This window comes from Mirounga leonina, unplaced genomic scaffold (assembly GCF_011800145.1).
Source record: "Mirounga leonina isolate KUSES-001 unplaced genomic scaffold, KU_Mleo_1.0 Mir_127, whole genome shotgun sequence".
In the NCBI taxonomy this organism is placed as follows: Eukaryota; Metazoa; Chordata; class Mammalia; order Carnivora; family Phocidae; genus Mirounga; species Mirounga leonina.
Genome location: NW_023270316.1, coordinates 5,736,993 through 5,790,756, shown reverse-complemented (window position 1 = coordinate 5,790,756; position 53,764 = coordinate 5,736,993). Strand labels below are relative to the sequence as shown.

The 53,764-nt window shown below is 45.1% G+C and overlaps 1 protein-coding gene across 2 annotated transcripts; it reads right to left on the bottom strand.

The window, feature by feature from the left end:
- Nucleotides 1–7,655: 7,655 nt before the first annotated feature.
- EFNB2 (ephrin B2) lies at nt 7,656–50,286 on the bottom strand. 2 transcript variants are annotated; one of them, XM_035003067.1, is made up of 5 exons: nt 49,510–50,286; nt 27,178–27,461; nt 11,437–11,529; nt 10,586–10,699; nt 7,656–9,344 (listed from the first exon to the last, which is right to left on the bottom strand). In XM_035003067.1, the coding sequence occupies exons 1-5, from the start codon at nt 49,629–49,631 to the stop codon at nt 8,956–8,958; spliced, it is 1,002 nt and encodes a 333-aa protein (XP_034858958.1). In that variant the 5' UTR covers nt 49,632–50,286; the 3' UTR covers nt 7,656–8,955. The 2 variants fall into 2 exon arrangements, with proteins under 2 accessions (XP_034858958.1, XP_034858959.1); XM_035003068.1 differs by lacking the exon at nt 11,437–11,529.
- Nucleotides 50,287–53,764: the final 3,478 nt, after the last annotated feature.

Sequence of the window (53,764 nt, the reverse complement as noted above, 5' to 3'; positions counted from 1 at the left end):
GTTAGGCGACTGCCTTCGGCTCAGGTCGTGATCCTGGAGTCCCGGGATCGAGTCCCGCATCGGGCTCCCTGCTCGGCGGGGAGTCTCCTTCTCCCTCTGACCCTCTTCCCTCTCATGCTCTCTGTCTCTCATTCTCTCAAATAAAAAATAAATAAATAAATAAATAAATAAAAACAATGCATGGGGGTGGGGGATGGAAAGCCATGGGACTCGACTCCCTTCTCTCGTGAGTCCTGGAGGTGGTGGTGACTCAGGGAGAAAGTATGTCCCCGCAGGTCATTCTTCGGGAGGTGAGGTAGGCTGCTATTCCCGCTGCGTGGGTCTCTCCCTGTGTCGGGAATGGTCACCACACACAAAGGTTTATGAGTCCTGCTCACTGCTTTATGCACAGTCTCTGATCCGTTTCCCACACTCCCCGTTCCCTGCAACCAAGACCCAGACCCCGCGCGGTGCGGTGGGGGAGCCCGAGAGAAGGAGCCACCCACGTGTGCTTGCCATTGTCTGCCCCAGTGAATCTTCGCTTCCTCCTTGGAAATGGGGAACGGTGCTTCGACCACGGCTGGGAGACGTTTCTCACAGACCCACACGGGATGCTACACACAGTATGAATCGCTGACACACACGCTCCCGGAAAATGATGTGTGCTGGTCTTTTCTTGACCCTTGGCTAGCAGGACGGGAGGAATAAATTCGGTGACGTTCAAGTGAGATTAACACCTTCATTATTTTTATCTCAAATATTTAAGGGAGTTGGTAGGAGCTTCTTATCTTTCCCCCCCGCTTCTCGAGTAGGACACTTGAAAGGCAGAGACCCAGGCTTCTTCAGGAGCAGCCCCGCATCTGCTCGTCTGAGACGCTTATGTTGCACGTAACTTGTGGGTCCCTCTGGCAACCATCCCAGATGCTCAGACTTCATTTTTTTTTTCCCTACTGTTTTTGAGCTCAGTGCTAACTGCTGCGAGCAGACGTAAAGCTCTCTGCAATTCTTTCCTCAGAACTGGCTACAAGAAACCTACCAATTATAGCCAAGACACAGTCTTTCAAATACACATACACTTTGTAATGTGGGCTGGAAACCAATTGGAAATGTTTTGATTTGCCCTTTAAGGCCAGAGGCAGACACTTAAGGCAAACTCCTAAGATGTTCGGAAGAGCAGTTACACTAAATTTAGCATCCTAACCAGCCAGTTGGCATATATGTAATGAAAGATTTAAAAGGAAAGAAATTTAACCCGCACGAAGGGAAGAGACAGGTGGATGAAAAAAGCCTACTAACAGGCTAATACTTTTTTAGGAAGATGCTCCCGAAATAAAACACAGTCGCTGGAATCGTTATTCCTTCCTTTCCTACACACGTGTGAGATGTGTCATTGCTATTCGTGAAAGAGCAGGGCCGCTGAGTGGACTCTGGGCTCCCCATAGGAGGGATTTTGTCTTCCATGTCCCCCCGACCCCCCGTACCTAGCACACTGCCGTCCATACATGCAGTGCTAACTAGATGCACGTGGGATACAAACTGTGTGTGTGTTTACTGGGCAGAAGCTTCGAGGCTTGTGGATAAGCATGAGTCCGCTGGTGTGAGCTCCTGGTTAGTGTCTCGGCCCAGTCTGATGAAAAGGCTTCTGCTGAGGATGGCGTCCACCATCCTCTTCCTGCCCCTCGGTCCTCACCCTCTCCTAACCCATGTGCATTCACCACGGAAAAGCTAGATGGATACTATTTGCTGACTTGTTGTGTTTTTATAAGCTGCACTTCAAAACCAGGCACGTATAATTGAGTCAAAGCATAGCAAGTGCCCACATTCCGACGGGGTTGGCCTCGGCGAGGGGCAGCGGTGTGGTCGGCCTGGGGACCTGCCAGGAGCCAGGAGTCCAGAGAGAGGCATCCCGGCTGCCGCGGGTTGTAGGCTTTCTCTCAGAGTCAATGGTGCTTCATCACAAGGATATAAAGGAATCTGAACCGCACTAAGCTACACACATACAACTTAGAAACTGGGAGTTATGTTTACTGAAGCCTCTCACACCGTTCTCAGCATCTTGAGTCATATGCAGAAGTAGCCAGGTGATAAAGAACCGAGACACCAGATACTCAGGGACCCAAGTGAAAGATGTAGCAAGCCAGGACCCCCTCCTGTAGCATTTTGTTTTGTTTCGTTTTAATTTTCCCCACTTGCTGGAGCTTAGAGCTAGACATTAATGTCTACTGCTTTCTTTGGTCTTGCTGTAAGGTTGCTTTAACAAAGCCACTGAACACAGATGATACACCTGAAGAGCAATCTTGTTTGGGTTTTGCTTAAGATTTCAGTTGATTTTAAGCAATTTTTTTTTTTTTATGACATTTATCTCCCCTACTGTTCTGGGACTTTTTAAGAGAGAGTCACCATGGCTTTAAAAACAAAACACACAAAAAACTCTAGTCATTTTATTAGGTATGAATGGCACTTGGGAAATAATAGCTCTATTATCAATTAAAAGATGTTTCTCCAGTCATACAATTCTTTGCCGCAGACAACAGAAGCAGAAGTATAAGTAATAAAGGAGACAGACATAACAGGGATGTGTTCTAGATCACAGCATGGAAAGAATCAAATACGAAGCAAGTGAGTCTCAAATCTACGAGGAAGATGAAGTGAAGGTGGGCTCCCTTAGCTGGTGGAAGAGAGCACCGCCCACACCTTACCCCTTGCCTGGCCCCTATTTAAATACTACAAGGTATTTAAATAGTAGTTGGGGGCCTGCTTGCAGTGACCCAAAAATGTCTGTGAGTGAAGAAAAAAGATCTACTCGACAATTAGGAATAAAAGGCCAAAACCACAAGAGCGCGGCTCCCCGTTCTGCTGGTATGTATACATTGCTAGTTATTGGATTTTTTGAATTTTCTTTCCATGCCAGGAAGGGGTGGTGAGCAGCAGAGCCCGGGGCCCCATGTGGGATCTTGTTGGAGGCAGTGGGGAGATGGTCAAGTGCAACCCAGAGGGGGCGGGGTGTGACTGTGAACCACCGTAGGTCTTCAGAGCTTAGCCCTCCGGGGAAGCCGGGATAAAGAGCAGCTTACATCAAGGCACTTTTGTACAGCTTGAAAGGCACAGAACTGGATGGGATGTGCAGAGAGACCACAGAGCCATGGGTAGCAGAGAGAGAGCCGCGAGCGAGGTCTCACCTTCCCTGCATTTAACACCTTCAGCGGTGATCTATGATTGGTCATAAACTGGGTTGGTATGATTTCCTTCGCGCGGTGTCCTTATACATAGGGGCACTTTTTTTTAATGAGGGTGTTGGTTTTTTTTTTTAAAAATATAACTTCATGTGGAGAATTGTTTTGAAGAGGCTTCATTAATCAATGCATCACAGCATAAAAATCTTTTTTTTTTTTTTAAAGATTTTATTTATTTGACAGAGAGAGACACAGTGAGAGAGGGAACACAAGCAGGGGGAGTGGGAGAGGGAGAAGCAGGCTTCCCATGGAGCAGGGAGCCCGATGCGGGGCTCGATCCCAGGGCCCTGGGATCATGACCTGAGCCGAAGGCAGACACTTAACGACTGAGCCATCCAGGCGCCCCACAGCATAAAAATCTTGAGGTGAATGCGTCTTTAGCTTCTGGGGCAGAGTTTCATCACTAAAAAATTGATTCATCAACCTGGTGTGCTATGTTTTATTACAAAAAAGTATATACTTTTTAAAAAAGATTTTATTTATTTGACAGAGAGCAAGACAGCGAGAGAGGGAACACAAACAGGGGGCGTGGGAGAGGGAGAAACAGGCTTCCCACTGAGCAGGGAGCCCCGGACGTGGGGTTTGATCCCAGGACCCTGGGGCCATGACCTGAGCCGAAGGCAGACGCTTAACGACTGAGCCACCCAGGTGCCCCACAAATAAGTGTATTATTTTAATCTCTCCCCGTCACTGATAAATGCCCTCCCTACCCAGAAAACCGAGTAGAATAGGCAAAACTCTTCGATTACAACACTGAATATTTTGTCTTCAAGTACATCTGTAGTGTAAATACCCACAAACATCATCCCAAATCAACTGGAAGCAAAAAAGCAGCAGAACACCCAGATCAGTGTCTTTTGCACAGTAGCAATTATGTGTCCTTTTGAGCCACCTGAAGACCTATTTGCCACCGAAGCCAAGAGGAGGATAATCATCCTTTTGAACATCCATTAGGGAAGTGACTTTTCCTCCTCTGGATTGTTTTTGCCTTTGAATGATCCTTCTCTGGGTTGGGCCCAGAGACTGACAGCAAGGTGCATGACAGATGGTACTGATATTATATATATATATATGTTTTTTTTTTTTTCTCCTTTCCACTGGGAACCTTTCTCCCAGGGTTTGAACAGGCAACCGTTTTGCCGACAAGGACAGTGACATTAGAGAGGAGTGGACAGCAGCGGGCAGGGAGAGCACAGTGACAGTGACCGCAGGAGCAGGCTGACCCTTCAGACAGAGAAGAGCATCTGCGTGACAAGCTCTGCGAGAAGTTTCTCTAAGTTTCCTTCTCGCCAGTTAAAAAGGGTAACAACTGGGGTGCACTTTCATTTCTTCCTGGAGTTTGGCCTGCCCAGTTTGGACAACTTAGTTTCAAACACCAGGTGGGAACAATGACACGGTGTCTTTGGTCATTTAAATTGCAATAAAGGCGGCCCTGTCAGTTGAAAATGGAATCCTTGGCTGTTGTGCTTTTGTTCTAGCCTGGACTGCTCATTAGCAATATGGTACGGAGGGTGGAGCATCCCGCTTAGTCACTCGGCCGTAAATTGTGCCCTGGAACTTGGATTTGCAGTGATGGGGCGATTAAGTGTCTCGGAATAAAGAGATGGCGTAGACGGAGCTATCTATCATTTTGGCATCACCTGAAACTGTGGGCTCCTGGAGAATTTTTTTTTTTTTTGAAGGAAAGCATTTATTCCACCAACCTTTCTTTAGGACAAGTAAGTCAGGAAGATGCCTCGGAGATCCCTGCTTCTAAAACCAGCCTTTCATGGGAACCTCCAGGGGGGGAGGTCGGGGGAGGTTGAAACCTACCAATTCTTCACTTGGCTGGGGCTGTGATCTGGGGCAAGTCAGTCTGGCCTGGAGCATCTGGCTCCTGGGTTGGGGCTCTTTCTCAACCCCCCCACACCTGAAGTACCTCCCTCCTAAGGATGATTTCATCAGTGTTAAAGTTTGACAGAGAACATTGGACTTTCTTCCTTCCTCCTGGGATTATTCCATGAAGAACAATGAAGCGGTCTATGGCAAACTGCTCTGCTTGAATGGAAACTGGATCAATCTGGAATTAAGTGTTGAGATAACAGAAGTGCATCTCCTTCCTTTTCCTCTCTCACCTTAATGAGGTCACGGCTCAGACGGTGTGATCCAGGTGAAACTAGAGATGCTTGCTGGTTAGGACGCTTACTTAGGACTTGATGAAACCTTACGATAAAATATTTGTGAAATGTGAGTTTGAGTTTTACGGGGAAACCAAGGGGCTCGTGGCCTTTTGCAAGATTAACAATCACATTACGTGCATGCCCTGACTTGAAAAATGGGCACAAGAATGCCCACGGGCAGAAGGTCCCGGATAACTGTAATTATAGAGAAAACAGAGTAGAAAAGCAAATTAAAATAACAAGCGAAAAGAAAAAAGAAAAAAAATAAGAGGGAAAGGAAAAGACTTTGAAGGCGCTTTTTCCATAGGAAAAAAATATTTTATTTTTTTAAGAACAAATTCAGTTTGAAACAGACGTGGAATGTGACCTCACGGGTTTCGTTTCTGGGGGCTGACTGCAATGTGGAAGTAAAGCGGACTGAAAACCTAGGACAGGCTATTAAAATAAAATGAATAAAGAAAAAAATATTTATAACTCAAGCATAATACTGTGTTACTTACAAATTGGACAACGAAAAAATTTTAAATAAATATCCATGGTACATAATTACGGCACAAATATGCAGCAATTTGGCAACCTTTTATACCATTTTTTCCTCATTACAGTGCAAAGGGGGAATGACACTGCCGTTTAACAAGCTGTAGCTAAATACATTGCAAAATTCAGATTTTATACAAAACATCTTGCTTAGACTTTATAAAAAACCAACATTGCTCTATGTACACAATCTGGGTAAGAAAAGCCATTTCTGTCTTGTTTTCATGTGTATTTTTATTAAAAAGGTGAATAAGGCTACTGTAACACCCCAAATCCATATACAGTAAAATCTGAACCTATTTACAGCATCTTCACTTAAACATTATGGTGCAAATTCCAAAGTCAGGTGACTAGGGATGATAATACAAGCAAGGCATTTACAGTAACTTTTCCAAAGCTGAACCAACTTCAAATAAAGGGACAGTTGGTAGATTGTCATATTCTGCACCAGACACAAAACAGACGCACAGAACACTTTTCAATTGGTTGCAGGTAACTCTTCACCAATTCATCTGATTTCACAGTTTAGCATATAACCAAAACGTAGCCAACCGATGAGACACATTTGATTTCATTAAAATCAGACTATTTCCCATTTTTCCCCTTCTTGCCCCTCTCCCCCATCCTAAAGGTTAATTTTTGATGGCTTACAAGAAAATCTTGTATGGATGCACGTAAAGGAGAGGGTAGGGTGATGGAAAGAATCACATATGTACTGTGGCTGGTCGCCATGACAACCCTCCACAGACCTATGATATAGATATATATAATATATATTGTAGATATATATTATACATATATGTACACATGTATACCACTCACCCACTCACACATACACACACGCACTTTGGACCAACATCATTTTCAGGTTCAGGAAATAGAGAAGGAATAATTTTCTGTGACAACTCATTTTTGCAGGTATTCGCTGGAGGTTTGAGAACCTTAAAATGCTGTTGCTACGTTTCTTTTCTTCTTCCCAATTCAGAAAGCAAAGTGTTACCATGGTAACGGGACTATGTTAAAGATGTCTATTTTGCATAGCACATAAAAAGTAGGTTTCCTGTTTACTCGTTTTGTTTCCCAGAAGGGAGGGGACGAGGGGACTGGGAGGGCAGCGGGGAGAGCGGAGGGGGCCGGAGCTCAACTTGCCGCCGTAGCCCCTCCACATGACCCGGTGGGTGTTGGCGAACACTTGCGCCGTAAGGCAAGGGCAAACACAACACAGAGAAGAAATGCCCGGACATCTTGCCACTGTTCAACATATGGTGCGGTCACGTCCATTTCCTGGTGTTTGGGGCTTGCATTTCCTAGTCTAGGTCCCGTGAGATGCCTTCAGAGGACGGGGTTATTTTTGTATTTACTCTCGTTATTGTTATTTGGGGAGTGACGATGTTTTTCCCAGAAGGAGCTGTCCAATTTTTCTTTTTTAAGCACTGAGCGTTGAGACCACGCAATTGCCACAGGTGAATTTCACATCCTCTGGTGTGATTTGTGTGCAATCTTAAAATATATATTAGTAAAAATCTTTCACTTTCTACCCCTTGTGTTCTCTATACCTATTATAAATACGTGCTATCTTCCTTCTCCCCCTCGACATCATCGATTTCCGGCTTAAGGACTCGAAGAGGTTCGCCGTGTGCTTCACCTAGACACAGAGCAGCTGCGCCGTGGCCTCGCTCAGTAGCCCCCCCGGGCCAGCACAGCACCTCCCCAAACCAAAGTGTCAGGGAGGCTCCAGGGGGGGGGGGCGGGGCAGGTGCACTGGGGAGGGGAGGGGGCGGGGAATCTGACCTACCTTTTATATAAGAGAACTCCTCAATAACATCAATGATGATGGAATTACAGCCTGTTTGACCTTTGGCTTTTCCACTTGTAGGTCAGATTTGGCTCTCTGCTATTCTCCTAAATGCTTTCCCTGTGTTTAATAAAATGTGATCAGTATAGCAGCTGAGTCTGCTTTAAACATCATCCAAAGCAGAGCGACTCTCCTACAGCTTCGAAGCTGTACATCTTATTGCCAGTACCACAACAGTCCTGCCCCAATCTGTCATCAGCGGCCCACCGCCCCCTTCCCTCCTGGCCTGTTCCTCTCCCAACAATGCCCCTTTGTTCTCCCCAGCCAAGAGGGACGCTGGTGTTCCTGCACGTTGCCATGTGATCAGAGCGCATTCCTTCAAAGGCACCCTCCTCCACTGCGAGTGGTGGTGTTGCGTCTCCTACTTGCCTCTTAAAATCTCAGCCAAACCAAAGTGCTGTGCTCCTTAACTGGGTTCTCCCCCACCCGACCCTCTGCTTCGCAGGCAGCGGCGTTGAACTGCATTCGCAGACAGCCCTCTTCCCTGGCCCGCCCCCTTCCACCAACTCCTCGGCTTCCGCGCTGCCAGCCCAGCCTGGCGTCTGGCCGCGAGGCTCCTTAGAAGCAAACACCACTTCGAGAAGCGTATTACCCATCCCGCTGTGGCTGCGCTTGCAAGTGCGCGGGGCAGGAGACCCCCCAAGGGGCAGGAGACCCCCACCGTGAGCGTTCCAGCAGCGATGCAGAGTGTGGAGGGGGAGCCGGAGATCGGCAGGGGGGCGGGGGGGGTGCCACGGTGAGCGTTGGAAGCTGGACCTCTTGCAAGCCTCCCCCAGCCCGAGGTCTGTGTGTCAAGTCCGGACGCTCCTCGGGAGGGACAGCCGAGGCAGAGACCGCGTTTCCGGGCGCGGCGGCCCGGGGGGCTGGCCCGGCCCCCCTCCGGGCGCTCCATCTCCCTCGGCTCCCCGCGGGCCCGAGTGCCGCCCACGGCTTGGAGGTGGAGGGGGGGCGGCGGGCGCCGCAGCCCCAGCGGGCCCCGCCCTGCGCCCGGCCCCGCTCCCGCGAGCGTCTGTCTCCAGCGCGGCCGGGGCGCTGCAGACGGGGTGGGCTGTGCAACTCAACAGGCTCTGCGAGACGCGGCGTTCCCTCCCCCGCTGCGCTCCAGTCCAGTCGCGGCACCGGGTCATCAAACCCTCCTCGGGCGGCAGCGGGTCCGCAGCTCCCTCCGGGAAAGCCAAGGCGCCGCCGAGCCTCAGACCTTGTAGTAGATGTTGGCCGGGCTCTGGGGGGGCATCTCCTGGACTATGTACACGGGGTGCCCGTAGTCCCCGCTGACCTTCTCGTAGTGGGGGCAGAACACGCTGTCCGCAGTCCGCAGCGGGATGATAATGTCACTGGGCTCCGAGCCGTTGTTGTTGCCGGGGCGCTTGGGGGTGGCCAGCGTGCTGAGCGACAGCGTGGCCGTGTGCTGAGGCGAGTGCTTCCTGTGCCTCCGCCGGTACTTGAGGAGGAGGACCACCAGCGTGATGATGATGACGATGAAGATGACGCATCCTGAAGCAATCCCTGCGAATAAGGCCACCTCGGAACCGAGGACGTTGTTCCCGGAATGGCCGGCGCTGCTGCCGTCCGTGCTCGACCCTGCCGGCGGGGCGACACAAGGGGCAGAAGGGTCACGGCGGGGCGCCGGGCGCGGCCCCCACATCAGCACGGGCGACCCGGGGGGCCTTGCTGGCGCCTCGCGGCCACACGCGCCACGGTCCCTCCACGGCGGGGACGGGCGGGGACGCGCGCAGGACGCGGCCCCCTGCCCTCCTGCCTTCCTCCCTGGGCGCTGGCTGCGTGGGCATCTCAAAGCCCTGCGCTCCGAACAGGCGGGCCCTGCCTACCGGCGCCGCGGCCCGAGCGAGCCCGGGACTGCGGGGCCCGGGAAAACGCTCAACTCGTACCTCGTTTGTGTTACTTGATTTACACCCAAAATATATTTGGAAGGCGGCAGAAACTCTCACACTGAACAGGCTGCCAACCCAAATGTTAAGCACGGAAAGAAAAATCGCCTGGCATCATTATATGATCCATTTATCAGTTTGTCACAAGAATTTGACACATCTTGTCATTGAAAGTTAGAAATAACAACTTCCCTCCTTGACGCTTGGAGAGACGGGGGCATATCGCTGCAGATGCTAAATTCACACGACTACCAACCAGGCGCACAGATCCCGGATACAAAACTGCTGAGGTCTGCCCAGCAGCCGCCACATAAAAATTTCATTAGCGTGCAAACAAATACATAGCTATCTGTTCAAGGATTGTTAAGAAAATGAAGTTAAATGACAGCCAACTTTCTCAGGTATTCTAAACTGTGGCCCAGGATCCGTCCGGTATTTTATTTTACACTGAAAATGTGAAAAAAAAATTCAGCGGTATAACCACCTGAAAAACGCGGCATTATGCAATATTTCAAGATGCTGCCACCTAAAATGTAGAAAGCAGATCAATCGGGCTCTTTGTGGATTAGGTATAATTAGAGGAGGGATTAGAACATTAATTATATATACATTAACATCAGCTCTAAGCTAGTGTTGCAACCAGCACGATTAAGTGTCACCAATAAAAATAACTTGGGTCTGAATGAGTGGTGCTCATAACTGACACCTACATCTGATGAATTCTACTCCTCTGAATGTGAACCTTTCGTGGGAGTGAGTTATTTTGTTCTGATTGAGTACATTAAGAACAACTAACTGAGAGCAAAGATTACCGACTCCAGGAACTACAAGTTAACCCAACTGGTATCCAAGTGCTCGGACTCTGTTCCACCTCTTGGGACCCAAGGCGCCCAGAACACACAGACCTATCCACACACACTCATGCTGCTATACCTGGATTTGGTTTGACAAAGGGACTTGTTGTTGAACTTCTTCCATTTGTACCGGCTTCTAGTTCTGGGCGTCGTGTTGGATCATTATGCCTGGTTGACCCAGCGGAGCTTGCATCTATATGAGAAAGAACAGATTACTTACAGCCCAGGCGTCTAATGAGATCTAGCTCTAGGAGCTTTTGGATATATATCTCAAGAGGCATAAATAGCAATGAACGTAAAATTCTTTATGCAAAGTACTGTGACATACAAGAATATAATTTTCCTTTTAAAACAAAACGGTTATACTAGTTATTTCAGAGGTTTAGATTGTGAGGCCATCTGTGCAAACTATAGGGATTCTTGCATTTGGCAGGCAGAGCATTGCAGATGACATTTCAATTTAAACGAGCAAGTTGATTGACTACTATACCAATTTCTAATTAGAAGAATAATTCTGCACAATAGGTTATCTGTATGTGAAAAGGCTCAGTGAACTAAAGTCTTCTGTAGTCAAGATGCAGAAATGGGCAAAATGGCAGAAACTTAAGTTTTCCACTCTGGATATCTTAATTTTTGAATCAAAGAGGCCTTCCGTTTTTAAGAAGAAAAAAGAGTGCATATATACATATATACACTATATGGCAATGGACATCGGACCTGGCTGACCTTAACTTTTAGAGGAATCTCCAATAAAAAAAGTGTGTTACATTGACTTGAGGCAATCTGTCAGTGGCTCAAGGTACAGAGAAAGGTCTGCTTTCAAAACTACGCTACGAGGGACCGAAAGCGGGCATTAACAGCACCAGTGTTATACTCGCTGGGGGCCGAACCAGATTACGGTGGCTTCATGAAGCAGCAGATGGTCTTTACCTTGTCCAACTTTCATGAGGATCTTCATGGCTCTTGTCTGGCACACCCCTCCCTCCTGGTTATCCAGGCCCTCCAAAGACCCATTTGATGTAGCTGATTAAAAATAAAATGGACAAAACAAAAAAATAAAGAAAAATCAGGAAATCAATAAGCCAAGTTTACATGAACATGAAATGTCTGAAAACAATTTGAAAAATAAGAATTCACTCTTAGTCACAAGTTTTCTGAAAGTATGGAATGCTGAAAGCCAAACATAAGAAAAAAACAGAAAAGAAAGAAAAATGGAGACTGTCCACACTGGTGCGCATATGCTATCTGGTTTCAAGTTTACTTAAGCGCTTTCTCCTTCCTTCAGATCCAACTGATTTAGTAAGTAGTCCACATACATAAAAGGGACAGCATCTTCCAAAAAGCTTACTGACTATTTCAGGGTCAAAGTCAAAAGAGCAAAAGAGTTAATACAGTCACTTTAAAACGTGGTAATCATCCCACAACACCTGCTTCCTCAACTACAGATTTCCTGCTTCAAGAACAATTAGCTTGATGCTCCCTGTTTGCCAAGCATCCTAGTTCGGTAAACACTAAACGAGGAGACTCCCACACCCCCTCTCCTTCTTTGCCCAGCCTTATTTGAGATGAAGAAGGCGGCTAGGATTCAGGTCTTCAAATTCTGAAGTTTCTCTCCATCGTTTTGTACTGGACCAGAAATAGCAAGTGTGTTCTTATTACCGAGATGGACCTCAGGCAAACCCTTCAACCAAGCTACCTGCTAGAAGACAACTTGACCGACAGAGGGGACCACACATGTCCTCTGCTCGGTCAGGGCCCCGCGGCAACAACCTTGGGGTATATGGGGAGGACGTCCTGCAGCCATGGCCTCCTCTTCACCAGCTTGATTAGCTTCCCACTTCAAGAGGGAGGAGGAGGAAGAGGAGAGAGGGCAGAGCATTTGACCATTTTCAGTACTTTTTTAAAAAAACAACCTATGCTCTCCTCTCCTGAAACACACTGCCCGTCTGTCTCCTTAGGATGGTGTGTCCTCTGAATAGCATTTTAACTAAAGCTGCGAGAAGACAGGCTGCCAGGTACTTCACTGAGGAAGAAGATGTAAGTTACAGGTCAAGTTCCAGAAGAGAAAAGAAGGTGGAGAGTGCTAGACATTTTCATTCCTCCAAAGTTCAAGGGGCAAGGAACAGAAGTGTTTCATATACATTTCTGCACTGTAAGTCATTCTCTACTTGGATTATCAAAGGCTTGTCTACTAACACTGTACTTTGCAAGGCACGGAAACAGGGACAGCATTTCTGGTAAAAATAAATCTGAAGACATTGTTTTAATGGGTTGTTTTCCAAATGGCAAACAAGGACTTCGTGCACGCATAGAAATATGCACGCTACAGATAATTATTTTAGCTGCAAAATAAGGCACTTACTTACTTGTCTTTGTGTTCTTGAGTTACCAACTTTTACTTTCACTGTTTTCCTTAAAAACAATGGTTGCTTCTCGTGTGTATAAATATCTCTTTGCTTATCTGAGTGTTTCCTTAAAGTTTACAGTCTTACAACCACACCTCACTCCTCTGCTGATGCTGGCACTGAGTTTCTCCTGGGAAAATGGGCAACACTGCCATAATAATTTTGGGGGGTAAAAAGTAGACAGTATCTTCTCGTAGACTGTTGAGAAAATATCCGGCAGAGGAGTTAAGACAAATACCTATAAACTTTATATGTCTCTGTGAATCGAATAAAATCTGTTTTTCTCCCCATTTCTCCATCTGCTTTCCCTTTTCCCTCCTCTACACAGATTCCTAAATTTCGAAGTGTCTTTTCCTCCTAAAGGCATAAAACAGTGTGGCTATCTATGACCAGACACCATTTTGGGGAGCGCTATAATCTTCACTTAGTTATTTCAAGTTTTCTCAGTTGATCTTTCTCAAAAATTAGGATATGTTCTCATGTAGAAAAACGCAGAAAGCTGAGGTCTTTATTTGGCTAATGGCTTCAAAAGTTTAGTTTACTTAATTCAAATGGAATCTCCATGTTTTCTAAATCATATGGGCATAAATGTGCCCACATGCAAAAGTGCACCCAAATGCAGTTAAATGACTAACTTTTTCTGGCTAACAGCTTAACAAATACGTTAAAAATAAGATCTGAAGGATCATGCACAGAAAAGGGGGAGGGTACAGGGGTTTGTTTATCTTAACCTTGAGGTAATAAGGTCAAAGATTCAGATCTAAAAGGAAAAAATAAAGGAATGAATACCAGAACGGGTAAGACAAGGTAAAGAAGCATCACCTGGGAACAGAATTCAAAAGTGCTGACTGCTTCTCCTTCTTCAGTTTGGAAGCAAAATCACATTTGGGTGATTTTTTTTTTCTTTTGATTTTAATTTGTGGTCAACGCCCTTTCTGAATATCAATGCTTTCATGCAGAGCTCCTTTTGGTTTACGCCAAATTTTGTCCAAGTAACCCCCCAACGTAAAGAACTCAAAGTATTCAAATCAATTGCAATCTATAATCGAGCATCCACAGACTCTAAGATGGGAGGAGGAAAATTGTGCAGCAGGAGAATGAACCTGCTTTGCATCTTTAACAGTTGAAACTTTTTTATTCCTTGGGTGAGGGGAAAAAAGCCTTCTGGCCCTGAGTTGCATAGAGGGAAATGGAAGCTTGTGCCTTTGTAGGGTTCTTGGGGTTCTTGGACACTAGAGGCTGCTGCTGGTTGGGAGGGGGTGGGGCTGGTGAAGGGGGAGGGTGGGCCAGGAGGCAGAACACTGATATGCTTTCCAGACTCTGCTTTATTCCCCTTTAAGTCAACTTGGGAGCAGCAAAGGTTACAGGAAGATATTGAAAAATTTATTACTAATGTTAACATGGCATCCCCAATACCCGGTTGCTTAAGAAGGGGATAAGCTATATAATACAGTGAGATGTTCTGCCATGAAAAGGTTTTTGCCCCGCCCTCCGTTAGAAATGACCTGAGCGGTCACAGAAAACCCGGTTTTCAGATGCCAGCAACCCACGGAAACTTCAGACCGTAAACTTCAGAGCAAGTCTAAAATAATTTAGAGGGACTCGAACTTATTTTGATGCCATAATGAAAATTAACCTCACTCTTCCTACCATACCTCCTCATCAGGGAATGTAGGGAGTGTGGTTCTCAGTGTTGAGGTCCCCCTGAGGTCCTCCTTGCCTTGACCAAGGACCCTGACAAGTGTCCCGTCCTGACTGCCCCTCCTTATGGCGGTGAGCTTTGAAATAAAGCCACAAGATTAAACTCTGATTTCTGCCATAACACCCAGTCACCAAGAAGCTTTAAAAAACAGGCTTAGCAGCTGACTTTGAGAAACAACAAGAAATTGCTAATGCTTTGGGATAAAAATCTACTTTCATTTCAGCAGACAATGTTGCAATGTTTTTATTGTTGATTTGAATGTATTAGGAATTTTTAACTTAGAGAGTAAAAATAAATTGTTACCTCATTATACTTCATTTTTTTCTTTGTGTCTCTCTGCCGGCATTAGCTAATGCCACCACAATTATAGTACTACTAAATGGATGAAATTGCATTTAATCATTTAGAGACGGGAAAAAATAACACTGCTATACCTAAGCTTTTAGTGCCCAGACATTTTTTTCCCCTTGGCCTAGAGGAAAAAAAATAGACTTTATAAAATTAAAAATTACTAGAAAAGTTTCTCCATCCAGTTAGAAAATAGGCTTAATAAAGATACATGGGCATTTTATGGCCTGCTTTTAAAAGCTTCTGCTTCGGGGATCTAATTGCATGTCCTAAGTATACTGAAATCACTAGATTGCTCCCCTGGGGCCTGATTTTCAGTGGGTGGAGATCATTGCTCAGCAAAAAAGTACCCGGAGTTCACACTGCCTGAGAGTTCTTCACATCTGAAAACTGCACCAGCCAACAGCTGTGGTTGCCCATGAATTTGCACACGGACTTAAACTTAGCTGCAGTTCTGACTCATTGGCAATCCTCCGCTGGTTATCGGAGCAGGGAAAAGAGAACCAGTGAATAAAACAGACTAAAAGGGCAAGAATCTTTTCTGGCTGTGTTTTCTAGACTGTGCCCACGGAGAGGAAGTAACAGTGCATTTTAACCTGGCTTCTTCTGATTGTTATTGCCCTGCACCCAGGGGGCTACGCAGCAGCATTGGATTCGGGCTGTTTTCAGTCTATCACATCGGGAACACTGTGCTAATCAGATGGAGAATTCGCTGCTGGGTTTGTGCCGATATATGAGCCTCATTCAAAAAGAGGTCAGGAATGAGGGCAGCACAAAAAAATTCTCCAGGATAATATATAGCTTCACTATGAAGCTATGAAGGAAAATTCTTGGTTATGCTGGAAAGGATGAAAAAAACACTGCTACTCTGGAGAGTATTTCAAACTATTTTAAAATGTAGCTTGTTGGGATGGGGCGGGTGACTGACACTCAAAAGCAAATATTTTTATCCACTTCATCAAAGCAGTCGACCAAAGAGAGACAGGTAATAAGCTATATAGGGTCAGTAAAGCGACAGAGTTCAGTTGTCTGATAAGAATAAAAACCATAATTTATATAAAGCTACACGGGACACATTTGTCTTATTTAATTATGAAAGAAACAGCATTTTATGACAATTCTCTATCACTATCATCCTCCCTGTACTATTCTCTTCCACCATGTCATGATATGCTGGCCCTCCTACTTTTGATTTCTTTAGGCCAGTTTTCCTACACATCGGTCTCTCTTCTTCAGCTTAACACAGACTCAGAAGAACCAAAAGCCTATCACCTGACAAACTGAGGAACAAAAGAAGCAGAATCAAGTGAGAAACATGGAAAGTGAAGCCGTGAAATTCAAATAAACATGGCACACAAACTAGGTTACTGCCTTCCACCAGGGCTAGCAACTCTCGGAAAAGACAAAAAAAAAAAGAAAAAAAAAAGATGGAATGAGATCTGCAAGTTGGAAAACAAGGAGCCTGGTAAAAATGTAATCAGTTACTGTGAACATACAACCCAGGAAACTAAGATCTATCTCCTTAACCCCCTGACATCAATTCATATTCACAATGTGGACTACGGAAACAGGGACTCAATCTCCAGATCTCAGTGCAGATTTTAATGCCTCAAGGATGAAGAGTATCCTTTCATATACTGACTGAGGAGAAAGATTCCAAACATGGAGATGATAATGCTCACTGAATGCCAAAAATAAATGCCTTTTTCTGTAATTTTAATAAAAACTTCTGAGACAGAAACAGCTGTATAATGTGCCAAAAGGAGGAGGAAAAATTCACTTCTAGCTTCTTTTTATGTGTTTTTCTTTGTGGACTTACAGTGTAAGAGATGAGGAATGTGTCATCATGAGTTTCCAAGGGCCTCGTTATTTTTGTTTGGCAGGATGTTAAAAAAAAAATTCAGCATTATTTCAAAGCACATGGTATTCCATCCCATAACACCAAATTTGCCTTATCTTTGCTATATAAACACTTCTTAAAATGGCCTCAATTTGAAAAAGGAAAAATACAAAGGGAGATATTTTCAAAGTGAAATATAGATCCACAAAAAGGTTTTGTTTTTGTTTTAATCCCTACTTGATGAGATAGCTCCTGCTGGCATTTGATTAACTGATTTCAGTGTGTGGGGAACAGGTCACAGTTTAAACACTGTATAAGGGACTAGTGAGGTAGGATGTGTGTGTTTCTCACCTAAGGAAACATTGTTCCAGTATGATAAGAAGAATCACTTGAATTAAAACCACATCACTATGGTTGTGTTTTGAAATTTTAAAGCAGTAAATCATGCATTAAGAATTAATAACTGGCATAGCCCCAGTGACTTCTACACAATTAATTAGTTTCTCTGCTAGACAGAACTGTTTGGAAAAATGAATTTAAAAATGGAGTTACAATTTAGACCTTCCCTGTTGCATTCTAGTATTAAAATGTGAATAAAGATAGCAGGTATCAAATATAAATGGATGCTCTTGAATAAAACAGGGTAATTTAATTTTCTCAGTTTCAAAGGTTCATCATGAACAATGACAGGCTATTCTATTGACAGCTCAGAAATAAGACGAGGTATAACAACCCTGAAGCAGTCTGGTCAACTGTCTTTGTGCATTTACTGGAAGATTTAACGACATATATTACTCTGCCACTTTATATTAATTTGGGGGAAAGAAGGGGGAGACAACAGGATACTATGCAGAAGTGCCAGTATATTCACTCTATCTCCTATTTCATAGATCCCATGAGACTTGGACATTGAGGGAGGTCAACCTACTGAGAAAACAGTAACAATATAAAGTAACAGTCACCACATCTAGAGCGTAAGAATTCCATCACTGCTTACTCATAAAATCTTTCAGCCATCAAGAACTGTACACAAAGATGCAGTTCGCGACAATCATTAAAGATGCTAAGAGCCACAGTTACCTTTGAGAACAGTCCTGAAGGATCACTGATTACATACCAGGCTGAAAAGGATGGGGTAAGAAGCGCTGACTGTGTGTGCGTGCATGTGCGTGTGGGTATGTGTGCGTGAGCATGCACGTGTACACACAGGGACTATATGTCAACGAAAGATCTACCCTCCAGGCTCCAGCAGTGCAGTGACATTTTTCTGAGAAAGATCAAACAGTCCTAGCAATAAATGACCAGTCCCTCTTTCCTTTCACTAGAGGCACGCTAACCACATGAGACTGATTACGGAGTGGTTTCCTCTATTTCCCCTGAAAATATTGCTTGCAACGCCTTAGTGTCTTGATTTCTAAGGAAGTCTGTTGAGGGAAAACACTTGTTTCTAAGATTTTATGGCTAAAAGTTAGGATGATTTATGCACGTGGAATCTTCCATTAGGTAAAAAAAAAAATTGCAATAAGATCTCATAAAAAAAAGTTTTCATTTTTCATCACAATTACCTTTCTGCATGAGAGTCAACCTTAATATGGGCCAAAATCTACTAAAAGCAATTAGGTTTTAAAAACAGGTGGCTAGATGACTTCCATACAATGACCAAACTCATGTTAAAAAAAAAAAAAATCACAGCAAGAATGATGTAAGAGTTCTAAAGATAAAATGTTATTCCCTATTGTCTATATTAGCCTTACTTAAGCGTTCAGATTTGTAAAACTGAGGCTTCCCGGTCAAGAGACAGTGATAATATCTCATGGAAACATTCTGAACCATGAAGAAGCATGTGCTAGAGTGAATTATTTCTAGCACACAATCCACTGCCCACTCCTGGCTTTTTAACAGTCTTAATCATTAAAATATCCATGCGGAGATAGGGAAATGTCTAGATAGCAAAGGGTTGGAGTAAAAAGTTCATGGCGGGGAGGGCGCCCATCCCATAACTTCTTGCTCATTCTACTGTCACTAATCGCATGCAATGATATTAATGGCCCAGTAATTGGGCATCTGCAGCACTGAAGTGGAAAATACCCATCTGAGGCTGAGTTCATCTCTGGGTGGTAGGACTTCACTAGTGACTGAATTAATGTTTGCTGACAGTTTCGCATAGAACACTGCAAAGGAGAAAATGTGCCACTGTCCACGGCATGAGAGTTTAGATGGACATGATGTTATTTGCTTTGACCATCCAGAGACCAGTGGTAACCCCAATAAAGTGTCCTGTCTGAATGTGCCCTACACATGAACCTTATTCCATTCAGGGGACACGTTCTATTCTCTAGGAATCCAGAGCAATTTTCCACATGTTTGCTTCAATCAAAGAATACCTTCACCTCCTTGTTGAACCTCAGGAACGATGAAACCGGGCTACATCACTAATGCAAAAAGCCATTTTCAAAGCAGAACTCTTGTTAGTAACACACAGCCTGGGTCCCCCTATGACGTCATCAATGCTCGTGCCTGCCGTGCTGCCCGCCCATCTGCCCATCCATCCATCCACCTCAACCACAGCACTTGTATTTGACTAAGGAAATCTGAAGTCTCATTGCCTCAGTTTGTATATTTGAGAAATGGAACATTTTGATAATTTTACTATTTAGCAACTTTCCATTGAGGGGCTTGAAGGACTTGATAGCTTTTTAAAACCGCACGGTAGCATGTCTTAATAAGACATGGCATTGATGAAAAGATCTAAAGATAAAGAGGAAATGTGGAAGACCTGACACGCTGCTATGCAACCCCCTTCCCCGCTGACCCTTTCTCCCTCCCGCCTGCTCCTGTAGGGTTTTCTGAATTCAGCTCTGGGGACTACGACTGAAGTCAGTTCCAGGTTACACGATACAAAAGAGGGCGTGGGCCCCACACGTTTGGACAAGCCCAGCGATCATCCGGTGTCTGAACCGTGTGAGCTTCTTTGTACTTCTACGTATGTGCTGTTTGTACACGTAAGTGTCTACACTGTCCCTGTGTAAGTAGGGGAGGCATGCATGTACGCACACTCCCTTTACTACACCACGCATGGGACAGGACACGTATGTACACCTTTCATCTCACGAGGTATGCCTCCGTATGCTTGCTGACCCAGGGGCACTGTCACAGGCTGAAGATGCTGGTCTGAGGGTCCCCTAGCCCTGGCTGGAGTCTTGACTCCTGCGTTTCACGGCAGGGTGAACCATACATGTACCACTTAGGAACTACTCAGACTAAGTTCTCGTGTTCTCAGAGTAATAAAAACTTCTCTACCACCTGTTTTTGAGACTGCAAAGTGACACAGAGCATGTCACGCTGTGACACTCCCCCCTCTTTTTTTTTTTTTTTTAAAGATTTTATTTATTTGACAGAGAGAGAGAAAGACAGCGAGAGAGGGAACACAAGCATGGGGAGTGGGAGAGGGAGAATCAGGCTTCCCGCAGAGCAGGGAGCCCGATGTGGGGCTCGATCCCAGGACCCTGGGATCATGACCTGAGCCAAAGGCAGACGCTTAACGACTGAGCCACCCAGGCGCCCCAACACTCCCCCTTTTTTTTTTTAAAGTGTTTTTATTGTCAAAGGTATTACACTTTTTTTTTTTTTTTAAGATTTTATTTATTTGCGAGACAGAGAATGAGAGAGAGAGCATGAGAGGGAGGAGGGTCAGAGGGAGAAGCAGACTCCCTGCTGAGCAGGGAGCCCGATGTGGGACTCGATCCTGGGACTCCAGGATCATGACCTGAGCCGAAGGCAGTCGCTTAACCAACTGAGCCACCCAGGCACCCCCAACACTCCCCTTTTTAAGTGATCAAACACCTAGCCTGGAATCTCAGAATTTCAGGAACAAATGTGTGACTCTTAAGAACTACATAAATAAGTTTTCTCAAAGTCATCTTTTTTATGTCTGTCTATGCCTCTTGGCTATTTTTTTTTTAAAGTGCTTTATTTTGCTTTAAGTGTTGATCTTCAAGGTGAATATTTAAAGGCTATTAAGAAAGAAACTATGTCTCACTCATTCTCTAGTATTATTCGATTATTTATAAGGCTAAGTAAATACAGGCACTAGAGATATTGACATGTATTTTATGAAATTGTAAAGGCAGTTTTACTCTGGGCAATCTGTAAAGAAATCCTTTTTTTCCCAAGTAATCTTCATTTCTCACCTGCTCTTGCTTTGCTCTTATTTTGTACATAGGGTTTTTAGTCTTTCCTCTCCTTCGTCTTTCCATTGCTTTAGGAAGCAGTCATCTTATTCTTTCCTTAGTGACTTCTGGGAATAAGGAAGAGTGTTCACAGGACTCTCACTACTGCCCAGCTGAACAGAGCCAGAAGTTTCTCAGTCCAATCTCCAGTTAAGCAGAAGCTGAGACTTCGTAACTTAAGTGTAAAGAATGTAAGCTTTATTCATATGAAATTCAACCAGGAGTCTTACTGATACACTCTGAAAGGGCCTTCAGTACTGTCAGAGGAGGATTTCACATGATGTTAAAAAATAATAGAAACAACACTTCTGATTATCAGACTAATGAAACGTTCTTTCCCAGCTAGTCTCAGTGACAAGGCGACCCTGACACACCTTTTTTTTTTTTGTCTAGGAGAATATTTATACTACATTAGGATGCTGCCGAAATTATCAATAAAAATACAGTGTTTCCTTTGTGTGCGGGGGAACTGAGAAAAAGCTCTGGCAAGGTTGGTGAAATGACAAGTGGGGAAATGATTATATGTATAGAACACTCCTCCCGGTCTGTCTCTTTTGGGTCTTACAGAGGATCTGCTAACAAGCTCCGGCAGTTCCACCAAGAAAAACATACGTAAATGCATGCTTCTTGGTAAAGGAAGCCCAAGGACAAAAGAACTTTTATAACACTCCAAGAAGACAAAGAGCAGAGATCTTACAATTAAGTTATGCAGCATTACTGAAACCTGCAAACTCTCTGGAGTTTCATTTTAGGGATGGTTTGCAAAAACATTACATTTTGTGAGTACATCTTCCCCACCCGCTAGCTTGTAGGAAGGCATCACTTTGCCCTTGGTCTTCCGCCACACCCCGCTCTGCTCCAAGGGGACCCCTCGGTTGTACTCACTAGGAGCCGACCTTGGAAATGAGCACTTGACACTAACACCCATTTAAACTCTATCAACCTCTGAGGCTGACACTATGCCCAGTTCACAGATGAAGAGCTCAAGACAGAGGCTGGGGAGTTACTTGTTGAAGGGCATTCAAGAACCCTGGTCTGCCTGACTCCAGACTCCCACCTACCATGCTCATCTGTCGCCCCAACTGGTGTGTGTAGATAATCCTCCAGACACCCAAGAATCTGGTGGACATTCCATTACAAAGATGACAGTTGTAGGTGAGAAATAAAAATGTGTTTAAAATGCTGGAATTCGGCAATTCTATACAAGGTCTAAAACATAAATCCTCACCCCGAAGTCAGAGACAGAAGTGACAGGCTGATACTGTCCTATCACTAAACTTAAGGGAAATGTAGCACATAAATTAATTCGTGACAGAAAACCCATAATCATTACACAGGCCACACATTCTTATATATCTGAAAAGAAATCTACATGTCAAATGATATTCAAAAGCTCCCACACTATTTTGCTGAGGAGAGGTTAGGGTACATCCAGTGTATTTCATGCCAGTTGCCATACCTACTTCCTGAAATAAGTAAATCGGAAACCCAAAAGGAAAACAAACCCAAAAGGAAAACACACCTAAATAAAATATATACATATATACATATATATTTAACAAAAATGCAGGAAATGGAATCTGTTGTTCCTCTGTTTTGATTCTTGAAGAATAGTGTTTTGTTATATTTGCATGCAAGCATTTTAAAATTTATTTTTGCGATTTTGCTCTGAAGTGAAGTCTATGCCTAAGAAACAGCAAAGCAAAGCTGACTGTGGAGGTTCCAATTTCATGTGGTCTGATTTTTTTAAAAATTGCTTTACAAAACTAAACCAATGGCCTAGGAAATCGTGACTCAGTCAAACTCGTTGACTACTCCTCAAGGAAGACTTTCCCAAGACCAAGAAAGAGACAGGCAGCTTGGAAAGGCCCACTGTGCATACGGCAGGGTGTACATAAAAGGACAACCTTTAATCAAACAATTGTTAGAAACGATGACTTTCAGACCATTCCACAAGTCCAGTTCTCGGCTATGGATTTGAGGTAAAACATCGTAGAAGTTACAGGAGGCTACACTGGGAGGGGCCTCGTGCCCATGGCCGCCTCTGTCACGCGGCCCTGCTGTGCCCACTGTTCACCTGAAAAGTATCAACACAATGGCACTCATTTTTCATCCATCTCTGACTCACATAATTTTGGTAGAGTGATGAAAACTTCTTTGTAGGTATTTTGCAAGCTTCCATGCTGAGGTTGGATAACCAACCTACAGAACCTTCATAAGGCTGGATGTTGCAAAGGGCCGACAGACCAAAATTGCTGACTCATTCACCGCTGGGTGATGGTCTCTCAAAGAAATTGTAAACCACGCACAGATAGTGTCTACAAGAAAAGTCAATGACACAAACGCGGACGAAGGCTGAGAACACAGGAATGCTCTCCTATTAACTGGAGTGTTTCCTGAGGTAGAGCTTCCCTTGAAAATGGGCACTTGAGAACAGATAGTTATTGCATAAACTTTAAAAAATTTTAAAGACTATAAACATAACTATAGGTTATATACAATGCTTACTATGCTTTTAAGGCAATTAAGAATCTGAACGTCGTAAAAAACGGAGGGGTTTTTTTCAGACCAAATGGCACTAACATCCCTACTTTTGGATCATTTGAGATTAGGAGATTTGATGATGCAAATCAGGCCTAAGGCTAATTACTGAAATAGGTCACTTGAAAAAGTCAATTCTAAACATTAAGAAAACCCACATAATATCACTTTGCCACATGTCAAAGCAAATAATCATCTATGAGAAGAACTAATGAGGAAGCGTATCATTTTGTCATGTCATTTCCTAAGGGAAATTAGTGGATACTTGGTAGGTTTAAAAATACACTTGCAATTGAAAGTTAATATTTACTTCCAAAACTCCAAAGTCCGATGACTATATTCTAAAAATCTGGTAACACTGTAAATCAAATTAAATGTCTTTGGAGAATTCATAGCAGATCCCACCCATTTCAATTGGAGAAGAGACACACAAACCAGACATCCTACACGGGATGTATATATCCAACCATGAAATGGTTTGGAACTGCAGACGTCCGTCACTGGCCATAACAACAACGATAAAAGAACTTTCTAGAAGTCAAAATTCAAAGAGATAAAGTGACTTTCTCCTTAAGCACAGGCAACGGGACTAGACCTGAGGTCTCCGGGCTGCTAGCCCAGTGCTCCTGGAATCAGTTTACCTGGGGAATTACCCAACACCTGGGCTGTCCACTGACAAACTGGACTGTTCCCCTTGGGGGTAGCACTACTCCACAGCACCACTTCTCTGGTTCCTGCCCATGACAAGGAACCAGCCATTCTCTTGGCGCTGAAGGTGCTTGGACAATGGAGATTCGGAGTTGGATACATGTCCCACTGCCGCATCTCCCGACCCAACATTATTAACGGTCTCAAAGTGAACTGAGGACCTGAGGTGTTCAAAATACATTTGTGAATCTGAGTGCTCTCCATCACGCCATCTTGAACGATCCTCTTTCAAGTCAAGTGTGACTCTGGGGTATATGTGAGTGATCGTGTGATGTGGAAATCGGCGACTTTTAAAAATCTTGGAATTCTCAAAGAAGCAAGAATGGAAGGCCAGCACTCACTTTTTAAACTATTTTAAAATGTGTTCTGCTCATCTGTCTTCTCCTTTCGAGGGAAAGCTGTCTATCATTGAGTGCTGCTGGCCGGGGGCGGGCGTGAGGAATGAGCTTCTGGCTTTTCCAAGGTTTCTGCAGCGTCTTCCCATGTCTGTGACGCGACAGAATTGCTCAGGGGTCTGGTGACAGTGTCCCTGGTTCCTGGCCAGCCTCGGAGCCCTGGACACTCACCTGGCCAGCAGCGTTCCAACAGCCTCTCACTGCTTCACACTCGAAACCCTTAGCTCTATTTTAAGAAAGAGTCTTTTATCCCAGGCTACCATGAGGTTTTACACAGTAATTGCCACTCTGAGGCGAGTTTTGGAGGCCAAGGGAGCTTGGCTACCTGTTACTGAAACTAATAATGAGTTTGTTTGTTTTTTTTTTAAGATTTTATTTATTTATTTGACAGAGAGGGACACAGTGAGAGGGGGAACACAAGTAGGGGGAGTGGGAGAGAGAGAAGCAGGCTCCCCACAGAGCAGGGAGCCCGATGCGGGGCTTGATCCCAGGACTCTGGGATCCTGACCTGAGCCGAAGGCAGATGCTTAACAAATGAGCCACCCAGGCGCCCAATAATGAGTTTTTTTTTTAAGAGATGCCATTACTGTATAGATTAGTATTATAACTATAAATTGAATCGTGCTTCTAAATACACACCTGTCACGTATGGATGCCATGTAGTTGCTAAATGCTCACTCTGTTACACACAAAGGTGTTGCTATCAAGTGCAGAGCGTTTGCATTCCTGCATCCTACCTCAGACCGCAGGCTCAACCCACCATGCTTCCTGAAACCCCGCTTGCACTCAGGGGGGACGCAGATTGTACAAAGCCATCTTCGTGAAGTGACGTCATAAATGAAAATAAGAGGACAGAATCTGGGTCTGGTGGCTCATCTCCAGGGAGGAACCGGCTCGTGGACTTGGGCGGTCCACATGGCTCTAGGGACACACTGAGCACGGCAGGTGCAGTAGGTGCTCTAGAGCGCCCCCCTCAGGCACTGTGCATGCTCTCCCCCACCTACCCAGGGGGGCACAGCCCTCCGTGGGAATTCATCAGGTCCCTGCGCTACACGTTAGTGTCCTTGGCCAACAGTCTTGCTTAAAAGGTCTTTAAAATAAATAAATAAGCAAACCACTAGGCTTCCGATAGCTCCACTGATTTCACCTAATAACTATTCTCTACTTTCAAAGATTTCTCTATCATTTTGTCTCCTTTACCACCCTGCCTCCTTGTTTCATCCCTCAGAATGCTTTTATTTTCGTTTTATAATAATTAGTCCTTTAAATCTGTAATTCGCCACTTTCCCTTTTTCTGTGGTACCGACTCTTGCTAAGCCACTCTGTGTCAAGTTGGCTTCAGAACAGGGTTTTAGTCCCTGGTGTTTCAGGAATGCAGCAAGGACAAGATACTTAGACGGCTATGACCATCTTTGTTTTCATGACTAACGTAGTAAAAAACAGTGTATAACTGAGTACTAAGTAAGCGTTCGGTGAATTCCCGACTTTGCACTCTCAAAAGCGGCCAGAAGGCTGAGAAAGCCATTTCCATGGATCACCAAGAGATGAGACTGGATCACCAGGAGAGAGCAGTTCTGCATTTGCTGACGAACCGAAGCCCATGGTAACAAACGCGTGCACACTCCAGCCCAGTTATGGGCATAGTTTTACACCAAAGGAACTAAGAAAAAATATTTCATTGCTTGAGTGATGTAATCATCCAGACTGCACTCTGACAAAACCCTGGGCCTGGAACAATCCTACCTTTGTGCCCACATACTGTTTGCTCCTAATGGGCATGTGCTTGGATGCGAGCACCCTTTGCCTTCACAGCCTTCTGAAGGGAGCAGTAACGCAGATATGACCCGAAGGATATCTAGTACCTATTTCCTGCAACAATGTGTCATATTATTATGTAGATGGAAGAAAAAGGTAATTCACTGAACAAATCCAGGTTTTCGGTCTTCCTCTTCTAAATCTGGTTTTAACACGTCAATGTGTAATTCTGGATTGCCTGTAACCCCCTCCCTCCCCCATCCTCTGAATCTATGAGCTCCACAAGGAAAGGGCACCATTACACCACTTTGTTCACTGTTGAATCCCTAGCACTTACGGTTTCTGGCATAGAGTAAATATTAAATTACTAAATGCGTGAGTGAACGTATGGATGGATGGATAGATGGATGGATGAAGAGAGAAGTCATCGCACAAGATTTACCTATGAGATCTCACCATGGTCCTTAAAAATGTTTTTGTCAGTAGAGATGCTGAGTAAATTCAAAAATATCCACTTATTTCAATACTATAAAAACTCTAGGAGGCTTTTTCCTCTTTGGGTATTTATATTATCGAGTACTATTGATACAGGGTCCCTCATTCAATTAAGGTTTCTTTAAAAAAAATGGACAATTTTCAGCAAAGACTCTCACCAAATTATTTGCCAGAGTAATAATTTAAAAAATTGATACAAACCTATTTAGCTTATTCTAATTTCTATAAGATAAATGAATAAAATCATACTTACATATAATGTAATAATCTCTGTTCTTCTGAAATTCTAGACCCCAGAGGTTAGGGCTGAACTCTTGAAACTTGATAGTGAATTTTACATCTTGGTCTGGTCTGGCACAGTTGAGAAGAGGGGTATTTTCCTTCTTAATAGTGCATCGGTCTGCTTGGTCTTTATCAACCATATAAACTTTATAATATTCATACTGGCCAACAGTTTTAGAGTCCACTTTGGGGCAAATAATATCCAATTTGTCTCCTATCTGTGGGTATAGTACCAGTCCTTGTCCAGGTAGAAATCTAAAAAGCATAAAAAAAAAAAAAAAAAGCCATTAAGTTGATAAAAATTAACAATATCAATGATAATTACAATATAGCCAATGTCAATAATTCCAAAGTACAACTATATAAATCCACATTTGTATTTGTCAAAAGTATCTTAGTTCAGATCAGCATGGGATGAATGTATTTAGGAATTAAGCTTTAAAGAAAAAAGAAAAAAAGAAAGAAAGAAACCACTCTCCTTACTCTATGCAACAGGATCAGTCAACCTCCTGACACTCCATTCTACCACCCCCTCACTTGTAATATTTCAGTACTCCTTTGTATAACTTCACAATAACTTTTCCTAGGTGGTGAGTCAGGCCTTCACACCTGTTTGTTTTTTTTTTTTAAACCATCGGCAGCTTTGGTTTATTGAGCATGCCATAGAAATATGGCGTCAATTCCAGAGAAGAGTGGGTGCGCTAATACTTTGTTGTCCTCTTAGTTTCCATTTGCTGTTGATGTTAATTAACAGGCAAGTTTCATCAAGAATGTTTCAAATTACTTATCATAATTAGTCAGTCACTGATCAGACAATGGGTTTTTTATTACACCGAACAAAAGAAATGTCTTACAAACCCATAAAAGATAACCAGAAATAATTCCCTGTCGTATTGATTCAGCTGCAAGATGAAGAGTCCCCATAGTGCAAGGACAGCAACTACTGTCCCTACTCCACAAACCATTTTTTCTGCCTTGAGATGTATTTGCTCCAATTAATTCTTAGAAGCAAATCTTTAGAACTAAGACGACTGATACAATATCCCCTTAATGCTTAGAGCTAAAAGCTTCCCTCCTCTCTTTTCTCCTTCTTGCTTGCCATGCTGCTGAAAGATCTTTCTTAATGGGGAGTTTCTCTGAGAAACTGAAACAAGAGCTTTCTAATGAACATCCATCTACAAGTGCTAACACTAAGAGCACACTCAGAAACCCCATCTCGTTCCTCCCTCGGTAAGCAGCCAAGCCTGCAGGCTCATTAAAATATTAAAGCCCAAGAACAAAGCATCACATCTGAATTCTTCCAATCCAATCCTTTATTTAACCAGGGAAGCCCACCAGCCATGACAATTAATGGGTCATAATTCACTGAGAGAGAGAGCAAGCGAGCTCCTGGATGATGGGGCACCCCTAATTTCAAGCACAGACTGAGGAAACGGGTTATGATTTATGCTAATGAATGGTATTAATTTTCTGAAAAGTGCAGGAGGTTGTTATGAACCATCACAGAACAAATTATACTATAGATTTATTTTAAAAACCAATGCTCTTTATGGCAGGAAAAATGCATGCTGCACAGTGGTTTGTCTTCTTCTTTGGGAATGTGTCATTTATAATCCCAGAGAGCGTGGTCCCCCCGCTTTTTTTCCCTGAGCTCCTTTAGCAAGGACATAAGACATTTCACTGACAGACAGACAGAAAGAAAGAAGGGAAGGAAAGAGAAGTGAACCAGAATCATTTAACAAAATTTTTCTCAAAATGAATTTTTTTTTTTTTTGGTAACTGACAAATTTCAGTCAAGTGTGCACCCTTGAAGTCTTTTCTAAAACTTTTGACAAATGAAGAACGCCACTAGTGAGAGCCTCTCTGTGACTTTCTTGGCCATATATACAATTTTCTGGGGAGATGCTTTGAAAATTCAACTCCCAGCCTCCACCTCCCGAGTGCCAGCGTAGTCTCTGTAGGCAATTCTGTCTTTCTTGCAGGTAAAACACAACTCTGGGTTCTGGGGAATGGACTGAAGGGCTGAATCAGAATGTCTGTGGATGAAGCTTTGTCGCCTTCACTCCTGCCCCTCACAGTAATTGTATGTGTCCTTTGGGTTAAGAAGTGGGGGCAGGATGCCTGGCAGTCGGTATGAAGAAGTGTGGTGACCATTACACTGCTCACCTTCCTAACACAACCTTTTCCTCATGTTTTATTCTTTGACCTTATCAGGAAATCTTCTCTGCCTCCAAGAACCAGAGGACAATTCCTGCCTGGGGGGCCCACCCCATGCCACACATTTTCGATCCTAAATCTGCTCCTTTGGGAGCTGGTACAGAGTGAGCAGCACGCATTAGCTGTGTTAGAAGTGCTCCTAAACCACAGCTGAGGTCTGCAGCCTGCAGGCCTGTGTCTGCCTCCTCTCAAAGCTCTGGTCTTCACACCCACCAACTTTTACTTTGGACCATTTCTCCAGGGGCTTGCCCAGGCACTAGAGATCAGGATCCTTAGCTGCCAGATGGACCCATTTTCTTGTGCATCCAGTCAATTTCCTTAAGGAAATGCATCGGACCTGCCCCACTCCCTCTCAGCCACATACGATGTCTGCGTATCTCAGAACTCTCCCACATCACACCCCGTGTGTCTGGCTCACTAAGCTCTTTCTTCATTCAAAATGCTCCCTAGATCCTGTTTCCTTCATGAGAGGGTTTTTGTCTTGTCTGCCCCCCCCCCCCGCCCCCTGCCGCCCGACCGCTTAACCAAAGGATCACGGGAGATTTCCAGCCCGCCATGTAAACAACTGCTTATGACTGTCTCCTTCCTCACTCACCAAATCTGAGTAACAGCTTCTGCTGCCACGCTGAAAGGCCTGAGATCAGGAACCTTCCGCACATGGGCCAGTCTGGCTAGGAGGACCGCCATGTTTTAGACTGTACTTTCAAAAGGCACAAATCATGTAAAAAGTGGTAACTGTCAGGGATGGGGGAGTGATGGATGGGGAGGGTAAGCCATGGGATGGCTTAGCAAAATGAAAGGGAAGAGGAGAAATCTCCAATTTCAATAAGCATATTTGATATGCTCATAAAAAGTAAATCCCACTATTCCAAATGCCTCAAAAAGTGTCTGTTTACTTTTCAGAATACATTTTGGCAAAGAGTAAGGCAAGGATTTGATCCTTTTCCCTGAAAAAATTGTTTCAATAATTCCTTAAAAAAGACCCAGCACTTGATTGCTTTAAAAGTTTACTTAAGCATATATATGTATACACACACACAAGATATACATATACATATTTATATATAACCTGGTTTACATATATACAATATGATTTATATATAATGCATATAAAAATATATAATATATATAAACAAACACGCATATATAAACTGGTTAGCACACCAGTCATTCAATTGATGAGATTATAGTTTCTCAGCGGATAAAGAGTGTGGCTAAGCTGAGAGCCTGAATCATGAATTTCTTGCCTACATTACCATTGTGCACAGTCAAGCCCCCAAAACCCCTTTGCTCCCCAGGAACCCTGTTTCTAAGGCAACATGAGGGCAAAAAGAGAGTCAAGCGAGTATAACAAGTAAAGCAAACCTGTTTTGTGGCAGATGCTCTGAGTGACAGAAGCGTAAAGTGCTCGTGGTCAGAAGTGTACTCTCTAGCTCCCTGAGGGCAGGCAGATCCCATGTGTCTGGTTCAATGCTGAATGCCCAAGGGCTGACATATGGTAAATGCTCAATAAATAATGTACTCATTAAAAAAATATGAAAGAACAAATGGAAGGGAAGATATACACAAACAAATTTAAGTCAAATTATGTGCCATAGACTATTTGCAGATGACAGGCATGGACGAATTCTGTAGACAGGACCACCTAGTGTTGGGAAGACAGGGGTGTGCTGGGGGAGCAGGGATGAGATTTCTAAGACATCATTCCAGGCATGATGGGTGTTTCTGGAGAGCAAGGAGCAGTGCAGACAGAGCTTTTGACCCATTCTCTATGGAAGGATCTGGGAGTACAGCAGTCTTCCACAATCCCTTCCTATCTAAAATGCAAGGCAGTTAGCCCCTCCAGAACCACTAACAAACACAAGGCTGCTTTTGAGAACTTACTCTCAGCTAAGCACTGATCGAAGCCCCTTCCACCACATTGTCTTGATTTAATCACTGCACACGTACGTAACATGCAAAACAGATGAAGCCCTGCTGTGCCAAACAGGAGACACGACAGGAAAAGCCCCCTTTCCTTGCACACTTTTCAGTTCTCACTGCATCACATTAGAGCATAAATCTGGTTTTGTGAAATGCAATTTTTTTCTAAATTGAGCTTTGCATAGATAAGCCACAAAGTTAAGGAAAACGAAGGGAAAGTGAATGGCCATGCAGGCTTGCAATCGTCACGTGGAGTCTAATTCCACGCCAAGCATGTGCCTACAGCGGAGGCTGCTCCAGAAGTAGTCACCTGAGACCACGGCTCACAAAGGTGGCTATCGGGTAACCCCACCTTGCCCCAGGAGGCTGAGAACCAATAGGTGAGGAAGAAACTGGCCAACTATGTGAAATCTGTGTTTTAATTATAGTACTATGGATGGTCTCCTGACAATTTATGAGAATCCAAAATGTAAATGAAAATAAAACGGTGAATTTCTTAATAACACCACTTTTGATTGGAAAGCACTACGTCCCGTATGTTAAAAGCAAGTCAGTAACCACAGACTTAAAAACACAGACAAAATCCTAACTGTTTTTGAAGCTAGGTCCTTTACAGTGGGATTTTATTACCTCAAGATTACTGAGAGGCCTTAACAAGTCAGACTACACAGCAGAACAATGTCCTGAATATTTTGTAATATTCAGAATTTACCTAATCCTGTTTTGACTTAGGAAGTATTCAAAAAAACAAACAAAAAACCCCAAAAAACACAGAGGGAGAATTACGGTGGTAACCAGCGGCTCATTTCAAATTTCTAACCTGGCTATCCACGGTGGAAGTCAAATACAGATTTCTTTCCATGTGATGAAATAACATTTATCTTCTAACCAAAAGGAGCACAGAGTTACAACCCATACCACACAGGTGAGGTTGTTTTTGTGAACTCTACCCAAACAAAGAGTAGTGATAGGCATCATTTCATAAAGTCTGCTGGTGTCTAATCCAAAACAAAAACCAAAGAAGGCCTACAGTGCTGCATGTCCTATAGAGGACAGAGAACAAAGCCAGGCCACTTTCCTTTCTGAGCCAGGCTACTGAAGGGCAGAGCAGTCACCTGCTGCCGTCCTGGGAGGGAGAATCATACCCTCCTTTCCATCAGGAGACCTTGGCTCAGGGCTGCTTCCTTGAAGTCAGGGCTGGGTCTGTGCTGCTCACTGCAGCCCCCCCGCCCCCAAGAATGGTAAGAGAGGGTGCCTGCTGAGCACAAACAGGCAACTCCTATGGTTTTCCCCAATGAGTCACTTCCAAGCAAGCAACAATAGATGTGATGACTCTGAGTCAAATATGGAGACAATACGGAATAAAACAGTTAACCTGCCTGAAATGAAATGATCGGATACCAGAAAGTTTTTATCTTCTGATTACCTATCAAATGTAATCCAAGTTTTTTAAAAAAAGTTATTCACCACACCAGACTCTACTACTTCCCACAGGGAATACTCTGAATCAATCTAATAACCTAAATTAGACATTAATATTTAGTAATCTAAATTAGATCTCTAATAATCTAAATTAGACATTTCAACTTCATACTCATTATTGTAGAAACTATTTATAATACAGTCCTTATGCGACATGATATTCTGTAATGTTTTAATCCACACTAGGAATCCATGCTTTAAAAAAAAAAACAAAACAAAAAACAAACAAACAAAAAAACCCTAGCACAATGCACTTAAAGCACAAACCAGCTACTTAAGAGCTCAGGGGTCACAACACGCAATTTTCTCTGACAGACCAGAACATCACACGTGTGATCTGAGGTCTGGATTCCTCTGTTGACTAGTATTGCATTACCAGGTCTTGCGGGTGCTTGAGAAATCAGATGGGGGCAGTGGGTGCCCCATCAACTTCTCACCCTGGCCAGATGGAGGAGGAGGGTCCACGGGAAGCCGGTGGCTGAGATTAGTTTAGGGATCGCTGCGTAGGGGCGACCCATAGCTGCACTCCCAACCCCACCACAAATGGCCCATTTTCTCCCCTACCTGCTCCTGCATTTGTCCCTGATTGGGACACCTACACCTCAGGACAAACATTCAGTGACTTCTCATGCTTTTCTTCAAAGTTGTCCAAAATTAGCCTAGAAGAAAGGCCAAATCGCTGAGGGGCTTCCTTGATGCTGACAGAGTCTGTGAAAACACACGGAAAAACAGGAGGCCTGGTTCTCCCGAGGGAAGGAATACATGGAGGTAAATGATTGAAGGATATGCCAGACCACCACATACACAAGAGTAAGTGGTACCCGAATGCAAAGTAGCAAGGTGACAGAGAATAAAAGAGATCAGAAGACACAGACAGGAATGATCAATGTCCATGTCTAAACAAATGACCGGGTCAGGCAAACCCCCCTTTAACCAGACATGATGACAGTGCTCCTAAGTTAAAAAGTGTCAGCTCAGATCCAGAGCCGTTTCCATTTACTACTAGGTACATCAAAATCAATTTAAATATCTAGTATTTCTGCATACTGACGGCAGGTATCACCCACCTGAGAACGGGACCCTGGTGCTCATTAACAGGACCAGTGCCAATCCGGCCACTATGTAACCTGGGGGGACAGGGGACCCACACATGGTATTCTACCTCTGAGCACACTGTGGAGCAAAATAAGATTCCTAAATGCACAGGTACTACTTTTTTCACTGAGGATTGCTTTTATTTTCCTCTCCAAGTTACATCGGAGTATATGATTATTGTAAGTACATGGCTAATTTCAATTGAAAACATACACATAGACACAATGTGTGGTACGTGATTCTGCTTATTCTGACAACACAGAAAACATACGCAGATGATCAAACTTGGGGCTGTTACCTGAGACAGCTTTGAGATACTGGGTGGTGGACCCAGCGTGATTTTTTGCTTTCCATGTTTTTCGGAATTTTCTACGATAAACATTAAATGCTTCTGTGATCAGATGGAACATCATTTTCAGTGCACAGTTTCAAAGAACAAATGATATCATGTTCCTGAGCCATCTTTCATAATTCTGGTTTTAAAAACCAGCACTTAAAATATTTAAAACCTGTAGACGTTTTAACTTTTTTGATGCATTTCCTTAGAAATAACTAAAGTTATTATGGTTGGAACTGTGGCCTACGTAACAAATCAGCTTCTGAGTCCACAAAACCCTAGTAAAATAAATGAAAAATACAGGATGGATACAGTTTAGGCTTAATCACTGCACTGGAAAAATCTGGAAGTTGGCTAACATTTCAGGGGATCTGAATGCCGGCTTTAGGAGGAGGTTCACCCTAGCAGTTGGCACCCAAAATCAAGTCCTATCACAGAATAGGTTTATTTGCAGGCCAGAGTTCTATATTACGTACACTTTGAGTTTACTACATTTTGGAAAACATGCACTTTTCCCATAAAACGCTTCTGTTTTACTTTAATTAAATTTCAAAGGCTTCAGGGAAGAGGAACAGTCCAATTGTAAATTAGTCAGTCCAAAGTTCTGAAGGAGGAGCACTCTGCAGCTGGTTGGGCTTTCTGGTCACCTCCTGACAAAAGATGCAGGTTGCTCTGGATAAGCCCAGACCCATGACCCCGAACCTCACCATGCACTGAGGGCCTTCCACGTCTCTGGGGGGCTAGAAGAGCATGAACACAGAAGCCCAAGATTCCTTTCAGAAACACCCTGTGCACTGGGGAACAGAAATACTGCAGAAGCAGGACTTAAATTCGCATGTGAATTTCAAAACCAGGCGGGATACTCCTCCGGTATTACTTCCGTTGAATACTACATTGCTGCCACAGCTTAATAAGATCGTCTCTCTCTAAATGCCCCAAAGAGAAGAGTTTGTTAGAAAGGGAATAAATAAAAGCAGGGCCCACAACAGACACAGGCAATATCGAGACCCTGAGAAATACTTGGGAAAAGTTTCCTTTTGGTGGATAGCACTTTACTGCCCCCTTTTGCACTTTCCCATCAGAACAAGATTCTGCACGAACTTTCTCTGAAACCAGAGAGAGTGGGGCGTAGCTACAGCGCGTCAGCTTTATACAGAATTAGGTCACCAGATACCGATGCTCAGAGCAGCAAGTAATTACCTTAAAACTTGAAGCCAGTGCACCACTTCGTTCTCAGTGGCTTTAAACGTTCAAGAAATAAGGTAGTAACTGGAGGAGTTAATTGACATTTTCTGCTTTAATTCGAAAGTGTCTGGGGTGCTGGGACAATCGCTGGTTTTCACAGGTGCCCCTTCTTTCACACTTTTCTCAAACAAATATCATCTGCAACATGAACCTGATTTATTCAAGGAAAAGAAAAGGGGCATAAAAGCAGGCTATACTATCTGGGGCCATTAAAGTGTTATAAACCCGAGAACCAGGGGGTGTATGGGGGGGGGGGCATTTCAAGCTTCACACCAACGACAAGCAAAATCTTTTCCAGAAAAAGAAAGATGAGAAGCACAGAAATTCAGAATGCACTGTGAGCCGATGGGTGTGCAAACCAGTTGAGCAACTTTTCAAGGTGAGGCGCGACGGTGTTTGTGCCTCTTTTGTCTACACACACACTTGAAAAAAGTAGTAAACTACAGTCTAAAGGGAAGTTTTATTTATAAAATCCTAATCTGAAGAGCCAGGGCCCTCACTCTGGCCAATGACCTTGCCTTGCATTTGACGGTCTGTGTGTAGTTGCTGTGTGCACTCGTATTTAAACTTAATCCATTTCCCTGTCATTCTACAATTACTGCACGAGTCAAAATAATATTAAGTTTCACAGCCTACAATGCTGCACAACTGAATGAAAACTGACTCCTTTTGATGTTAATCTTGTTTTTTATTTGTGACATAATGCTCAAACGGTGGTGGCTAAAGTAAGTTTTATTTTAAAACACTCAAAGATAATATTCCCATAGTTTAAATTTTCGTTGAGGAAAATAACACAAGTTATTTAAGTTTCCTCCGCTCCGCTGTAATAAAAACTTCCAGTGCACAGGCCAGCCTAGAGCCAGCTGAGGTTGAAACAGCGCCAAGTGGTGCACAGAACTGTTCAATCACTGTATTGTACACCTGAAACCGCTATGTTAACCATACTGGAATTAAAAGAAAAAAGAAAAAAAAAGAAGAGATCTGCATCTGTAAGTCAAGACGTTCAGCACATGACACACAGCACCATTTTCTTTGCATGGGTTCAAAGAGACTGGTTGATCTCGGCTGTGGAATTAAAAACAAAAAGCAGCCACCCACCTCAAAACAAAACACAGGTTTTTATTTATGGCACTGATCTAAGCACCCCTGCTCCCCCTCAAAACTTTCAGAAGAGTGAAGTTTGTAGCCAGATAAGGCCAAACTCGGGAGCTGAAAAGAGTAAGGCTGGGGTGCCGGGACCTGCAGTGGGAAAGCAAGAGGCAAGTGAGTCACTCCGGCCAACTCCGTCTGCCGTGCTGGCTCATCCACGCCGGCCCCATGATCGAAACAGGGATTTCATAAGCCGCGGAGGCAAGAGACGCAGCGAGCTTCTTTCCCAACTATGATTTGTTTGCACCTGCACGGTCTTGTTCCAAACCATGCTTCCAGCAAGAGTCTATAAAGGAAGGTGGAACGCTTGTTACTTACAGGTGAGGCGCCCGAGAGGAAAGTGGCCTTCATACAGAAAGAAATTCAAGGGCCACTTCCAGGTGGTTCTCACGATGTTGTCTCAGGTAGAAGCTGCAGATCCATCTGCTCCTCGGCCTGAGTGAGCACATCACAGGGCTGAAAGGTACATTAACTCACAGGGGAGTGGGCGGGCTGCAAAGGAATGGAGCTGAGATCTCCATGCACAGCAAAGGGCGTCTCTTTTCTAACAGCCTGCCCATTCCTTTCGTTCCTATCATCACACTTTTTTTAATTCCAAAGAATCTCGCCTGTTTAGAAAAACAATTCACCCATGTTTTATGGGTGAATGAAACCTCTCCCCTTTGGTGGGGAAAACAGCACTGAGAGAAAGAGGCACGCCAAGGGGTCCAGCTCCTGCTCCTCAAGCTGGAGTGGGACCCTGGGACGGAGCCTGTTGTGTTTCCTGCTGGACTCCAAGCCCTCCACCCCCGTGCCTTGCACAGAAGGGTGCTCCACGGGCATCGGTGTGATTACAGAATGAACACTTTGATAAGTACGGTTGAAGAAGAGACAACACTCTTAGTTCTCTCTTGATATAAGAACACATATAAGAACAGCTTCTCCCTGCCAGTCAACCATAAGCCTGCCAACAAAAGTTACAAGGCTGTGCGAAATCACTTTACAACCAACCACCCAAACACCTGCCTCCGGCACACTTCCCCTTCTTCCCAGGCTCGGGAGCAGGGTCAGGGACGAGTCTGCTGTGCAGAAGACAGGAGACATTTTCCTGCACCTCTCATGGCTTTGGGACAGCCCAGAAAGGAGGGAAGAGGAGGGAAAAAAAAAAGCAGGCTGCACATCAGTCAGGTCTGTCCCGCCGACAGCACAAAAGAGTCAAGCCTGACCGGCTGGAGACTTCCACACAGATCACCCCCAAACTGTCCCTTATAAAAGTGTGCGTGGGGCACCACTGTAACTGAGGACGGTATAGTTCCTGCTCGGTCACTACAAGCAGCCCGGTAGAGCCTCACCAAGACATAAACATGCACAGAAATTAAATACTCTTAAGTTATTCAAACAGGCTGTGACTGAATTAAACTGAAGGGCACAGGGCATGGAGAAACTAGGAGGGATGCTGTGGGTCCTGAGCTCTAAAAGGAAGGAAGACCTGGCTGACACCTCCAGCCGGCTGCTTTGTCAACAGGTAAGCGGACACTAAGTCCTGGAGAAGAAGCAAGCCGAGAGGCTCATTCTGGAGGCAAGAGGACCCCGGGCTGCTTGGCTTCCTGAAACAAACTGCTCCAAACTTGCAGAACATCAAAAGCCAGATGGGATATACTGAATGAATCCACAGGCAAGAAGCCAGAATCCCAGTTTGCTGTAGAAATAGGCCTGGACTTGATTTGAGTCTTCTCAGCTCTGACAAGCTGGAAGCTGGCACAGATCCCAAAATCCAAAATAAAATGGCATTTAATTGTGACTAGACTCTAAAAAAGATGTCATACTACCTCCTTAGCTTGACGCATGCTCAGCACCTAACCAAATGCAACTCTCCTCGAAAATCTGACCTCTTTTTCTCCCAAAGAAACCATCAAATGTTTAACATTTTAAAAGGAAGATGTTAATAGTCAAAGGAATAACACTCAATAAATGCATTAATATTATATACTTTCATAACTGTCTAGTTTCCATTGAGTAGAACCTCGTTATCAAAGATTCAAAGGGTCCATCGAGAACTGTGTATCCATCATAGGAACGGTTATAAATAACGACTGACAAAGGGAAGAATTACACCTCAAACTTTTTTAATCCATCTTGTATGCTTGGTTTTCCATGAACGTATGTATGCTTAATTTAGTTATTCGATTTCTAATTACTCCAAGCAATAGCATAAGAGAGAGAGGCAGAGAATTAAGAGGACAGGTTCTGGAACCAGAGTAATCAGGTTCAAATGCAGACCGTACCACTTATTAACTATAGGACTTCGGGCAAGTTAATTAATGTGCCTTGGTTTCCCCATTGATATTATAGGAATCATAGACTTTTGGTAAATAAACTGTGTCCACCAGGTGAGTTGGTTTCTAAATAAGAAATAACATGTAACATTAACACAAATGAGGCTACTATGCCCATCCCTACAGGCTGCATTCTTTTATGTTCAACAACACAATCTCTTACTGTATCCAGTACTAGAACACACAAAGTGGATTCAGCCCAGGCTCTCCTCAGTCCATGGTAGGGAAGCGGATTTCTCCAGTGTTATAAATGTTACAACAAAGCATTAGGGGTAGGGAGCAGAGGGGAGAGCATGGAATTTGCAGTAGAGGGGAAAATAAAGTGCTTCACTTAAGAGGAAAGGTTTAAAGGAGGAATAGAAGGGTGGCAGGTGAACAAAATCAACAAAACAAACTTTAAAAGGTGAACATGCCATGTTGCAATCTTTATTAACATGTGGTTTTTATTTATTCTTTGTATATGGTAGGCAAAATGAACCATAGCCAGGCACACAGATATTCAATTAACTTTATTAACAATAGCGGACATTTATTGCTTCATTGTGCCAAGCACAGAGCTAAGCTCTTTTAATCCTGACCACAATTTTATTACTCTTTTATTCAGCGCTATTAGACTACTGCCTCCATTTTAGAGTCGGGATAACTGAGACATAGAGAGTACTCCCCCTAGTTACACAGTGAAAAAAACCCGGCTGTGCTGGGATTGGGCTCGAACAGCCAGATTCCAAAGGAGGTACTGTTTGCTAAACTAAAATAGCATTTGCTTGGTCGTCTTTGCTAAATCGAATTGCCTGACCCTTCCATTATCATCATATGCATCTTAAAAACCCATCGGTACTGCTGATTCTCATATTCACAAAGGTAGCTGAGATCACTGGGTTAGCTATCCCACAGGGTCTATTTGCCTCACTTGTGGGATCAGTCTTTGAGCTATGCTCAGATGTATGAAATACTGTGGATGCTTACAGACGTGTACTCGATACACACATACTGCTCATAGCTGAACTGTTATTACTTTGACTTGCTTATTACGGTGTATTTCAGGGACCTACTGTAACCATACTTCCGCCAGGCCTTCTCTGTCCCCACCCTAGGACTTAAGTCTCTTGAGGGGAGAGATTGTTCTTTCTATCATCAGAGCCTAGTAATGGGCCTCACAGTTAACAAATGCTTGTTGAATAAATCAATGCTTTATCAGCTTCTCAGGAACCTAGATGATCCCCTATGGCCTCCAACAAGGCAAGAATGGGGCAGAAAGCAGCAAGACAAGGACCACAGATTTCTTCAGAGATTCCAAAACAGCCTTAGAGGGTGATGAGCTAATGTTGAGCTGTTTCCAGGGGGGAAAAAAAAAAAGAAGTTAATTTAGGCCAATGGTTCTCAAGGTGTGGTCTCTGAGCGGCAGAAGCATCAGCTGAGGGCTTGTTAGAAATGTCAATTTCAAGTACCACCCAGACTTCAGGAATCCGGAACTCGGGGGTGGGGCCTGGCAAAGCCCTGTTTTAACAAGCCCTCCAGGTGATTCTGTGCCCTAAAGTTCTAGAGCCATTGCTCTGGCAGGGGGCGGGGAGTTCTCTAGTAACAGGTGACAAGTTAACACACCATAGGCAGCCATAAATATACGTCTAGATTGTGTCTGTTCATCGGACTGATCCTTACTGGACGTCACCACTAGCTAATAGACAGGGGTTGCCAAAATACAACAGCTCTTGTCCCAGCCTCTCAGGGACCAGGAGGGCAATGATGGGGATTAAGGCTTGCATATGAATCATGACGCTGCAATGTATAATGTTCTTTCTAGACCCTAGGTATTTAACTAAAGTACTGTGGGATTACAGAGAAAAGATTTAAAGAAATTATGTTTGATCTATGTCATAAAGAGGGCACTCATCTAGGGGAATTTGTAAACTTTATTAGACAGTCCATTATAATGAAGATCCATTTTCCCATAGACCATGGGGGACTCAGGGCTTAGAAGAGTTTATTTGCATCTGAAATGTACCCCAACTTTAGTTCTGGTAGTTACATGAAAACTGGCATTTTCTAACTTCTTTGGCAGGCCCATTCTGGGCCCGACCCCACTCACAGACAGTTCTAGTCCAGGGCAAATGTTTCAGGCCACAGTGAGCCAGCTCAACTTGCAGGAAGAACAAGGACCAAGATTCAGATGCATTTCACTCTGCTGTGCCTCCAGTCCTCAGATGCTGGAAAGGGAAAGGAGCACTTCAGACACGCTGAGGTTAGGGACCCTGCAGGGAGTGTGGCTGGGGAGCACCAGTGGGCAGACAGCAGGTGTTGCACCCGAGAGACAGACACACACACACACACACACACACACACACACACACACACACACCTCCCCAACTACCAAACAAGCCAAGGCCTTAGGACCATCCGTCATCCCGTTCCTCCAATACAAACACGTTGACTCTACTGGTTTCAAAGATGAGAGTAGCACTCATAATTATTCTGGGGTGATTTGGGAGGAATCAGTACATGAAAAGCACAGGGGAGGGCGCCTGGGTGGCTCAGTTGGTTAAGCGACTGCCTTCGGCTCAGGTCATGATCCTGGAGTCCCGGGATCGAGTCCCGGGATCGAGTGCCGGGATCGAGCCCCGGGATCGAGTCCCGCATCGGGCTCCCTGCTCAGCGGGGAGTCTGCTTCTCCCTCTGACCCTCCCCCCTCTCATGTTTTCTCTAGCTCATTCTCTCTCAAATAAATGAATAAAATCTTAAAAAAAAAAAAGCACAGGGGAATGTCTTGGGGGCCACAGAGACTTGCCCAGCAAGTACTGGGAGACCTATATACAAGGACTGTAATTAAAGGAGGCAGCTGAACTTAAATTGAGAAAATACATTGGAGTGTTTAATCATTTCTATATAGGAAACATGAAGAACCTATAGTACTGAAGAAAAAGTTTTCAAAGCAAAGCCGATCATCGGTGGTTCACTCCGAGCATCCTGAATGTCTGCCCACCACTGAGTTGTGAGAACCTTCCTACCCGTACTTTTAGAGGAACAAAACAGCAAACTATTAATACTTCACTACAATCCTTTTTTCTTCCTTCATGTTCTGCGTAGAGATACTAAAGGCAGAAACAACTTGTTTTTCTTTAATGGAGCGTTCTCCTACTATGTTTTGTTTTTGTTTTTTTTAAATCAGCAAGTATGCACTCACCAGTCACAAAATGCTTTGAACTAGAATTACACGTTTGAATTTATACGGGAAAAGGAACATAAAGAACCACTACTGATTCTCTGCGGGAGCACGAGATATAGGTTCACCTGGCATCCAGTGTGCATGGAAAACACTTTATCACCGATCACCTCCTTTTCCCCCTGGTGCACCCGGTCCAACCATCCTTATCTCCAGCACCTCTGCAGTCGTTTCTGCAGGGAGACCGGGAAGCTGAAAACTGAGGGACGGTCAGTAAACTGGAGGCCAGACTCCCCTGCTTCTTTCTCTAATCACTTTAACCCTGTTCCTAGTAGAAAGCTGGAGGCCAGGGCAATTCAGCGTCTTCTTTTGTCATTTGCCTGCCATAAATATGCACCAGTCTGCATTTGAAAAGCTGAAGGAGGCCGCAAGCTTGCTGGACATTTATCATGCTCTGTTCCCTGTTAACAAGCAAATACTTTAGCTGAATGGGCCATTAGCAATCATTGTCAAATGTAGAATGCAAGGTGCTTGGATGTGACCAGCTTGTAAATTAGGGGGTGTCCCTTCTCTTTGGTGACTCTAGACAAGTGCAATGGATCTTTTGATATAGGTTACTGAATTAGACTAGAAAGGAAGGTAAAGTTGCTGGCACTGGGTATGGCAAGTGCATGGGCAATCATCTTTAAATGTTTTGGATCTGTGAAAGCTACATTGTAACGACCAGAAAAGCAGCCAACAAAGGCGATAAATCCTTGCCCCAAACCGAGGGTCGAGTCAGCTGAGTATTAGGAACCAAATCAATGCAATGGGTCTGAAAGAGAATACTGAGATTTGATGAAGATCTCAGACACAGAACGAGTTAGTCTAGAAAGGTCCCACGTTGCTCTTAAGAGAACAGCACGGGGAACTCCCTTGATCCACTCCATCAAGACACTGGGGGTGTCTGTAGTGGCCAGTATTGTCCATGTGTCTTAAGAGTTTCCAGACTCTCCTAAGGAAAGGCTGAGACTTTTCTAAAACACCAAGTAGGAGGCAATAAAGCAAATATTTCCTTTCTGGCTTGACCCAATTGTGGATGTCACTCCAAATGTAACCCAATCATGGTTTCAATGGCTCGTTTTGTGTAATGACCAAAATGGAGAGTGTGGAAGGCAAAAACAAAAGTCCAGTTGATTCACAAGCTTGTTCAAGACAGAGGGCAGTAAGATTCCAGGCATGCTGATTCAGTTTTGGTTTTTTACTTTAAAGCCGAGCAGTGCTAACATTTTCTACTCCTGTCTTTACACGAAGGGAGCCCATCCCATTCAACTCCAAGGTTAAGGCTCACATTTACGAGTACAATACAGAGCCCCTTGGTTTGGTCAGATTGGATTACCGCTGATTTGAATGAAAACAACCCCCCCTTTTATTTATTTTATTATATATTCTTTTCCAGGGCGGGAAGGACAAAACTCGGGGAAGGGCTCTCTGGCAGAGGGAGAGGGACAAGGGGTACTCTTTACCTTCACTTCTCCCACGCGGTGTGAGATGGCGCTGGGTCTGAAACATGGCTACAGTCCAAGGGCGTGGAGCTCCAGCCCTACTTTCCCCTCTGGTCTCTGTTCCTGCCCAGCATGGCCCTGCCTGAAGCCCAAATAGATTAAGGCGAGGACCGCCAAGTGCAGCTAATCCTACAGAATGGTTGCCGCTGTCAGGCCAGGAGTTAAAAAGGAAAATCTTGCAGGCCTTAACAACTGCAGTGATCTGAAGTTTTAATCAGCCCCATATCTCAACCTCTAAAAAAGGCAGCCAATGAAATCTACCTTCGCCATATTATCCGCCACCAATGAGCAAGAACTGAGCAGCTTTTCTTTCCTGCTTTCACCATCCCGGGCCACAAGTAGGGCTTTCATACTTTCTAATCCGAGTTTCCAAGTCTGTGTGGTTCTCACATAATAACCAACAGCCTGGAGCAAGGATCTTCGCTTCTACACCCTTTTCAGAGACGTGTCATTTCCAACATCAAGCTAATCTATATGTTGCCATGGCTTCCCCCTTTATCTGCCTTTCCATCTTATGAACTGCATGGATTTACCACATTATTTTTATCTGAAAGACAGAAAATGGTGGTTTTATTGCCATACAATCAGATTACGGCTGCCAGTTCCTCTATGCCTTTTTCCCGTACTTCAATCAAAAGGGATCAGTTTCTTTATACTCTGCCCTTGATTTACATTACATCTGTAAAGACCGAGTCTGGGTTGTAATCCCCTTATTAACTATGACCAAGGTTGATTTGCCTAAAAATAAAAGCAAATTGTGTCAGACCCTTTCACTTTGTTTTTGATTCGGAACTACAAAATGGATTACTAAAGAAATCTTCAGAGTTCACACGGCTAGCGTAGCACTGAATTTAAAACAAGAATTAAACAAGTTAAACAGGGGGCCATGTCAACGGTTTACATTTTCCATCATGGGAGAAGGGCTGAGTTGCTTATGTCTTTGTATTCTTTGGCTTTACAGAGACAATGAAGCCACAGGAGTTTTTCCAAGCTGTTCGAACACTGTCCCATTTGCCATCCTTCCCTCTTTGCTTTTCTTCTATCCCTCTCCCAACCCCATTCTAATCCCACCCCTAAAAAAAAAAAAAAAGTGGGGGGGAGCTCTTCCCTGAAAGAGCTAATTCCTGACTAGAAGCTTATAGTTCTATGGGTTCTGCATATTTTAATCAAAATATTTTAAACAGTTGAACACTCCTATTTAAGGCTCTACTCTGCTACACAAAGGCCGAGCTCATAAGCAAATCTATGTAGATGAATGATAAGTGACCTGAAAAACAGGCTCTTTATGTCAGCAGCTAACGAAAGCAGAGATTAGGCAGACAGGAGTACCATTTTCATCATTATTTTGCTTACAAGAGCCCTGCTTTTTGTCTACTTTGTGATGGAACAGTTTAAGAATAAAGTTTTCGTAAAATGTTAAAGAAATCACCTTCCTTAAAAAAAAAAAAAAGTCCTTTTTGCTGAGGGTCTACAGTCCGTATTTCCTTTCCCTGCCACTCCCATTCCTATGACGTATGACTGCAGTCATGCTGGGAGCTCAGACCGAGTCCCATTAGGCAAACGCTCTGAGAAACATCACATTAAGGTAGATGTCACACTCAACCTCCTGGGAGCTACCCAAAGCATCTCAGTGGAAGGCAAGGTAGCCCGGATTTAGTTGCTCCAACTGCCATGTCCCTCTGAGGATTATGATCGCACTGACCCACCAACCAAAGCATTTCCCTCAGTAAATTTACAGACAAGAGGTTTTACCATAAGTAATCCAAATATACTGATTATTCTTCAGCTCACTCCACCTGGAGAGAACATTCCAATCTGTAGTTTTTAGCTGGTCTGGGGATGATGGCTAATTCACCTGTCCTTCTACTTTGCCTGCAAGAGTCAGAAACGTTCAGGCAGTCATTTGCATTTCTTTACATTGGTAGGACAAGTGTCAACAGCTACGCTTTGTGAAAGATTTAGAACCAAGTGCTTAACAAATCATCTTAACCTCCAGCTCCCCGTTTCTGAGGCTTGAAGCTATAATTGCCGAGGTTAAAAAGTGCAGTCCCTAGACACACGATTCCCAAATAAATTCTCTTCTCGCCTGAAAAGAAGGCGACCAAGCATGTTGTGAGCTATCACTTCAGCTCCGTCTTTGTGTTCTCCCTGGCTCGGCTGTCCTGTGAAACGACACTCCATTACCTCTAGTTTATCATCCTGACAAAATGTGAGGAATGTGGATGGGAAAGGACTAACAATTCCACCCCTGGTGCTTTGTGCTTTTTTCTCTCTATATTAAAACCGACAAGATTAACCCAAACGCAAACTGTGGAGCATAGTTCAAGGGGCTATTCAATCAGTGTTGAATGTGCATTTGTTTACCTACAAAAATAAGAATTTCAGACACAATGGAAGGCAGGCTGGCTTGTATATGGTATTGAATGGACTGTTCAAACAGCAGTATCCATTGTAGTTTATTTTATCAATCTCTGACAGGTCCGTATTTATTCAGAGCCTGACTGTGGTGGGGCCCACGTATTACAGGTTATCTGGATATTATCCAGCCATTCTTTTGTATCAAGTCAATCAATACCAGGAATTCAGTATTATGCAGAGAAAAAATGACATGGGAAAAGCAAAATGCTTTGTTAACCAGCTAGTATATGGTGCACAAGAAACAGTACCCCTAGACAGAAGAAATTACGGCTCGACTGAAATTTCCAACAAAAGTCAGTGTAATTCATTATAGAGCACCATACTAATACAGACTCGAAAGTGGATATTTTTTAGAGGAGACAACTATTCATCATGCTTGGAAAAATTGTTCTACATCAGTTAATTGAAAATGAAAGCCAGGCTTTGCTATTCTCTGCCCAGTTGAAAGGGGGGGGGGGGGAATAGGCTTCGACAACCTAACGGACCACAACTGAGGCAACACCACTGGAGCCTGATGTGAGTAATCCACCTCGCAGGGTAGTTGCTAATGTTTCAGCACACAGAACTTCTTTTGATTGCGGCATAAACTCTCAGGGATGGGAGCAGTAGACAGTGTGATTAAAGTAGTTATGGAGACGGTGAATTTACAAAGGATTTTCTGGACACTGCATCCAAACAGCTGCTCCTGCTTCCTACGTCGACCACCTGCTAAAAAAGCTGACCTCCAAATGAAACAAATCTAATTACTGATGGCGGCTTCATTACAAGTGAATTGTTCCACAGTTCGTAGGAACTGACTTGAAACCTCAGTTGCATCTGATCACCTTCCTGCCACATCACATTCACGGACTCAAACTTTTCCCTGGAAATAAATATGCAACTTCCCCAAATAAAGCAACCCCTTGGCACTAGGGGTTTTTATTCATTCCCCAACTTAGAAAAGGCTCTTTCATATCACTCCTCCAGGAAGAAACCTTTCTGATCTCTCGAGCTAGCATTCAGCTGCATACTTTAAGTAGACCTTTTCCAGGGACAAATTATCCAGTCCTCCAGGCAAGCCATTATCATGAGAATTTTAAAAGAAATTCTACTCTTGAGAACCGGAGCAATCATGGCAACAGAAACCTCATCAGTGCAGGGAGGCAGGCTTCTCCAAAATGCAGGCCTCCAGCAGGTCTCCAAGTCTGTGGCTACAGCACAGAAAAACCGAGGAATGCTGCTCATCAGGACCGTTCGTAAAATAGCAGTCACCTCCCCCCACCCCAAATACACTAGGAAAAGAAGATATTAATGTCCGTGCTGGGAACAGTTACTGCTCTACCTTTTCTTCCAAGTAGGTATTTCTACTCTGCCTCCTGATCACACACCAAGTAGTAAGTAGTTAGCGCAGAGATACATACACGGGGCTGAGCAATGGACGGGTTAATGGGAATGTCTTTTTTTTTTTTTTAAGATTTTATTTATTTTTTTGAGAGAGAGAGAATGAGAGAGAGCACATGAGAGGGGGGAGGGTCAGAGGGAGAAGCAGGCTCCCCGCCGAGCAGGGAGCCCGATGCGGGACTGGATCCCGGGACTCCAGGATCACGACCCGAGCCGAAGGCAGTCGCTCAACCAACTGAGCCACCCAGGCGCCCTAATGGGAATGACTTAAGTGTAATGTTAAATCTTGGTGGTGGTGGTGGAGAGGGGAATCAGCCTCCCCAAATAATCCGTCAGCGAAAGTGCAAAGCGGCGCGGAGCAGACAGCCTGGGGGAAGAGGTGAGGCCTGGCGCCGCGAGCATTGCGCGTGGAAGAGTGACCTCTGTAGGCGCAAAGCGAACACTGGCCGGCCTCTTCCCGGCCCGCCCAGCCCGCCCAGCCCGGGCTCCCCGCCCGCCTAGCCCGGCGCTTTCCCGCACCACCTGGTGCCTCACAATTCCAGACCGGTGTAAAGATGTCACTGCAACTACTTTCTCGGCAAACACAAACCTTACATCAATCAAGTCAAAAGAGTGGTCCATACGAGGCCGGGCTGCATAGAGGGAGGCTGCAATGAAGTAACTTTTAAATATGAGCCGTGTTGGAAAGTGCCATCCGGCATCATGCAAGAATGTGTTTAATCCGATTTACAGCCGTGACGTTTCTTGCCCTTATCAAGGGGAATTCTTGGTAAAACATGTTGGTGAATTTGAAATTTACCACTTTTAAAAGAATGGACATAATTCTTTAATTAAAATGTGATTTGTAAATCAATTCCCCATCTCTTTACTCCTAAATCCATGGCCAACTTGCTTGTCTTCAGTTAGGCCACTGATTTTCCCTCTGATCTCAAACGCTTACTCCAGGAGCCAGCCAATGTCTCCACACTTTTCCCAAGTTTCCAAAGGCTAAAATTCAATGATTCTGTAAAGTATTTTTGGATCTAACTAGAAACGTATTCCAAGAAGGAGCTAAGATGCAAAACTGAATACACAGGTAACTACTTAGGAGCCACGGCCGTACATGCTTACCGACGAATCGCCTTTTCTAAATTCTCAATGTATTCTATTTTGGTAGCTCACACTGGAAGTTAATCTCCACGAGGCCTGGCTTTCTCCTGGCTACACGGTTTGGTAAAAGCAAGTCAGATCCAAGGATCCCATTCCTGCCCAGGCTCCCCGAGCGCCAAGGCGTCAGGAGCTGTATCGACTGGGCAGGGCCTGAAGCTTTTGCAGAAAGCGTCCTTAAAATCAAGTCAACTACCTGGACCGCACAGAGTTCGGGGCCACTGGTTTAGAAACGAAGGGAGAAGCCGACGTGCAGAGGGCTCTCCGGGAGAAACCGAAGACCCGTCTCCCCGGCTGGGAGGAGAGGGCTCGCCGCCCGAGTTCTCCGGCGGAGCTGGCGAGCTCCCCGCGCACACTCGGGCAGGCGGCGCGGCGCCGGGGCGCTGCGGACGGCGAGAAGGGACCCCAGGCTCTCTGCCCCGGGCTCAGAGCCCCGGCCCACCTGCGGGGATCCGACCGCACTCCGGGGCTCCTCGAGAGCACAGTATCCCCACCTCTCCCCGCAGCCCGCCAGCGCCCACGCGCCGGCCAGCCCTGTTTGTGGCCATGTTCTCCGTCCTCTAAAAGAAACGAGGGTCAGGTATCGCCATCGGACACTTTCCCGAACGTGACACCCGAGCCGAGCCGCCAGGGGTTTCCTAGAGCCCCGGAGCTCATGGGGAAAGGAAGGCGGGGAGGGAGCCCCTTAGAACCGGCGCTCCGGCCGGAACGCCGAGCGAAAAGAGTTTCATCAAGTAAAATGTGGCGAGGGTGGGGGACAGGGACCTTGGGGTGGGGGACCCGGGGTTGCAGAAACAGACTCCGAGGCTCCGCGGCCCAGCCCTTCCGCCCGCCCGGACGGCGCGACGCGGCGGACCCCAGGCGGGGACCGAGGGGGATCGCGGATGCCACTTACTTGGAGTTCGAGGAATTCCAATAGATGGGCTCTAAAACTATCGACCTGGAAATCGCAGTTCTGCATAAAACCATCAAAACTCCCCAGCAGTACTTCCACACGGAGTCCCTCCTCGCGGCCATGGCCAAGCCGCTCCCAGCGCCGCACACTCCGGACCACGGAGAGATGGGTGCGGGCCGGAGCCCCACTCCTCCGGGCAGACAAGGGGGAGAGCGCAGGCAGCTCCGGGGCGCGCCGGTCAGCTCCAGCCGTCGCCGAGGTCGGGCCGCCCCACTCGGGGCCCTCAGGGTGCGGGGCGGGAGCGCACGCGCGAGGCGCGGCGGCGCGGCGGGCTCGGGGCTGCGGGGCGCCGCGCCGGACGCAGCTTTGACGGCCGGCTCCCGGGCGGCTCCAGGGTGCCGGGCGCGGGCTGCGGGGAGGGCGCGCGGCCGGCACACAAAGGCGGAGAAACGACTCGCGCGGGCGGCGGACGCTGCGCTCCGAGCGGGCCGCCTCGCTCTATAGATCCAGGGGGGCGGGCAGCGGCCCGAGCGCGCGGGCGCCGCGTCGGCGCGGCTCCATGTCCCAGGGCGCGGAGCGCGGAGCGGTGAGGGGCGCCTCCGGGCGCGCGGGAGCCTCCTCAATCTTCGCGGCTCCCGGCCCGCGGAGCAGGCAGGAGGGGCTCGGTCCCCGCCGCGGGCGCCGGACGCGCACGGGCCTTTGTGTGCGGGGAGGGCGCCGGGACCCTCTCTGCGCGCGGCTCCCAGCTCCGGCCGGCGCCGCCGTCCCCGCCGAGGAGAGTCAGCGCGGCCGGCGCGCTGTCAGAGCACTATAAACGCGGGGCCCCGCCCCGCGCCGCGCAGCCTATTGGCCCGCCGCCCAGCCGCCGCGCGCCGGTTGGGCGGCCGGGCCGTCCGTCATCCGCCTCCGCCCGACATTGGGCGCCGCGAGGCGGGGCGCCGGCTGACAGGTGAGCCCCGCCCCCGGCCCCGGGCGGTGGCGCAAAGGGAGCGTAGCCGGGGCCGCCAGAGAGGGGAGGGGTGGCCTGCGCGTGCACCCGGCGCCCCTCCGGCGGCGGGGTGGGGACGCAGTTAGGGACGGCCGAGAGGCGAGCTGGGACAGCACGGGGCCACCTGCCCCCGAGCGCAGCACGCGCCTGCACTGCCCGGCAAGTGTTCTAACTCCATCGGAGGGACAGCGTCGAGGGCGAAACTTTCCCTGCGGAGCGGAAGGCAGTGGGTTTTCCCGCGGGTCTTCCTCCTTTCAGTGGAGCCTCTCCTTGCAAGGCTGGCTCACACCCCTGCACGCGCATCCCTCCGCTGCCCCCAGCAGGCCTCGGAGCGATGTGTTACACACCTGATTTCGGTCCCTAACGTCAGCTGCGGCCGGACCAAAGTCAACGGGGCCGAGAGATGCGAAACGACCCCCGGGGACGTGGAGCCGGTGGGGCTGCCGACAATGGGGCACAGGCATCCCGGCCCCGCACCCTCCGCTCCTCGCTTCCCGGGAAGGCAGAACCTCCAGGCGTTCCCTGCCGAGTGTCGCTGGCATACCCGCGCCCGCCGCGGGGCCTTCTCCTTAATTAGCCTCTGGGACACACTCACGCCGCCCCAAGGGGACCGAGAGCCTGGGGGTGACGGTGACAAATAGCGCTCAAGCGGAGAGGTGGCAGGAGTTCTTCACTGTGGTTCTCGGCAAGTGCTTGCCCTTGCCGGAAGAACGCCTTGGACGAGCGCCCCCGCGTCGCCGGCGTCCACGGACCCACAGCGCCCACTAGCGGCCGGCCTGACTTCCCCGCGAGCGCACCACCGCCCGCCCACCCGGAACCAGAACCCCGGGACCCAGGCGCGCAGAAAGCCCGAAGCAGAAGCTTCTAAAATGACCGACAGCAGGGAGAATTCGGCGGCAGTAGGGCACAGTACTAATGTGCAAGTCACCGTTTGAAAAAAATAAAATATGCCGTATACCCACAACACGCTTTAAAAAAATCCCGTCTACTCCAGGATTTCTTTAATGTTTCAAACGCAAGGAACCACACGGTATTCCTACAAATTGTCTTTCTTTAGCTGAATTATCTACTAAGCTAAATTTAAAACATATATACTGCAAAACATCTCATTTAGATACTAGTGTTTCTCTCACTCTTCTTTGTAAGTTCGAAGATTTTTACGGCTTAGTAAGTATTCCTTTTTGGAAATAGTCAACATACGCTAATGTACATTTCACCCTGGAGTGTTGACATTTTGTTAGGACTAGTTTGCTGCGCTCGAAAACACTAAGGCACGGGAGGTACCACATGCATTTATACTACTCCAGGTAAATCTTTGAAAACGACTTCATTTTCCCTATTGGCTAGTTTAAAAATAAGCCTCCAATTTGAGGAAATAATTTTTTTAAAAAAAGGCTCAAAGATTGCAAACCGATTTGAAGTCATGGGCATTCCCATGAGGACTAAAATACCAGGAAGGGGCAGGTGGTATTATTCATAACTTTGTCACAAGGGTAAAAAAGGAGTGGTTTTTAGTAAGCCTAAAACATTTTAAGGAATTCGTTTGAAATTTAATGTGAAGCGAGCTTAATATTCTACAAGAAATGAGTATCTCAGTACCATGTTTCATAGTTGGCGAATTTCTTTTGTGAAGTTTAAGTTGGTGACCTCTTAGCTCCTACATCCTCTCTCCAAGTAAACTAGAGGAAATAAAGGAAATTTGCATTGTCTGAAAATAACCCTAGCTTCCATTTTTAGTAAATCAGATATTCACACACCCAAAGCATTTTGCCTTGGGGAAAATGTAAATGTACATGTAAAAACTGCTTCTTTTTTAAACAAAGTGTATTTGACCAAAAAATAAAGTCCCACACAAAGACTCCTATGGTATAACTAGAGTGTGAATATTCATCAATTTATTTTCAGTAAATAAGGATTAATTTATCTGTAGAAGACTAGGTGAAAAACATCAGCAGTAACAACTTCAAGATGATAAAATGTTCCACTGCTGTTGAGATGGTAATTTCAGTTCCGTTGACCTGGGGACGAGGGAGAGGGTAAGGAGCATCAACCACCCCAGTCAAAAATCCCTGTTTAGGGCGCCTGAGTGGCTCAGATGGTTAAGCATCTGCCTTCGGCTCGGGCCCTGATCCCAGGGTCCTGGGATTGAGTCCCATATCAGGCTCCCAGCTCAGCAGGGAGCCTGCTTCTCCCTCTGACCCTCTCCCCTCTCATGCTGTTTCTCTCTCGCTCGCTCTCTAAAAAATAAATAAAATCTTAAAAAAAAAAAAAAAAATCCCTGTTTAACTTTGGAGTCTCCCAGAACTTAACTACAGAACTCTTAGCAATAATGTAAAATCAACCAACACATATTTTGTTGTTTTATGTATATTCTGTATTCTTAAAGCAAGCTCAAGAAAATGTTAAGAAATATAAGGAAAATACATTTGCAGTACTGTATTATATTTATTGAAAAAAAAAATTCCTGTGTAAGTGGAATCATGCAGTTCAAACCCAAGTTGTTCAAGGGGCAACTGTAATTAAAAGCATCACCTCAAGCCATCAGGGTCTACTACTGTACATACAATGCTACGCAAAAACTGTTACATCAGCATGTACAAGACAAAAGGTGAAATTTTAACGCATGCCAAACCAGAAAGAACCTATCACATCAGCTTAATGCATGTTTGTACTTTGACTTCATTTTGTGACTAAATTGTCAGGAGAAATGTGGTAATTTCTGAAAATCCATGATTTTACCAGCACATCTTCACCCACACATTAAAAAAAAAAAAAATGAAGTTTTATCTCAGTTGAGCAAGTTACTTCAACTGTTTAAGTCAAGTTAATAAAAATTTGGGGAATCTCAGATAGTCAATAAAAGTTGATAGAAATAGGTTTGAATAAATGTATGATGAAGTAGCAAATGTAAAGCTAGGTAATTTCGCTTTAAAAAATTAAGATGGCAGCCAATTTCGCCCTAGTACATGCACCTCAGTAAGGTCATATTCCTGCCCCTTTTGAGTTCCTACGCATGCTTTAGTCTTTAGACCTTATGGCTGTTTCTTGTAGAGTAATCCATCAATTCTTAGATGTACTTCAAAAGACATCTTTAACATAACTTCTGTAAAACAAAGAACAAAAGCCTTATCTAAATGTAACATTACAGAAAAATTACTGAAATTTGATATACATGTTGAGTAAGTGTTGTCCAAGCCATACACTTTCTATGTAGCTGTAAGACTCTACTAAGATTTCCTGCCATTGCATGCAGTTTGTTTCATAAAA

Bases quoted from the DNA above. Each gene is read 5' to 3' on its own strand.
- EFNB2 (XM_035003067.1), bottom strand. From the start codon at position 49,631: ATGGCCGCGAGGAGGGACTCCGTGTGGAAGTACTGCTGGGGAGTTTTG. The intron at 27,462-49,509 runs GTAAGTGGCATC...TATGCTTTTTAG, and splicing joins TGGAATTCCTCGAACTCCAA to ATTTCTACCTGGACAAGGAC. The intron at 9,345-10,585 runs GTATAGCAGCAT...CCCCGCCGGCAG, and splicing joins CTTTGTCAAACCAAATCCAG to GGTCGAGCACGGACGGCAGC.